At 41.6% G+C, this 72,089-nt stretch overlaps 1 protein-coding gene across 1 annotated transcript; it reads right to left on the bottom strand.

The window, feature by feature from the left end:
- Positions 1 to 4,150: 4,150 nt before the first annotated feature.
- On the bottom strand, positions 4,151 to 27,036 carry LOC147642247 (RNI-like superfamily protein). The gene is made up of 12 exons (XM_086804388.1): positions 26,864 to 27,036; positions 26,712 to 26,771; positions 25,197 to 25,283; positions 24,981 to 25,093; positions 11,717 to 11,792; positions 11,545 to 11,615; positions 7,027 to 7,113; positions 6,864 to 6,936; positions 6,677 to 6,747; positions 4,660 to 4,728; positions 4,455 to 4,560; positions 4,151 to 4,353 (listed from the first exon to the last, which is right to left on the bottom strand). The coding sequence occupies exons 1-12, from the start codon at positions 27,011 to 27,013 to the stop codon at positions 4,288 to 4,290; spliced, it is 1,029 nt and encodes a 342-aa protein (XP_086660514.1). The 5' UTR covers positions 27,014 to 27,036; the 3' UTR covers positions 4,151 to 4,287.
- Between the last annotated feature and the right edge of the window lie 45,053 nt (positions 27,037 to 72,089).

Genomic DNA, 72,089 nt, shown 5'->3' on the forward strand with positions numbered 1-72,089 from the left:
CCCTAGGAATGGGTTAACAAAGGGACAAGGTTATAGGACACTATCTGGGCTAAGCAGTAAGCATAGCAATGTACATCCTCACTCGAAGCTACACAAAGGCACACAAGGGTGGTATCACACCACAAGAGACCTACTCTAGTAAGAAAACTCCAATGTCTCATTTTAGAACATTTGGTTGTTAGTGTTATGTGAATATACCATATACATTCAGAAAGAAGCTTGATGCCAAAAGCAAGGAGTGTATCTTTCCTGGCCCATACAATCAAGAGTCAAAGACTTATCAACTCTATGATCCAGAGAGGTGAAGAAGATAATCACTAGTTGAGATGTGGTGTTTCAAGAGCAACCACACTCAGTGGAGGAGACAGGTCCATTCTCTCTATCATCAACTGTAGAAATAATCCACTATAAGCCCAACCCCCACCAGCCATATTTTCTCTTGAGGAGGAGAATTCAAAGGACAAAGACTCTCACACATCACACTAGCCTACTACTAAACCACACGAAAAGCCACTTCTAAAGTAGGCACATCAACTCTTTGATGAGCGCAAGCCAGTAGCTAAGATTCTAAATGAGGATAGACCACGCGGATCAAGGAGAATTAGAGGAGTAGAGAAGAGCATCCGATCTCATTATCAACATGGCATTGATGGCTGAGATAATGAGAACAGTGAAGGAGCCAACCACCTTGGACAAAGTCTTAGCACATCCAAAGTGGAAAGCTGCAATACAATCTCGGTATAACAACATCGTAAAGATAAACAACATCGTAAAGATAAACACATGGGAGCTAGTTGACCATCCAAAGTGGAAAGCTGCAATACAGTCTCAGTATAACAACATCGTAAAGATAAACACCTGGGAGCTAGTTGACCAACCACCAAACAAAAAGGTAATCGGTGCCAAATGGGTTTGGAAAGCTAAATACAAAGCTAGGTTGGTTGCATAGGGATTTTCAGAGGTGGAGGGTTTGGACTTTGCTGAAACCTTTGCTCCCATAGCTTGCATGACAACTGTCGGGGTGATACTTGCCTTGCCTACTCATAAACGGTGGCCAATTTTCACATAGATGTCAAATTAGCATTTCTAAACAAACATCTCGAGAAAGAGGTATATGTAGCTCAGCCACCAGGTTTTGAGATGCCCGAATCAGAAAGCAAAGTTTCTAGGCTAAAGAAGGTATTATACAAGCTGAAACATGTCCAAAGGGCATGGTATCAAAGGATAGATCAAATTTTCAAAGATATTGGATTGACTAAAAGTGCTTCTGATGCTAATTTATATGTTCTAAAAATACATGGCAAGATTACTTTGGTTGTCCTGTATGTAGATAACTTAAACATCACAGTAGATAATGGATACGCTGAACCGTGAGTTTAAGATGACAGACTTGGGTCTTATGCATTTTTGTTTCGGGATTGAGGTCTAGTAAGAGTCAAGCAAGATCTTCATATTGCAGTATAAGTATGCATATGAAATTCTCATAGCATTTGTGAGGATGACCAACTTAAAACTTGTTTAACGCCTATGGAGATGAATGTGAAGCTTTCTCTATGGAAGATTCTTCACCATTATTAGGCACAAGAAGTATAGGAAGCTGGTAGGGAGTTTAATTTTCCTCACTAACATTAGACTTAATATCAAGTTCACAATTGGTATTTTGAGCAAGTTTTCCACCCAACAAGCAACATGAGAGTCATTGGACGCAAGGGATGCAAGTACTTAGGTACATTAGAGGTACTCTTGACTATGACATCACTTATAGTGTATGTGGCACTCTTATGGGTTATTGTGATTTAGATTCGGCAAGAGATTGAGTCTTTCTTCTATAAAAGATGAGTACAAGATAGCTTGTTTTGCTACTTGTGAAGCAACATATAGCTAAGGAGGATTTTAGTGGCCATGGGAGAGTCCTTGGAAGTAAGGGATGCAAGTACTTAGGTACATTAGAGGTACTCTTGAGTATGGCATCACTTACAGTGCATGTGACACTCTTATTGGATTATTGTCATTTAGATTCAGCAAGAGATTTAACTCCAGGAAAACAATTTTTGGATATTGTCTTTCGGTTGGTTTTGGTGCTTTCTCTTAGACCACCAAGCAGCAGCCTACAGTGGCACTTTCTTCTATAGAAGATGAGTACAAGGTAGCTTGTTTTGCTACTTGTGAAGCAGTGTAGCTAAGGGGAATGTTAGTGGACATGGGAGAGTCCTTGGAAGCAAGGGATGCAAGTACTTAGGTACATTATAGGTACTTTTGAGTACAGCATCACTTACAGTGCATGTGACACTCTTATGGATTATTGTGATTTAGATTCAACAAGAGATTGAGTCCACAAAATCAATTTTTGGATATTGTCTTTCGCTTAGTTTTGGTGCTTTCTCTTAGACCACCAAGAGCAACCTACAGTGGCACTTTCTTCTATAGAAGATGAGTATAAGATAGTTTGTTTTGCTACTTATGAAGCAATATGGCTGAGGAGGATTTTAGTGGACATGGGAGTTCAGATTAGTGGGACTACAGCCTTGCAATACAACAACCAAAGTTGCTTGGCTATTGCCAAGAACCTTGTGTTTCATGCTCAAATGAAGCACATTGAGATTCGGTATCATTATGTGCGAGAACTGATTGAGAATAAGACAGTGGAGATGGAGTACTATTCTACGAACCAAAACTGCACCAAGATCTTCACCAAGGCATCTTCATTGACTTAACGTTGGGCTAAGGACATAATCCATCTTCGGGCAGACATTAAGGAAAAGTTTTAGTATACGCTCAATGCCCGCCTCTCAGCATGTAGCTCACATCTATGTTTGGTACACATTTATAAAGGCTCCCATTATGAAGAGAAGCCATTGGTACACGTATCTTTGGTGAAAACCCCGACTTAAACATCAATGGAATCGTTAATGTGTGACCATTGATAGTTAAAAATGATTAGGGGTTCAAGCGTTAGCTAAGAATCCAAGAACAAGAGCTCCCAACCCAATGATACGGGTGTATTATTAGTGAAAAATGGTTGGTTGACCACGTTTTGAAGGTGATGATTGTGTATATGCCATGTAACTATCTACTTTGTATACACACCTATTACACCACATGCATCACTATATATGAACAAGCTAAGGTATCCAATGCTTGTGAGTATCCACACCCTCTAGACTTAATACTTCCTCCATTCAAAGTTTGTCTAGATCACCATCTAAGCTCTATTTGAGAACGCACAGATGGACAACACCAACACATTGGACCTATCTCAAAAATTAAAATTCTCTCCATTCTCTATCTACAGCATTGTCTATCGCACTCTGTTTTGCTAACTATGTTTTCACTATGATATATTCTTATAAATAAACCTTCATATCCAACGGTTACATAGGCAACTATGTGGAATGAAAAGAACTTTAGTCCTCTCCTTAAAATAGGAAAGGCTTTCATTTTCCTTTTTATTTTCTTGTGTGTCAAAAGCAATTTCTTGAGCGGGTGCAAGGGTTGTTGCAATGTGAGCACTAATGATGGACACCATCTCATTTCTTCCCCCTTATTGACTCCTCTTAGAGAAATACTAAGTACCTCTCGCAAGTCTCAATGACAATCTTCAAGGCAAGAAGAGTTAATGGATTCATCTAAGGTGACACTTAATCTTATAAGATTATTAAGAATCTTATGATTTGTTGCCTATACGCAAATTGCAAGGATAACAACAAACCTTGCAACAAGCGATGGAAATGGCTGAGCTCATGAAAGAGGAGGTTTGTTAGACACAGCTTGCAACCCCCCAAGAGAAAGCTAATCATCTTCCCCATATCAATCCGGCTTGTGCAACTCCTTGCAAGATATGATGTGGCTACTCACAACAGATCTTGAAAGCCGAATCTAGCACACAAATCAAAGTTTGCATCGAAATACTATACACCAGAATCCAATTAAACAAATCAAACCTATGGTACTATGTTTACAAAAATAAAAGTTATCTTTTAAAGAAAGGTTTGTTCCTTGGCTCTTGTATTTTTTGGAGAGAAGTGTGCCAACTCTCCACCACTCATGAGAGTATATTATAAATATATGTGTGCAAATACAAATATATCTAAATATGCACACATATAAATTAGACGTGTGTTTACAAGAAACTGTGTGAGCAAGAGAGAAAAAAAAAGAAGAATATAAATTTTAAACCAAGGCCTTAAAAGAAATGGTTCTTGATATCAAAGTTTTAATTTAAGTGTTACCACTTGCAAATCTCCAAAGAGATGGCAAGAGTTGTAGTAACACAATAAAATTTTGAAGTCAACTGTGCACGTTGAAACAATTCAGCCGTGGGAAAAGCCTCAAAAGATCAGCATGTGACCTCTTCTGCAGCCAAAAAAAAAAACCAGAGAAATCACATCCCTGATTGTAAACAATAATGCAAAACTTGCACAATGGACAAATCTGTAAAAAGATAAAGAGCTTACTCTAATGTTTGCACAACCATTTACATCAATTGTTGTGAGTGTTGCCGAACATGAATGGGAAATGCTTTGGAGTCCTTCATCCGTGACACCCAGCAAGCCATGCAAGCTAAGGTATACAAAAGCAGTATAAAAACAAGGGCACTTTTTGGTTAGCTTACTTATACGAAGCCCATTAATGCATGTGTATGTGAGCTTCAATGGGCACCTTAAGAGTTGAAGCATAGAACAGCTGTTGCCGATGGACTTAATGCCGGTGTCTGTCACCTTTACACACCTGGCACCATCAAAAACACATAATGGCATAGGAACAATTGATGTCATGGTTGAAGAATTTTAGTATAAATTAAAAAGAAAAAACCAAAGAAAACGATTAATTTAAAAACAGTTCATTGAAAACTGATGTCATGGTTGAAGAAAAAAATCCCCCCAACAAAAAAATAAAAAATTCCAGCAAAAGATTAATTTAAGAGCAGTAACTAAGGTCATGTTTTCCACGTATGAATGGTCGTGCCTTGTCTAATGCAAGCTAGAAATGTATAGATTAGTGCACCTCTGGGTATCACGTGTAAGGAGGAGAATTTTAAAAAAGGTCTAATTTACATGTTGCTGTGAATATGCATACATAATCTTCTGTATATGTGCATCCTTAACACCCCTACGGTCAGTCAAATACATTATAAGCAATACACCTCCTGCGAATGTAAGCACTGTAAGAAGACCTGATTTAAAAAAACTATATCCTGTGCACTCAAGTTGCCCAAAGACTAGTAATGCAGGCTTCAATCACTTTGTTGGACTCTCAAGCGAAAACAACTCTCGGTATGACATGTGTTTTTGTGAATGTTCCTCTAGTTTTCTGAGTTGAGAAATTCTCTAGGATTCATCATTGAAGCAAAACATTGCTTCAGCAGTTGACAAAGCACTCAGCACTTTTCTCTCTTTCTCAATGCACACACACACACATGCATGCATGCATGCGTGTATTTCTATAGTTGACAACACACTTTGTGAAGCATTTCAATGCAGAAAATTCTCCTCTCTCTCTCTCTCTCTCTCTCTCTCTCTCTCTCTCTCTCTATATATATATATATATATATATATATATATATATATATATATATATATATATATTGTGTGTGTGTGTGTGTGTGTGTGTGTGCGCGCGCGCACGCGCGTGCATGAAGTGTGAAGGCCTTTGAAAAAAGCCTTGGAGGGGCACCCCTTGTCCTGCATAGCTTTATGTCAAGAACGAAGCTGCCATTTCTGAAGCTTACGTTTATCATTGCCAGCAAAGCAATGGTGTGCACATCGGAAGCTGGATAGCTGCTCCTCAGTAAGAGCACGTTGCTGACCAATATTAGTAAGTTGCTGCATTTGAGATTTAGCATTTGCTACTCGAGTTCTTAAGTCCCTCATATACCACTTAACATAGTCTCTGATGACATCCTGCATGCCCATAGAAAAACAATCCCAAGCCCAATCAACATCCACAGAAGCATGCAAAACAAGGCGGTCAATGAGTCGTTGTACCATGGACTTAAAGCATTGATGTTTGAGATAGCTATTATTAACCAGTAAGAGCCTTTTGCAAGGTAGCGGTACATCATGTACGGGGAGGCTCATGTCACAAGTGAAATCATCAAACTACACTGCATGTAACATGTACCATCTATCCAATCTAGCCAAATAGCTAGTGAAAGCATTATGATGGAAAGTATAGCCAGGGCAACCCGGCATAAGATGCTGCCATAAATCACATGCGTGCAAGGAGTCAGTCATACTACACCAAGCCTGGCGTTCTCTGAAAAGCATATGAGACTGATGTGAACTGTTGTCCCCCGAATTAGGTGCATTATTCAAATCTCCACAAAGAAAAGCATGTCCCAGCCAAGGGTAGGCAGCCAAACGACGCCACATTTCAGCTCGCGTAGCAGATTTTTGCGAGGCATAAATTGAAGCAAACTCAAAAATTTCCCCATTAATAGTACATTGAATAATCAGCTCACAATATATGGGATTTACTGCTATTTACTTAGTCCCAAACCAGCCTCCATTTTGGGGCAGCTATGAATGTACATTACACTTTTAATGAAACACTGGTTTTCACAAAAAAAAAAAAGTGTGCATGTGCGCGTGCATTTGTGCAAGCAAATAGCCTAGTGCCTAGGAAAGTCTAAATTACATATCCAACTTCAAGGATATTTGAAAAGAACTATGCATACCATGTCAAGTTCAAGGATTCAAGATCTTTGCACTTGGCCAAACCTTGAGATATTCCATTGTCCGTTAAATTCTGTGAGGTAATCCCCCTTTTTAATATAATTATGAATTCAAATAAGCACGGTACCATGTGATTAATTTAAGAGCGCAAGAATAAAAAAGAAGCCTTAGCTTTAAACAAGGACATACCTGAGCTCCGCAAAGATCTAAAACTCTTAGAGCTTGCAAATTCGCAAGCTTTGCATATGACTTATCTGTGAAACTGCAAGATCACTCTAATTATCACAGATAAGATGAAAATACACCCTCACAAAAAGGCAAAGACAGCATTTTCTAGCCATCACTTACATACCTAGAAACAGCATAAAGATAAAGCACTTGTATGTTGCGACAAGATTCTAGAAGCTGTATGAGCCCATCATCCGTCAGTCTCACACATCTGAAACAGCAAAAAATGCAGGTGTTAATAGCATTAAAAATCTGATTGAAAGGAAAGAAGCAGATTGCATAAGAAATATGTGTGAGACACAAAAGGCTGAATTTCTATATTTACTCATATATCTAGTTCACAGAAAACATTAATTGAGAGTACCCTTCTCAGCTTACTAATGCAAGAGTAGGCCTTCCAAAGCAATGCCTGGACTTCCATCAGAAAAGACATCTGGCTGGAGACAAGAGGCCGGCCAGATGTACAGAGAGCTGGGCTCAAGCCCTGCCCCCCAAAGGCAAGGGGGGTCCGCAGACACAAAGGCCAAGGAGGAAAGCATGTGTCCACATGGTCTGGAGTCTTTGAAGATGCCTTCCATGAGATCCCCTAAGGAAATCGGAAGCCCGTCTTCTCCGAGGCATTTGCCCCTAGGGAGTGCTGTCAGAGCCTCCCCAAGCTCCTCTGCCAGTAAAGGGTGTCAACAGGAAAGTCCAGAGAGCGGGAGGAACCACCTCTCTCGTATGCTGCCAGACCCGCTCACATGCGTCCAGCACCTAAGAGGATAGGGGGGCACCCGTGAGGAAAGAGCGGAAGAAGTATGTGGCCATGGCTCGCACATGGGGCAGATCCGCAATCATGGATCCATTCTAGACTCACAACTGCAATACCATACCTCCGCCTGTGTGGGCCTACAATCTCAAAGAAATCTCCAATGACCCTATCTCCTGCCCAAGTCCAAAAGGAGGCTCTAGGATGGCATCTATACTCCACCCTCTGCTCCTCGATGGAACTAAGCTTTGTACGGGCTGCAGCCTAGAACTAGTCGTGGACCCAGAGCGATAGACAAACACTTGACAAAGCTTTGAAACACAACGGAAAGCCATAAATAATATAACAACACCGCACTGAGTTGGAACGGCCGGCCGCCTCGATCGGGGATGACGGAGCGGCTGCCATGGAGTCCTGGAGGTAAGAAGACCTATCTGAAAGCTGAAAACACCTAACAAAGGGGCAAAGAGGATAAAGGTTGGCAGGCAATGAGGGGAAGCAGGGCAGGCCGAAAAAGAAACCACGGAAAGGAGCGGAAGGAGCAAGGGAGAGCAAAAAGAGGTGCAAAGGCCAAGTTGACACAGAAGAAGAAAGGGAGGTGGAGGGGAGGGAGGCAGGCGAAGGGGGGAGGCTGGAGGGAAACATGGAAGAGGCGGGGCTTAAGGGGGCACACAGGAGGTGGAGCACAGGGCACACAGGAGGCCTGGGGCAGGCAGCGAAGGGCGAACAGAGGGGCAGCGTGCAAGAAAGGGGAGGGAGGGTGAGGACGATGGCTGGCAGAAAAGCACAGGAGGAGGGGCCGTGCGAAGGAAGGAAAAGGGGGGGGGGCACGGGCGCATGCACAGATAAGGGGAGCTCCAGCGACCTCAGTTTGATGCTCTCCAAAGGGTAACCTCCTCCAAATTTGGTGACAGGCTTTGCTATATGCTGCCTTTCTTGCTTGGATCTCTTGTCGGTAAGCTACCAAGTTGCTCTCCAACTGTGGATAATTTCCTCACCCATCTCTATCCTACATGGTTGTACTATGCTCTTGTAGAGATTGATGTTGGTGGATCATGTTTTCTCGTAAGAAACCAAAAAGCTCTTGGACATCTGCCGAAACTCCATGTTCTGCACACGTGTACTGTCACTATTGTACATAAAGAAAAACAAACACACCTTTGAGGTCAAGGACTAGGCAAAGGTTTCATCCTCGCGTGATGGGAAGAAGGGTGGCTATAGCCAATTGGCTCCGGCAAGGAAGCCGCATATACTCAAATATAAAATGCTACCCTATCTGCCATCTCCATCCACACTGGCAAACCTGTAGCCCCCCCTTGGAGGCGCTCCCCATGTTACTCACATGCAAAGTACTTCTAAACTTTTCCTGTCCCCACAAAAAAGTTGTAATGAAGTATACATTGACTTTCTCCATGTCAAAGACAAAAAAAATTGTGAACTTTTCCCTTGGCTTCCCTTGGCACCGACAAGAAAGTCACAAATACAACTTTTCCAAATGTGACTAACAAGAAAGTACCAAGGAGTTGAACTTTCCCAATACAATTCCCGAGAGATTTGTAGGGAAGCACTCATGAACTTTCACAATGTCACTAACAAGAAATTGTAGGGAAGTAAATTTTTCCACTTTTCAAACAAGTTGTAACTAAGTACATAAGAACTTTCCCAGTCGCCAGGAAGTCATAGAGAAGAACCATTTTTTTCAACTGAAGTCATAGTACTTTTGAGTTTTCCGATCACCAAGAGAGTCCAAAGGGAGTACTTTTGAACTTTTCCTCTCAGTACATTTGAACTTTCCCACTAGTACATATGAATTTTCCTAGTCGCCAGGAAGTCATAAAGAAGAAAAAACTTTTCCAAAAGAAATCATAAATGGTACTTTTGTTTCCCGATCACCAAGAAAGTCAAAAGGGAGTACTTCTGAACCTTTCCACTAACACCACTAGAAAAGTCGTTAAGGATCTTAAAAGTGGAATGTTGTTTGGAAGTATGCACTTCAAAATTTTCCCCATGTTGCAGCCAAGAAAGTCATGAAAACTAACTTAGCAAACTTTTCCATGATTGTAATCTAGTAAATCCCAATGTCACAACTATAAGGTACGGACATACTTCCTATCTTTCTTAATGTCATCAGAGTGTTGAGGGGAATATTTTGACCCATCATACCAGTCCAAACAAGACTCATGTCCTTGGTGTGTTGGATAAATCCCTTCACTTGCGACCACTAGGAAAGTTGTAAGTATGTGTGACCTGTATCCCAAATCCGCCGAAGATACTTTCATGCGATCTGGGTAGGACAAGGGAATAGAGCTTGGATATCTAAGAACATAGTGATAGGTCTATTCCACAACACAAGTTCTCGAAAGCAGGACAATGCACATCCAGGCCACTTAAGGTGGATGTTATGCTAGCCCCAGGTATCAACTTATGAACTGCCTTTTCAAAACATAAAATGGGCTGCTCCATTGTCTTGAATTTGACCTGGTTCACTGTATTGACACAAAATGTAAAGAATATGCGTCATATTTACAGCTACTCTCATAGACAACCAATAAGTGTAACTACATCAACACTATATAGCGGTAGTATGTCAATGCTGATGACAACCATGAATCCTACCTTGGGTTATATGAACACTCTCTAAGGTCTAGACTCTATGCATAGTTTGATACAGGCTTGCAATGAGGCAACACTGGTTCACACCAATAGCACCTGATATAGTTTAAAATACAGAGCCCCTCCTAACTTTGCCAAATAATTGTGCACCTAATAAATAAGCCACCTAGCCTTTCTATTGTAGAGATCATTGGTGATGACCAGACCTAGAAAATTGTTTGAATCACATATTATAGAGCCATAAAGCATAGCCATGGATGTAGACATTCACAAGAGCACTCACAAGAAACTAACAATTAATTACAAGATGGGCAACACAGGTAAAACAGCTCTATAAAGATATCTTGATCTCTCTTACAAGAATGAAGGGAATCCTCCTTTTTACAGCTGATGCTACACCACAACTTCCTTCTCTCCAAGTTTTATCTCAAAAATCAATGTCCAATCTTATTGTTCATGGTCAAGTATGAATCTCAGAAATGTCATAGGCATCTGTAAGATGGTCTTCACTCACCAGAGATTTCCCTTTTGATTTTGAGTGATCTAAAAACACTTAAAACTACCCTAGAACTACATAAGCTATAGTCCGTTATGGAAGACTTCACATACAGTGTTATGATATGATCTGTGTAAGGAGAGTAAAGTGTGAACTATGGAGTAAGAGTGGAAGGAGAACGTTTAAATGCTTAATTTTGCCAGGAGTGACACTTGAGATTCATTTCTTAAACATAAGGTTGAAGGCTCCACAAAAAGATGGACTCAGAACTTGAACAAGTTAATAGCGGGGACACCTCATCATAAGCCACTGATTCAAAGACACTCTGTAACTGATTCAAGTTACCAACGTGGACACCATGGCATTACTTAAGACATACTAGAAAACTGGTTCAACTTACCAATGTAAAGACCATAACATTTCGTACAGGGTCAAGCACAAAAGCTGCCAAGGACACCCCACAAAATGAGCCTAATCAGACCAAAGGAGGCAACAAGGGCATATCATTCGATGGACCTTTAACACCAGAGCAGCAAAAGTAACTCTATGAAAACTGTCAGGAGATGTAAAAGGCCAAAACAAAAAGAAAAGAAAAGGGAGGCACCGGGGGGGCGCGGGGGGGGGGGGGGAGGTGGTGTTTGGGGGAATGGGATGATTGGCACAAGCACAATAGGCCACAACACACTTGGGCACAAAAGTGAATCATATAGCAGCCTTTCTCTTCTTTCTTGAAGTCTATTTATACATGCCCATAAGAAAGGAGAAATGTGAAAGGAAGCACGAACCTAGTCAAGTTCAAGTTTTTCAGGCTTGTGCAATGCACACTCATTGTCTCCAAACTTTTGTTAGTGACTCCCTGAATTCAAAAAAAAAAAAAAAAAACCATAAGACAGCCCTATAATTAAAAATTTTGACAAATTTTCTGTCAAGAAAGACACAAAAGCATAAGACACTCACCTTACATCCACTTAGATTCAGCATTGTTAGCTCTTTACAATGTATTAATAAAGCTCCAACTCCAACGTCAGTAATCCTGATGTCAAATAGAAGTGTATAAATCTCTCTCTCTCTCTCTCTCTCTCTCTCTCTCTCAGAGAGCTTGGAGAGGCACAAAGCCACCTTCCCACGCCCGGCAGATTTGCAGAGCCTCCTATAGGCTAACCCATGCTCGATATCCTTGACGGCCCCCTCCCTCTACCGGGGGTTAGCTCCATAGGTTGTATGATGATGGTCACACTTTGTATCATATGGCTTGGATTTGACATTCTCAGCTCATAGCTCTTGTCTTTGTTTTCTTTTGTACCATGATGAGATTACATGGACACTATTATATCACTTTTGGTCTCATAGACCAACTGGGTCTTTTGAAGACATTTAACATAATTCTCTCTCTCTCTCTCTCTCTCTCTCTCTCTCTCTCTCTCTCTCTCTTAGTATTCCATAATGAGTTTCCATGGACAGTTTTGTATCACCCCAGTGAGATAGCTATGTTTATGTTTTCTTTCTGTTTTATTTTCCATTCCGTGATAGATATGCCATGGACATCATTGTATCACTTTGGTCTCATAGGCAAATTGGGTCTTTAGTAGACGCTTAATATATCATTCTTTCTCTCTCTCTCTCTCTCTTCGCTACCTCTCTGCCCTAGCTATGCCTCCTCCTCTCCCCTTTCTCTCTCTTTGCTGCCCCAACTCCGCCTCCTTTCTCGACTTTTCCCCACGCGCCCTTGCTCACGCCCCCGAGGCAGCAACATAATCCTCGCTCTCTCTCTCTGTCACATGCACTCTACACTGTAGTGCATGGTGACAAGATGGGTCATCATCAGTGCATCATTGTGCAGCATCAGGACCCTTTAGGATATGAAAATGTCATATGACGTGTATGTCACGCAAGAGCTACGTAGGTCATTCCTCAACCTAGTGTCAATCAGTCAATCAAGTCTCTTAACCCACTTGGAGAGAATCATTCATACATGTAGAGTCAGTAGAAGCCTTAGGGTTTGCATCATATCACGGTCTGCATTTGAATAGCATTCACCCCATACGCATGTAGACCATTGCAGAAGCCTTAAAATACTATTCAGCATTATTCCACATTTTCCCCATATTTATTACCATTATTTTAGCATTTTTATCACATTATTTCAGCATTTATCACATGATACAAGTTGTGTAGCATTATTGATACAATCGGCCAGCTCTGTAGCCAGCCAACCAGCTTCATGTGTGAAACCAATCCCGTCAAGTGGGAATAGACTCCATGGGACACCCACACGCGTAATAGCACAACTTAAATATCACAATATGAATGGACAACTTAATAACAACTGAAAACTGAAATGAAATGAAATGATGATCAATAGACACCAGCACTGGGGCCGGAACCGGCCGGCCCCCCCCTCAATATATGATATATTATTGGGAGTATTTAAGTGATACAATGCTCCATGGGTTCAATGAACCAGATGATGTCCATGTACAACTAAAAATGAATACAATTACCAAACAAGAGTCTTGAAGAAGACGTTCGAAGGAGAGCGATCCACTTGAAGAAGTCTAGTCTCTACGGTCCTGTGCCTTCACTGGAATCCGCAGAGAGCGCCCCACTGGTGTTCCAAGACCACGCACAAACAAGCACTCCTATACTAACGCCTGGCTCTCCCGATCTCAGCACCCATGGACCGTGGTTCTCCAAAAGCTTGGACTACCCGGCACCGAACGGGTGTTAGCAACCAGCTTAAGAGATAGATGATGATTCGCCACCAGCAGCCCGATGATAGGGAGAACTGGAGTCGCCTAAGCGCAAGGGATACAAGACTTGTGTGTGTAGCCACCTACAAGGTAAGAGGTGGGGAAACTGTACGCGACAGCCTGCAAAGCAAGAGAGGGAGAAAATGTGCGCAACCACTTGTGTGCAGCCGCCAGTGCACAGCTACTTGTGAGCAAACGGAAAGGGAGTCCTGCGCAATTACGTGCAAGGCAAGAGGAGGGTGGTGACCTGTGCGCAGCCACTTGCAAGGCAAGCAAAAGAGGCCTGCGCAGCCGTGCAGCAGCCTGTAGGCAAGTGGAAGAGAGGCCTGCGCAGTCCACCAGCGTGCAGCAGCCTGGGGGCAAGCGGAAGAGAGGCCTGTGCGCAGCCGACTGTGGTATCGCTGTCTAGTTGCAGTCGTCAGGCAAAAACGGGAGCGATGGGAGGAACTGGGTACAGCCGCCTATATAAACAAGAGGAGGATCACTCCTGATTTGCATGGAGGGGCACACGACCAACAGCTAGCCGGCCCACCTGAACCGCATGGAGGCGGCCAGTTCCAAAGGTGGGGGGTGGGTAGGTGGCCATGCACCCACCCCCACACACGAGGGGTTCCCTCCCACCAAGACCCAAACGTGGGTGCCCAAAATGGGTGCCCACCCTACCAAGGACACCAAGAGATATTTGGGAGGGTGCCCACTCATTAATGAGTGTGAACCTGTAACCTTATAAAAAACAAAGGTTAGAAAGAATGCTATAAAATAAACAATTGCAATTCACTTACCACCTGTTCACACGCAACAAAACTCGTCAGAAGGCAGAGCAAACTTCACGACTCATTGGCAGCGTCCCCGCTCAGTAAGTGGCACGTCAAACAAGCAAACACAAGCCTTTGAACCCAACACATATGACTAGGATTTGACTCTTGCTCAAAATAAAGAAATGAAGATGAACGGCGGCAAGCCCAAGCAACCGTAGTCTAGTACCCATCCCCAACAACAATAATCTGCTTCACAGCCAAGGAAAGATAATTCGTCTTCTAAAGACGCTAATAAGAAGGACGGCAATTCTACCTCTAGTTCAAGGGGTAAAAAATAAGGAATTCAAACCTAAGAAAACCCCTAATGAAAAGGCTAAAGCAAGCATCACTGGAGGCTATCTTCCTCCATAGAAGCAACGAAAATACCAATCAAAAAATTGATATTTTTTCTGTCATACAATTGGGCATGGTAAGAAGAATTGTCAGAAATGGCAAACGGAGCAAGCCTCTAAGCCACCTTCTTCCGCAGTTGCCACACCATCGCCTACTCCTCCAACGCTGCCTACTACCACCAACGCAGTTCGGCTTTTATTTTCTATGCATCATATGCCATCCGTGGTATTTGATGCTAAGCAAGAGGGTGAGAGTAATGCTGCACAGAAAAGCCTGATCCAAGCTTATGGCTCTACCAAGGGCTGCCAGTTTGTAGTCTTGTTTGACATGAGCAATTCTAAGAACGCCATCTCTCCCCGGTTGGCTACCAAAATGAGCTCCACATTAATGCCCTATCATTTCGATGTGGATGGGTTTACACCTAGTCTCCACACCCACATTTCTCAAAAGGCGCAACGGTTTTCCTTTCAAGTTCAAAAGGCCTCATTCCAACGAGATTTCATTGTCTTGCCTCTTTTGGGATATGACATGATTTAGAATCCAGTGGTTTTGCCAATATAAGCCTATTCTCGATTGGGGACAAGACACTTTACTATCTATGAAGGTTTTCCTGAGTCCATCATGATTCGTGGGGATAGGAGCATTCTCGACATCCCTTTGATTTCTCATCTCTAAGTCTGACAAGCTATCCGAAAGGGTACAGAAGAAGCATTGACTTATGTCCGTGCTCAGCCAACCTCTACCTCATCGATAGCAACTATCTCATCATCATCTCCGGTCTCACAGTTAGCAGACCTCCTTTGTCGACACCGAGACATTATGCTTTGGAACAATCTCCCACCAGTCTCCCCCCCTCTCTCGTCTTGAGGACAATCATATCGATTTGGTCCCTGGTGTAGAATCTCCTAGCAAGTTCCCATATCATCTTTCCAAGACTTTAGAGAGCGAGCTAGAAAAATAGTTATCTGAGCTTCTCCGAGTCGGATTCGTTCGGCCATCTTCCTTACCTTTTGTTGCACCCATCCTATTTGTCTAGAAGAAGGACAAGTTTGCATGCCTTTGTGTAGATTACCGGGCATTAAACAAACTCACCATTAAGAATAAGTTTCCTATGCCAAGGATTGAGTACATGTCGGAGCGTTTAGATGGTACAAAATTTTGCACTAAGATCGATCTCAAGAGTGGTTACCATCAAGTCCGCATTTTTGAAGCTGACATTCCAAAAACAGCTTTTAGGATAGAGCATGGTCACTACGAGTTCGTAGTCATGCCCTTTGGGCTTACCAACGCACTAGCAACCTTCAATAAAATGGTGTCCAGGATTTTCGCAATCCTCATTGGTAAGTGTGTTTTCATGTTTCTTGATGACATACTTATATTTTCAGCCAATGCGGAGCAAAATGAGAAAGATGTGGAGAAAGTCTTGCAACTTTTGTGAGATAATGGACTCTACATAAACGCCAAAAAGTCTATCTTCGGCGTTACAGAGGTTCAATATTTAGGCTACATCATCGGTTCCTCTGGGATTCAATTGGACTCCTCAGGTTCAAAAGATCTTGAATTGGGACATTTCTAAGACCACCCACGAGATCTATTCATTCCTAGGCCTTTGCCAGGCCTATAGTACGCATGTTCACCAGTTTTCCAACCTTGCAGCACCTCTCACCAACTTACTCAAAGGAGTGAAAACTCATAGACAAAAAGTCACAATTACAGGCAAGGTGCTTGATACATTCCGTGCACTCCAAAAAGCAACCTCAGAAGCACCTGTTTTGAAGTTAGCATCTTGGGATAAACCTTTCAAGTTCATTACCGATGCCAACAATGTAGCCATAGGTGTTGTTCTTCAGCAAGACAATAGACCCGTGGCCTACTACAGTAGAAAGTTGGATGTCTCCGAAAGGAATTATTTGGTTTATAATAGAGAGCTTTTGGGTGTGATCACAGCGCTCAAACTTTGGAAACCTTTTATTATGGCCAGGTTTTCACAGTCAAAACAGACCACCAAGCACTTAAGTGGCTTTAGACCATGCCAAGTACACAGTGGAGTGATCGGCAACCCAAATGGAGTCGGATCTTCCAACAATTTGGAGGAATGATCAAATACATCCCTGGTAGGCATAACCCTAGGTTTATGACAGAGAGCTTTTGGGTGTGATCACAAGGCTCAAACATTGGAGGCCTTTTCTTTATGGCAACGTTTTCACAGTCAAAACAGACTATTAAGTACTTAAGTGGCTTCAGACCATGCCGAGTGCACAGTGGAGAGATCGGCAAGCCAGATGTAGTAAGATCTTCCAACAATTCGGAGGAATGATCGAGTACAACACTGATAGTAAATGCTCTTAGTCGAAAGACTAGCATCCAGACCTTGCACGAGTCTACCATTCTCAAAATCACTACCATTCTCAAAATCACTGGAAAAGATTTGGATAGCATGAAGATCAGTATGTCGATTCCCCTAAGTTTGAAACTCAATACAGTTTGGCCCTCAATTCTGAGAATGTCCATTACTCAATGCAGAACGGTTGGCTGTTATACAAGAACCGTCTCTGTGTCATTCGGGAAAAGTGAGCAGCTCTTCTCCATGATTCCCATGACTCCTTAGTTGGAGACCATAGAGGTATCAACAGTACCCTCCTCGAGAAATTGAAAAGGTCCTTTTATTGGCCAAAAATGAGGCGTGATGTTTATTCACATGTTCAAGCCTCTAAGATTTGTCAAAAAGTCAAGGTTCCACATACGAAGAAGGTTGGGTTACTTCAACCTTTACCTATCCTTGATAGACCTGTCGTTGACATTTCTATGGACTTTACAAGGACTCTCCCAGCATCCACCGGTTCTCGTAACACTCGGTGTTTTACCATTGTGAATCGCTTTAGTAAGTTTTGCATGCTCGTCCCATGCAAGCATACAGCCATAGCTAAGGGCGTAGCCCACCTTTTTCTCGAACATTGGTACCCCATTTGTGGTTTGCCTAGCACCATTACATTAGAGACAGGGATTCCAAGTTCACCTCGCATTTTTGGAGAGCATTGTTCGAGAACTTTGAGACCAAGTTACAGTTGTCTAGTGCATTCCATCCACAGACAGACGGCCAGACAAAAATCTATAACCGGTTAGCCTTTGATGTTCTCAAGTCATACTCTCATGACCAGCAGTCCAAATGGAAACATTTTCAAACATTGGTCCAAGCCATCTTAAACGATACTCATTCATCCAGTGTCAAACGTACTCCGTATGAGGTAGCCTTTGGTCGCCGTTTCTCCTCTCTTTTGACTCTAGAGGCTAACAAAGCGACGAAAGCATTCTCCGAAATCATTGAGTCAGTTAAGGACCGCTTGGCCAAAGCCTAGGAAGCTTATAGCAGACAAGCAAATAAGTCTAGACGAGATGTTCAATTCAAGGAAGGGGATTGGGTCTATTTGCGCATAATGAAACAAAGTTGAAACAAGTGGACAAACGTTGTTCCAAGCTTTCTTTCCGTAGTTTTGGACCTTTTCCTGTAGTTAAAAAGCTAAGTGCTGTCTCCATGAGGTTGAAGTTGCCTAACAGTTGGACAATGCATGATGTTTTCCATGTTTCTTGGCTAAAACCATATGTTGGACCAAAAGTTTTTGATGTTTCAGATGAATAAAAACCAATCATGGTTGACAAAGCAGAAGTCATTGGTCAAAGACTCCGTCAATTCTACAAGAAATTTCGAGATCGAGAAACCCATGAAACGAATTGGCTAGACGAGGAATTCTTTCAAGAGTACCCCCAGTTATTGGCAGACTACTTTGAAGCCATGAACCTACTGCCAAACTAAGCATGTAGAAATGTCACATGCACTTTGCACTATAGTGCATGGTGACAAGATGGCTCATAATCAATGCATCATTGTGCAACAGTAGGACCCTTTAGGATATGAAAATGTCATAGTCGTGGCCCCATTGTAATCCTCAGTCCAGGATATGTCAGGCACGAGCTACGTAGGCCATTCCTCAACCTTAGAGTGTCAGTCAGTCAGTCAAGTCCCTTAACCCACTTGGAGAGAATCATTCATGCATGTAGAGTCAGTAGAAGCCTTAGGGTTTGCATCAGATCACGGTCTGCATTTGAATAGCATTCACCCCATATGCATATAGACCATTGCAAAAGCCTTAGAATATTATTCAACATTAATCCACATTTTCCCCATATTTATTACCATTATTTTACCATTTTTATCACATTATTTCAGCATTTATCACATGATACAAGTCATGTAGCATTATTGATGCAGTCGGCCAGCTCTGTAGCCAGCCAACCAGCTTCATGTGCATATAAATAGCATCGATTGCTTCATTCCATTCCATCTCATCATTGAAGCAAATGCGATTCGGCTATCAGCCTTTGGGAGCATCATCGCTTGGAGCATATAAGCATTCATCATCACAAAACGTATCATCATCATTCAGCCAAGGAGAAAGTGCTTTAGTCCCTTGCATATTTCAGCCTACAGCAGATTTCAGCATTCATCCACTTCATCGTTTGCTCCAGCTATCAAGGTAAAGGTAAACACAGCATATTCATTCATTCATATTGCATAATCACAGCCTAGAACAGTCCCAAAACAGCCCATCTCTCAGCCACAGTTTGCAGCCTTCCTACAGCCCCTTGAAAGAGTGCATTGGCCTTGAGATTGGACATCAAGGGTGCTTCTACAGCCGTGTACAGTTCAGCATTTCGCATTCAATAGCGAAAAAATCTTGAATTCCAAGAGGAACTTTCTGACCACTCTCTTTCCTCTTTTTCTCACAGAATGAAACACAATTTGTTCTAGCTCTTCCACCCCTAGTGGATCCTTCAAAACAAGTTCCTCTAGGGGTAACCTCTACATGGTTTCGATAAACTATCATGGAAAACATTATATATCCTCCAATAATCTGAAAGGTCCAACCGATGACATACATGGTTGATCTTCTTGGTATCCTAAAAAAGATCCATATACCATCATTCCCTGACTTTGGCAATCCAATCCATAACAATACTCTCCGATAGAACATTCAATGGGTGCAATAATCCTACTGGTGTTTGTCGATCAAATTTGACCTTCTGACAAACCAATCATTCTTGAATCATAAAGTTCAATGTCCTTTTTCATAGTAGGCCAATAGAAGTAGTTCTCTGAAGCTTTAAGTGTAGTCAAGGTGTCTCTATGCCCCATGTAGGAAGGAGCATGGAACTCTTCCATTACCTTGCCCTCAATTCCTTGCATCACACATAATCTGGGTTTGCATCATAAGAAAACCCTACTTGATGACATAAAAAGTCACCAAATCTCTATTCTGCAATCTGTTTCAAAACATCTTTGAAATCCTATTTGGTAGCATAAGGATCCTTCATCAAAGTGAAATCCATATAGAAACCGCATAGCTCAGGGATCTCCGAGATAATGCATCTACTTCCTTGTTGTGTTTGACATTCATGGGCCACAACATGGCCTACTTGGTTCAAGACTGCTCCAATGCAATCTCTCGAGGCATCACACTCTACCATAAAAGGCTTTGATGAATCTGGAATAATCAACACCGGTCCTTTGCTAGCATAAAACTTAAATGCTTGTAAAGATTCTTTTTCAGCTTTGGCCCACCTAAATCCTACGGCTTTATTTGTCGAAACATGCAATGGGCTAAGCACCACTGCAAACCATTTGTCGAACTTCCTGACATGATGTCAATCTAATGATCATCCGATCTCTCCGGCGTCTTTGCCTTCCTTTCCCTTGTCTCAAGGAAGCTGCATGTGTGAGAGCAAGCCTAGGAGTAGCTTCCATGTCTCCTCCATACGAAATAGAACAGGTAGCTCTAGATCCTCTTGCAATGGTGACTCGAAGATAGGCTTTAGCAGCTTCAACTACTTCGGCTTCAATGACTCAATCCTTGATAAAATCTGCAAACATTTGAGCCCTTCTTTGGTCTTGTTCTCTTTTGGTTCTTCAAAAAAGAAATTCTTCGTCTCTGAGAGGTCATTTGAATTGTCGAAAGTCATAGTACTCTTCTGATGTCATGGCCACGGTTTCATGATAAATAGATTGACGGTCTTGGGTCCCATTTTAAAGTCTTGTATTGGCCTTATAGTTGCTCCCTTCATTAGGCCCTTGGTCTCTCTCTCTCTGCTCTTGACATGGCTCTGTCACCCCAAGAAAGTTTCTTCAAGAGAAATCCTGCTCTGATACCACTGTAAGCCCAGCGGGGCATGCAGTGACAGACTCAACCACGTGTCTAAGAGATAAAGATATAAAAAGAGAGAGAGGAGAAAGAAAAGGGAATGGGGATCTTGCACAGTACACCACACTGAGCGGGGAATAGGCCCCGCCCCCTTTCAAGAATTTATCCAAGAACAATCCACGAGCACGCTGGCAAAGATCAATACAATCAATGAATACAAAACAGACAGAGATGCCGGTGTAGGATATCCAAGTCAATGTTGATGTCAATGTCGAGGCACGAGATCTCTGATGCCGTACACACCACGGGGATGACCCACAAGTATCTCTCACCGGGATAGGACCAAATCCAATATCCAAATCCAAATCCAATAAATCCAAGTCCAAATCAAATCCAAAACCAAGTCCAGATCCATGTCCAAGCTATATGTCTAAGTTCCATGTTCATGTCCAAGTTCCAAGTTCAAGTCCAAGTTCTAAATCCACTCGCTCATCCTGTGAATAATGTCCACAACTCATATAGCCTTGTCGATGAAGAAAACCTTCGAAAAGCTTTTTCTACGAAGAAAACTGATATAAAACCTGTTTTAATGGTTTTTGAGCGATAAAAATCTCCAAAAAGTAGTTTTTAGGGTTTTTAAAGCAATTTTAGCGTTTTTGAAATTTCAATCCGTACATGTCCGTACAGCTCTGTGCATGCGTCCATATCACACATGCATATGCCCATACAAGTCTAGGGCTGATCGTATATCTGAAAAGCAAGTTGGAGAAGGTGTTGATGGCGAAGAAGAAACTCTCCATGATCATAATGATGCCCACACACTCCTTAATCTCCTTCAAGAGAGGTTCAAGCCTTTTTATACTTGAAAAGGGCTCTACTTTTTGCCAAAAGCTTATCCATGCTTTTGCTTTGCCTTTTTATACTTTGCTTTTTCCTTTTTGCCTTTGCTTTTGCTCTTTTTACTTTCATGAATAAAATATTACTCAACTTTTGGTGCTTTGCTTTTCTGGCTCTAAGGCCTTGCTTTTTGGCCTTAGAGCTGGTTTTTTAGAAAGCTCCTTTTAGCTTTTTGGTCCAGCTCAATCTCCTCTTTCCAATGGTGCCCTTGGCTGGCAATCAACCCTGTTTGACTTTTTGCTTTTTCTTGCTTTTTTGACCAAGAATGATGCTTTTTCTTAATCAAATCTTATGGACCCCCCTGTCCCCATGTCTTCTTCCACCTATCTGATGTCCGGGCATGGGTTTCATCATGTGAAATAGAGCCAGGAGGGCCAAATAGTTACACAAACCATCAGTCCCACACGAGATTATCCAAGCAGTTTGCTGCAGCCCCGAGGATAGTGGATGCACTCTTCCAGATAGTCACATACCTCCATCGCATCAATGAGACGGATCCCCATAGGTACCCGAGGCTTCCCCTCGAGTCCTCAAGACAGCTACCACTTGAGGGCCACCCTAGTATAGCATGCCTCGGTTTCCACTTGGCTCTCAAGATAGCTTTTGCCTACATAAGGAATGTAATGCAATGGTTCCATCCTTGTGGAGCCCCAAACATGAATCGGCTCCCTAGAATAAATGCCAAGAAATGAAGAGGCATGTCGACGGAATTGAGTACCATGGGGAGTTGAGGCATGGTGAGAAGCTATAAACACTTATTCCCTCTCACGGTGAATTGCAGATTTCAGCTTTCCAAAAGCCGCTCCATCACGGTTCAAACGAGGTGGCTTCTTGAATATAAGTTCACCCTCTTGTCCCTTCAATGCATCTCCATTGCGAATGAGAAAACAAAGTGCCGGCTCTCTCGGTTTCACACCCAATTCTAATGCAACACTTTCCATGGCATCATTCACAAGAATTTATTTCCTTTAGTGCATCCAATATCTACTACACACCCGGATTCTCTTGCAAACTCTTCAAATGGACATCCTTAAGGCGAAGCTGCTACTTGAAATTTTCCATTTCAGCACACATAGTATCCTGTTCATCTGTTTCTTGCCCTTTCCCCTTACCATGGGGATGGTTGTCCCTCATGTGCACAATCACCATGGAATACATCAAATGCATTTCCAACACGGCATCTATCATCTGCATGGTCATCATAGAAAACACCTAGTCTAACCTTATTCTAGTGATCCAATCACTACAGAACTGAATGCCTACAATGACCCAACCTTTTGCTATTTATAGTCCCTTGAAGCACTTGTGGACTGGCCGACCTGCTATCAACCAGGTCTCTAGACCCATGCTACCAACATTCTTTGATAAGCCTCTTATCTGTTGGCCGACAGGAATCTGGTCCCACCACAAAGCTTCTCGTGCTACCTACTGTAGGTCCAAAATCTGGTCCTACATCCAGTTTTTATATGTTGCCCTTTAGGGATTAGCATGTACATGTCATGCACATGACATCCCCCCCCCCCCCCCCCCCCCCCCCCCCCGCTAAACTTGATGACAAGCTTCCAACTTGACCCTGGATGACTGTCATCATCCCCTTGTCTCCCAAACCTGTCATCCTTCCCTTCCTGGCAACCCTGCCCTCTCTCTAGCTCCACTCCAAACCTAATGCAGATCTATGCATCGGTTCCACTTTGTCCCCTTGCCTTTTTGCCCTATGCTTAAACACTTTCTTTGGTCTTCTTTTCCTAAGTATTGAGTTTGGCACTCTCACTCCACCCCTTGGAGGATCATCCTCCCTTGAAACCGTTTTCCCGAAAGCCTTTCCTTGTATGCCCCAAGTGGCATACAAGGAACACGACTGCCATTCCCCTTGGGTCTTTTGGAACACCACCAACCAACCCCTTGGAAACTTCTTCCATGTCTTGTGTTACTCTCCTTGGACTGTGCACCTTCATCCGAAACACCATTAGTGTTTATCCTTACTGAGCCTGATGCTCTGATACCAATGTCTTCTTTCAGCCCTAAACACCTTCTTGGAACATGCTGATGCAAAACACACGCAGATGATGGAGAGGAGAGAGAGAGAGGCTATAGCTGAGTTTGAGTATATTCAATATAGTACAAAAAGGAGTACATTCTTGGCAAACATTAGGCTGCCCTAGAGAAGGTAGAAAACACCTAGTCTAACTCTATTCTAGTGATCCAATCCCTAAAGGACTGAATACCTACAATGAGCCCAGCCTTTTGCTATTTATAATCCCTTGAAGCACTTGTGGACTGGCCGACCTGCTATCGGCCAGGTCCTTGGACACTTAATAATCACATGCTGCCGCGACGTCCTCTTATAAGCCTCTTATCTGCTGGCCAACAGGAATCTGGTCCCACCACAAAGCTTCACATGCCTATGCTAGCTGCTGTAGCTCCAAAATCTGGTCCTAAATCTGGTTTTTATCCGTTGCCCTTCAGGGATTAGCATGTACATATCATGCACGACATAGATCTTACTTATAAAGCTAGACTTGCCACACTCATCTGACATTGAAACACTACCAACTTTGAATGCTAGAGCCAACCACCTCACCCATTCTCACAAGGTTACCCAACAATCATTTCCTTATACAATCAAATCCACCAAGAAACCTCCCATAGAATTAACTTCGCAAATGGGTGGTATGATGATGACTACAAGATAATGTGTGGACGTCACAATGATGAGCACATCCGCCAAGGACATCCTTATGCATGTCAAATGGGTTACGGAATGAGAACTCAAATGCTTGATCCAATGGAAGCAGCATGCATTTCTAGAAGCCAATGAGCAAGTGTTGCTTAGGAATGTTTAGCAAAAAGTCCACACCAAGGCTCTCTACAACATACAAAATCAGCCCTTTCTTACCTCTCTTACATCCTACCCCCTACTACTTTATCTTTGTTTTCCATTAAATCTAAAATCATCCATAATCTGAAAAATGGAAAAGCCAAGAACCACAAAGAGCTTTCTTCTCATAGCTGTGAGACTTTGGTACCTGCCTTAGTGAAGCTATTTAATGAGAACATTTGCCATGGCTTTCCTTGTACAAAGTTTTGTCACAGATAGGATCTCAAACACAAGAACCCTTTACAGACACTCATTAAGAGTAGAAACATAGAACTCGTCATATGCAAGTTTTTGCCGTTTAGAGAACTTGACTACATTATGCTTGAATAAGAAGATCAAAACTGACTTCACCTTAAATTCCAATATATTGAGAAGGAGTTGAGCTTTGGACAGCTTTTTGCCACTATCTGCACTCCAATATCTGTGATCCTTTGACATGCATTCAAGTTCACAATTTGAATCTCCTGCCGGAAGTGATTTTCATATCACAAAAACATCCTCACTCTACCTTATTTGCACTCCTTGCAATAAAATTTAATAACAGTTACTTTATCAAAGCATTGCTACCTTTTTGCCTTCCAAACATTCCAAGTCATTGTCTTCTAATCCTTGGGCAAACTCAAGGTTTATCTTCTCCACATGATCAAACTGTGGCTAAACAAAGTACAAGAAAGTTAGGAACGTTTGTAAGAATCTGTACCATCTACGTACAGCAAACCAAGAGAAAACACTAACATGTAAACAAGAACCATTACCATGAGTCTTCATGTGCACATTTATTTATGTTTTGTTATTTTTAATGTTGTGAGTTATATATATTAGTATAAGTGTCATGGTTTAAACTCATGCCCCCATCTGGGAATCATGGTACGACAGCCACTGGGGCAAGGGGCCTGCTGACTCGTGCACATGCAGGCGATATTATCTTACATTGTCTCTTCGATTACATAAATCTTTTAATTTTACTTATAGTTAACATCTATACTTTGGCCTGAAATCCCTTGCAAATTTAGGCAATACAAGGACATACCAGTACTCTCAAGCATTAAGCTGTCCTGCAATCTAATTGCTTGTTGATGATGCCCGCTCGAGAGGTCCATGTTGCCTCTAGCCTCACATGAACAGCCCTAGACTCTTTGTCCATGTAATGGCAACCTTTGCAACAACCCCACCAACTTCAGCGACTGTCTGCAGTGTCGCTACATCAGTCAGGACTCTATACAGCTTTGGCAGATGTCCATACAATCTCTGCGGCAGTCCATAGAGCATCTGCCTCCTTCCCTTTACAAGTGCACGGGCCTCTCATACAGGGGTGCACCCCTTTCATACCGATGCGCAAGCCTGCTGTGCTGCACTGGTCTTTGCCGCCTCTTCCATTAGAACTTTGCATTAATGCTAGGTTTTGCAAGCAAATTAGGGTTTTCATTTTAAAGTTTGTGTTTTTGTGTTAAATCAGCATTTTGGCATCAGCTTTTTGCTCATCTTTGCTAGAAAGTCTAGATTTCAGCCTAGCATGGTCCTGGGGAGTCTATGAAGCATCTAGAAGTCTAGGTTTAGAGTTTGTGGACTGATTACTGCAGAAAAACAGCAAGCAACTCTTTATGGTAGACCGGTTAAAGACCTACTCTTAGATAAGGATTTGGGAGCAAACCACCAAGAATATGTTCTCCATATAATGAAAAGAGAGGAGTTCATCGAGTGGAATGCTGATTGCCAGAAGTGTTGGGAGTACCACTTGGCAGCAATGAGATTCAAGCAAGAAAGGGTTTCTACCCGAATCATGTCCCAAGTACCTACAGAAACATGTGTAGCACGCTTACTAGTGGTTAGATCAAAGTCTGATCACACCTAGCAATGTGAGAAAGGGTTTTACAGAATGCCACAATCGTGAGAGGCTCACAGCATTTGTGGGTTGTCAGAGGAGCACTTATGGAAGGATCCATTGCCTTTACAGGGAGGGTTTTGAGCTTCTGTATAGTGTTTTTCTATGTGATCATCGGCAGCATCCGTGCCTCGTTCTTTTGGGCATGTGAATTAATTTAAGATTCTTTAAACAATAACAAAGCCCAGTAGAGAGGGTACCAGGGTAATCGCTGCAGCTAATCGCTGTCCAGCCCTGGAGGTACCATGCAAATCCAGCACCTGCGATTTGGCAAACAAGGTGAGCAATAAGGGACCATGTTTACATTTGAAAGAAAGAAAAAAAAACAGTACAACTGTTGAATGGAGAGTACCTTCCAAAGGGGGGCATGGGAGAGGAGGAATCGCCTAGCAAAGGTGTTGGCAGAGGCGAGAGCACAAACGTCCCTCTGAGAGACCTTGGAACTGATTATCACAAACACCTGTGGCACCACCACCTTGTTCCAATGCTCCATCTCCTCCATCTCCTCCACAATGCCTACTAGTGTTAAATATATACATACTACTAGTAGTGTTAAATATATACGAATAAATGCAAAGATTTAAGAAATTTTAATGTCTGTAGGTCCTTTCTTTTTTAGGCATTTTAAATTTAGAGAATATAATTTCTCGTTTGCTTATCTGTATAATTACAAGGAGCACTCTAACCAGCCCAGGAAAGAAAATTTAAAAAAAACATAAATGCCATAATTTTCAAAGCAAAAAAACATTAAATTTTGAAGATGTTTACATGTTTCATTGCAAAACATTGAAAAAACAAGCGATAGTTACATAGGCCCCATAAAAAACTATCAAACTAAGTAGAAAATGCTTTTTGTTGTGTGAAACCAACAAGGGCCAGAAAAAAACCCTCAAACTAAACAAAAGAGGCTTCTTCTTCTATCAAAGCTACATAACCTGAAACTAAACAAAACACGCTTCTTCCTCTATCAAACCAACATACTTGCAGATTTCTAGAGAGAGAGGCACAAATTCATCACCTTCTACAATAGCTTTTTTGAATTTATATGCTCTCTCCCATACAGATAAATAAGATGTACTCTAGTCATGTGGTGATTGTGGCTGTTGATCATCATCAATAACTATTGGGTTTGATCTACTTCTCGGCTGAGTATTGTTGTTATCTTCAATACCATTAGCATCAGCATCCTCCTCTTCTCCATAATCTCCATTGTTTCTTGCATTTGTGGCCTCAAAGTACCTGCTAGGAGGAGTGTCGACAAAGAAGATCTCTTCTATATCTATGCATTAAGTCAATTATGGTAACTTCATTACTTTCCAAATTGCTGCAGCTCTTTTTTTGCTCATGCCCGACCCTATTTTTGGAATAATCCAAGAGGCTGTGGGCGGGTAGTACTTTCTAGTACGAATCATTTTTAGAAGAGTGCTTTGCAAAGATGCGCCTATTTTATTAGCCACATAATTATCCATGTAGACGTTAGCTCTTTCAAAAAGATTGACAAGTGATAAGCACACTTTATTCTTCAAGTCAGCTTGCCCATATAATGCATATAATTGTCTTCCTCTAGTAATCTCTTTTGCAGATGTGTTGTGTGAGAAAAATCTAAAGTGCGGTTTATGCAAATCTTTCATGCAATAACCCACCATTCCTTCAAGGGTATGCATCTTAACCTATCTAAGGCCTCTACACATAACAAGTGCACCATCAGGTTTAAACAAATCCTATCCTAAATATCTTTTTATTGTTTTTCCTATGCTTATGAGAGACAGTGCCATTAAACTAGCCACCATTTGAAAGTGCAAATGATTTAATGTCCCTCCTTTCTCTAAGGCAAAAAGACCTTTTAAACACTCCATTCTCACAAATTCTTCTAAGGGTTCCCAGGAGGATAAGTTAATATCTATATTCCTTATAGCGATAGTTACAGATACTTCAAAGAGTTTGGTTTTTTTTCCGGGCGGGAAAGAGGGGATTTTATGCACCGAAGGTTCTGAATCTGCATTTGTCTCATTTTGCATTAGTTTTTTTCCTTTGTTATCTTGTTTGCTTGAACCTTCAAAAGAAGATAAAGAATATAAAAGTATTAAACTCTTTACTCCAAATCATTTCGAAAAATTGTCAAATCTTCAAAATACGTTGTCATTCAATTAAACATCCAAAAAATATAAATCCACATTTATTTATTGGACCGATTACATATATTGGTTATCATTATTGTATTATATCATTTTACAAATATGTATATTTGATATTACACTAATTATTGTTTATTAACGTTTATTAAATTACATTCAATAAGCACGCCTAACATTTTGTCTGATAACATAAATTATAAGATAGCATTAAAATTAAAATCGCGTATCATCTTTTAAATAAAACATTAAGATTAATTATAACATTAACATTATAATATCACATATATTTAAATAAAACATTAACATAAATTATCACATATATAAAATATTAAATATAACGTTTATTAAAATACATTTAATAAGCATGCGCAACATGAATTACAATGTCTGAAGAATTTTTTTTAAAAAAGAAAGGAAAGCTTTGTATTTGATATAGCTGTTTATTACAGAAGATGCATGATGCAGGGGTCGGATATTCTCAAAATGCAACTTCTCAAAAAGTCATGCTCAACATTTTTTGAGGGATTAATTGATTATGAAGGGGTACAGAGAAAGCAACTACCAGAAGACATGAGCTACATAAATGAAAAAATTGCCTAGTATGTATAATCTTATTTAACACAACGAATAAGAAAATTTCTTGAAGAAGCGCGAACAACATTTTCATGGATAATTTCACAAAAACATGCAGATACTTACCGAATGATCGTGCTCTACTCTTCACTGTGCGGAGACTACGCACAGGATGCGGACCTTCAGGAGGGGTTATTATTCGAGGAAAAGGATGGCACTGAGTACGGGGTACAGTGGAGGACGACGGTACCCCTTCATCACAGACAAGTGCACACTTAGATGCACCAGGTTGCTGAGTATGACCAAAACCTAACGATGGAGATGGATAGCAATTTACCATTATAATATTACTTAGATCATTAAAAGGCTTTCGCTTTGGCGGAATACCGAGACACAGAGGAGACGTTGTTAGATTCAGAGACATACAAGACGTTGTTAAATAGTGGACTACGCTAATCATGCAGAGCCACCCCACGAATAACATCTTCACATGGACATAGCATATTCAAAATGGACAGATACCATACCGAGAATACCACATGCAGGTGTCGGTAAGCAGTAAAATCAAATCCTTCTCGAACGACAGAAGGTGAAAGAACGGAGAAGAAGCGCATCGGATAGCACTTCATGCAACAAGCTCCATAACATTCCAGAAAATAGACATAGCATATTGCAAATAGATAGATTCCATACTAAGAATACCTGCAACTAACCAGCAATACTAGGAACATATGCAGGTGTCGGTAACCAAGAAAATCAAATCCTTCCAGAATGATAGAAGGTGGAAGAACGAAGAAGAAGCGCATCGGATAGCACTTCATGCAACAAGATCCAAGACATTCCAGAACCAGCAAAATGCAGATAACACCATGCTTCCAAAATCCACGGAAGGTGGGAGAAGGTAGAACATTCAAGAACCTGCAGAAAGCAAGTAACGCCATGCTTCCAAAATCCACGGAAGCCGGGAGAAGAGCATGTACATACAAAAGCCAGCCATGTGTTCGATCCAAGGAAGACAACACTCGGCGCACATGGCACGTGTAGACATGGCCACGTGTAAAAAAACATTTCATCAACTTTACGATATTGCCAGCGTCATAAAAAAAAATTTAATTGATCCCTCGAAAAATGTTGAGGGTGCTTATCGGATAAATGCAAAGATTTTCCTCTACCTTCCTCACACTATACTAGTTTTCCCAAGTGAGCATGTTTTTGCGGCAAGGGATTTTCTCTTCTTTTTTTTGGGATCTTTATGCTCGTGTGCGTGTGTGCTTTTTCATGCCACCATCAACAGCCCAACAGGTTTTGAACTCAACACCTCATGCATGGGACTTCAACACCTTACCGCTAGGCTGTGTCTCCATTGGCGTGGCAAGGGATTAGATGGAGCCAAGAAGAGAATGGCCTTCGTAGTGGTTCTCTCTCATAAAAGGTGGATGACGAAGAAGCTAATGAGAGGGAGCAATATAAGAAACCCTATTTATGCAAGAATACAAGCAAGCAAGAGGAGAGCTCATAAGTATTCTATTGCAAGGAAATGAACGTATATTGTTAATTATCAAAGTTAACTTGTATTCACACTAGGTCGATCGAAACTTCAAAATGGTCCAACCACTATTACTAGTCACAAGTATAAAAACGAAATTCTCCTATTTGACAGTAAGCTCATGGTAAGGCCGCTTTATATGATCCAATATCATCTTATAGAAGATAGGTGCCCGTTGAGCGGGTAATAAGATGGAAAAGCGTCTTATGATAGGACGAGAGGGAGAAACCATCTTAACACAAGTGGTTGCACCCTTGTGTCACCCAAGTCAATTGGTGAAGCTAGCTACTACTCGTTGAAGAGGTATGGATGGCCCAAGATATGCCATGGGGTTGATGCGAGATGGTAAATAATAATCTTTGGGTAGCCTTGGTAGGCAGCTTATCGAGGCAACATGTAGAAGTTCTTCATACAGGGCAGCATGAAAGATATATGTAATGTAGAAGTTCTTCATATACGGGGCCTCCTTTTGTTGGGAAAGTGGATTGGGCCCTTCAAAATCAGACAATGGGTAGATGGCAAAATTAGTGCCATGACTAGCATGGAATGATTTGCATGGGTAGATGGCAGTTCTGACCTTCCTAGCACAACATGATATTATTGTCAAACCTCACTTAATGCTTAGAGATTGGGCTTCTTCGTGGTTCATATGTCGGCCAGGGCGAGGTGTGTTTGTGTTGAATTAGAGTTGAAGTAGAGTTGTATTCTTTGAAGCGCTTTGAAGATACCTGCAAAGTCGATGGTTAACCAAGCGATGTGTCATACCATGAGCCCACCACGATCCCCCCATCCAAAGATGTACCTGCACGGTTGTGACAAGGTTAGTTTACAGGTGCATGTGTTTGTGTGTGCCATGAGGTGTAAGATGTGAAAAACAAAAATGATGCCCTTAGTGAAATATGCAAGTAACTTCATGCATACATAATGGGGGTGGAAGGTGTGCCCTGTGTGTGTACTCCTCCAATCTTGAAGATTTCTACAATTGCTTTCTTTGACTCTCTTTATACTAACATCCCTTTGCTTGGGGAGTCAAGGTCGTGAGATGCTAGCGTGTGGTAATGGAATGTGCCCATAGCATTAATGGAGCTGGGCGGCCATTGACGTTACTGATGTGAGAACTTGGGATTAGAGGCTATTTGAATAAATGATTAGTGTGGTTGAAGAAGAGGCCACGGAGTTTCCTACTCATTTGAGGAGGATTCAAGCAATGGGTTGTTTGTGCCATAGGCATGCCATGGTCCTCCCATCCAAAAATGTACCTAGACAGATGTCACAAATGAGCCTTAGTGCAGGTGTTTAAGATGGTCGGTGCATATTCCTACTAGACGCATCTACTAAATGCAGAGCTCATGTGTATATTTTAGGTGTCATGCATTGGCATTAGGCTAAAGGTATGCTCATGTAGAAGCTCCTTCTAGTGAAAACTCCAATGTCTTATTTGTGTTCTCGGCTTGGCCATTCGCTTGTGGGGGTAGTACGATGTTGACATTCTTTGCACCACATGGAATTATTTGAGCAAGAACTTCACACAAAATTCGTACTCATGATCGCTTATCACTATTTCTAGCGGGAAACTAAAACGGGTAACCACATTATGTTGTTCACTATTTCTAGTGGGAAACAAAACGAGTAATTGCACTCGTAAAGGAACACCATAGATCTCGTGTCAACTTTTTATGTATCCCACTTCATGAAGTAGTCGGTGGCAACTATGATGCAGTGCACCTGGGTTCCCTTAGTAGTGCTTGTGGAACCCATGAAATCTAAGGTCCATTTTTAAATGGTTGTTTTGAAATTATGGGGGTTACAAGCATATGATCTTTCTCTTAGCCCATGGTAAACCTTTGGCATTCATTGTAGTGCTTGAAAAAATCAGCTGCATCTCCAAAGAGTGTAGGCCACCATCGTTCCAACCTGGAGAACCTTGCAGGCGGGTTGTCGTGTCCTTAGAAAAGTATCATCTTCCTATGCCAAAATGGGCTTGCTCATGAACAATGGTGATAGAGTCATCTTCATGAAGACATTTACTTATGATGCCGTCTTGACCCTTCTTGTAAAGCATTCCTACTATCAATTAATAGGGGGTTGCCTTCATGAGGCATTTGTCTTTGACCTTCTTGATAGGATAATTAATTGGGAATCCATTGGCCAAGAAGTGGTTGATGTCTTCAATGTATTCTAGTACATGAGTCACTATGGAACACTGGCGTGTTGGGAAGATTGTCTCTTCCACTCCTAGAGGGGGTTCTCCATTTAAAATTTTGGAAAAGTGGTTGACATGTACATGCATAGATCCCTTTCGCATGACGAAAGCGAGAAATAAAATTCAAAAAGAATGAGAAACCATCTGGTAATGCACCCCAAGGCTTACTCACTAAATGAAGTAGTTTATAATGGTTGACAAAGAAAACAAACTTTGTAGCCAAGAGATAATGTCTTTACTTCTTTACAACATGCACCATGGATAAACCCTCTCTCTCAGTGGTTATGTAATTGCGTTCATCATCATTAAGTTAACAACTAACAAAGATCACAGGGAAGTCCATGTTGGGTGCCCTCAACTGTTCTAACATGCATCCAATAGAAAATGCCGAAACATTGATATGCACATGAAAAATTCGATACCAATTATGGGATCTCAAGATGGGTGTGGTGGTCTGATGCCTTCTTAGCTTTTCGTAGCCTTGCTCATAGAGTTTCATAATGTCTTTGCTTGGAAATACCAATATGAATTCCTCCAAAAGTGGTGAAACACACCATCCCTATCCATGAAGATGCAAAACCACGAGAGTCTACCACATGAATCCCAAATATGGACAAATGATTAAAGAGCGTCTAGATCATCAAGGTGGGATTTTTATATGAGATTAAACACACCGAGAGTGGTGCCAGTTTCATCAATATCCCAAAAAGAACGAAAAGGTGAATGCCACCACAGTCCGCAATCATTTTCTCTTATTGTACATGGACCACATGTTACAAAGAGTCGATGGAGAGGAAGCTTATAGCTTCTTAGAAGGCTTCTTAGGATACAACCATGTGACGATCGACCCAACTGATCAATACAAGACAACATTTGCTATAGAGTGGAGAACCTATGCTTATTATGTCATGCCATTTGGCTTAGCTAATGCCCCTAGATATATTTATTGATGACTTTTTCATTCACTCAAAGTGGAAGGAGCATCTTGCTCATCTTAGGCTTAACTTTTATATTTTTGAGTGATGTAAACTCTACTATATCTCATTGAACCCACTAAAATACTAATTTTGGGTTAAACACGGTGTCATTCTTAGACACATTATCTCCAAGAATGGCATCTCCACATACGAGAATAAGATCCACACAATCTTGGAATTGCCACTACCCACCATCAATTACAAGGGGATACAGAGACTCATGGGGCACATAGGGTTTTATAGAAGATGCATCTTCTTGTATGCTGTATATGCAAGACCCTTGTATAAGCCTTCGAATGAATATACAAATGCCAATTTCTTTCTCAAGTGGAGGTATTTGGTAATAAATATTGGCTCAAGTTCTTCACCAGGGCTAATGAGGTTTACTTCCTTAATCTTGATGGCCCCTACATATGAAGCATGATGCTCTTTTCCTGGGCTTCTTTAAGCCTTTTCACCATGTACCACTATGTCCCCAATGTTGCACTTGCCTAAATTTAAGTCTCTCCAAAGTTAACAATTTCCTTGTAAAAGATAACTTATTGAGACTTGGAATTCTGAGGTTGTGAGGCTTGCTATGTCCTGTGGGTGATATTTGCACTCACTTGGTTTTTACTCACTCTCGGAGGTGGGCTTGGATATGCTACCAATGTGTAAGGGATGTGCACTAAGTCTACTCTAGGAGGTGGTGCCTCTAAAGGGGATGATATGAAGTCATCACCAATCACCTTGGAGAAAATATCATGGTGGTTGATGACCCAAACTCTCACCTCCCAATAAGTCCTCCTTCATTGCATTGGTTTGGGTGAATTGGTTCTAAAGGTAGAGGCCCAATAATTTTCTCTTTTCATGGCCTTTTGAGAATGGCCATAGACCTGGGCAAGGCCTTTGGTGTGCTCTGAGGTTCCCTCATAGGTTTTATGATTGACTATTGGTATGGGGTCTTTGATAAGCACAGGCAGGGTTACTGGTTGGTACTCAACCACTTGCTCAACTATAGACTCTAAATCAACATACACCTTCCCTACACAAGCTCCTAGACTTGTTTCATTATCTCTTTCTCCAACATGGAGTTGGGATACTCTTCAAGTTTCTTAGGAAGGTTTGTCAGAAATCATTTAGCATCAAGAGTCAAGATTTAAGGAAAGCTGAGGCATCCAAGTGCCGAAGTCATAGCAAACATTGTGATCAAAGGACTTAAATGAGTAGTCAAATCCACTCCAAGAGAGATAGGACATCCTCATTTAGCTCCTAAACATGAAATGGTGTGGTGTGCTATTTGTTGAAGCAACCACATAGCTCATGAATGTCTAGCTTTAAGAGCTAGAGCAAATCAGTGGTGTGGGTATTGTAGGAGATATGAGAATCACGAATCAACCAATTACTAATACACCTAGAGAGAATGATGAGAATGGAAGGAGCGCTAGCTTTGTCAACACCGCCTCAAACATTAACCTTGCCACCAATGCCACCTCCTAGTGGTGTGGATATGTAGCTTATGCCAATAGAAATCCAATCATCATTAGGAATCCTTATAGGGACATAAAGATTCCTTCTCTAGTGTTACCTCCTCAACCATCCTGAACTGTTTGATATGGTAGTAAAAACGGAGGTGGATATGGTAATTTTGGGGGTATTACATATCTCTCTATAAAAGGGTTTTGGTAGGTAAGCACTAGAGCTTATATCGGTTGAGGGGGTTATTAGTAGGGCTGATAATGGTTGCTGCCTTGGCACCGGGGAGCATCTTTCATGTTGTCGGTTGCATGGTACTAATAGTAAGCTATGTCATGGTTCCTTCCTACGGCACTTGCAATGACACAAAATTGTTGATGTATAGGCCTCAGCAAAATGGACACTCTATACTTATATGGTTTTGGCGGTAAATTGCACACGAAACCATATCCCTTTGTGGGAATAAGTGTGGGTGTCAAGCTTAAGAAAGTGGTTGAAGTTGGCCCCTTGAGGTTGCCCTTGGGCATTCCATGCCTATTATTTAGATTTTTTACCAACTCATTTATGCTCCTATACTTGACTAGGACTCTTACTGGTGCTAGTTGGGCACCCTTAGCTGCATAGGATTTGGATGATGCATCCCCCCTATTTCTTGGTTCAAGTGGATGAATTTTACATCCTTGTGTTGACGACGATTATCCACTAGGTTTATTCCTCATGATAACATTCATTAAAGATGTAGTGTCTAGATTTGTGGACATGGTCACAAAGCCTCTTGCTCTTAAGATCAATCATGATGTGAGTAATAAATCATCAAGTCTTTCATGGAGGACTGCATCTCATATGGAGATACTTGGTCCTAGCAATGTGGTCCTGTATTATGTCTCCTTCCTCTTGTTTGAGGTTATAGATATATGCAATGGGGCTCCATCTAGCTCCAATGGGTGATAATTACACAATGAAAGTGTGGGTGTCTAGCTTAAGGAAGTGGCTGAGAGGGTGGTCCCTTGAGGTTATTGACTCACTATGGAACTATTATGTTAAATATATATTACCAACTTGTACATGCTCATATCCTTAACTATGACTCTTGTTGGTGCACCCTTATAGCCACATGAAGGATTTGGATGATGTGTCCCCTCTATCTCTTGGTTTAGGTGGACATCCCTATCTCTTGGTTTAGGTGGACATCCCTGTTTTGAAGATTATCACTAGGTTTATTCCTTATTAACCAAAGATGTAGTGTCTAGATCTACAGAGATGGTCATAAAGCCTCTTGCTCTTAAGATCAATAATGCATCAATTAATGAGCAATAACCATCCAAATTTTTGCGACGGACTACATCTCATATAGTTAGTGTGTCTAGACCTGTAGAGATGGTTATAAAGCCTCTTACTCTTAATATCGACCATGAATCAATCAATGAGCAGTAATCATCTAGTTATTTGTGGGGGATTGCATCTCATATGGAGATATTCGGTTCTAGAAATGGGATTGCATCTCATATGGAGATACTCAGTTCTAGAAATGTAGTCTCATATGGAGATACTCGGTTCTAGAAATGTAATCTCATATTATCTCTCCTTCCTCTTGTTTGAGGTTATAGATATGTGCAATGGGGCTCCATGTAGCTCCATTGGGTGAGAACCCCACAATGAAAGTGTATCTTGAGACCTCTTAGCTAGCCTTTTCAAGTGGATTTAGTGTCTTAAACCACTAGTCTACTTTGCCTTCTCAAGCCAATGGTTTAGTGCTCAAAACCACTGGTATGCTTTGCCTTCACAAGGCAAAGTCTAAGCATATCTTGGTAGGTTCGTAAATCCTACCCATGGCTTTATAAACTTGATCTTGATCAAAATTTTCTAGGTATTGAATAGGATCTCCAGTTCCATCAAAGTTGGTCATCATTCTTGAGATTTACTTTGCCCAATTCTTAGACTCTAGTTGCTATGTTTGTGATAACCCTCCTTTCTATTTCAAATGTTATCCTTCACATGCCTTTTTGCATATTCACATGGCGGTGGAATGTAAGGGAATTATTGCACAAAACCCTCTATTATGGTTTGGAGTTTCTTGCCCCACCGTAGGACTGGGTTGTACAGTTTCCATAGGCACTTGTCTTATGCCACCTTGGCTTTGAGGCTGTGAGCTTACTGTGGGGCTAAGGACACATTATGATTACCCTCATGGATCCCTTGGGTTTAAGATAGTCCCAGTCATTGTCTTTATCCTTCCTCGTGTTTCTTGTTTTGTTCCTCGTTCAAATAGAGAGGAGTTGGTGGAACTTGGCTATGTGGAGAAGAAGGTTTTAAAATAGGCTCCTATATATAGAAGAAGGTTTTAAAATAGGCTCCTCTTGTTGGGGTGTTTTGTGGAATGCTTGTCCCAAACGGTATAATATAGGGGTGTTTTGTGGAATGCTTGTCCCAAACGGTATAATATAGGTTCAAAGTCATGATCACCATAACTATGGTTATTGGTCTACTTGGCCATGGTTAAACCTAACTCAGGATTGCCACCAAATGTTTAAAACATTATGGCATTCGACATGGTTTAAGCTCTTCTTGAGGGAGCAAACCTTGAGGCTCCTGATCTTGCTCCCACTCCTTCATCCAACCTTTAATGTTCATAAAATAACTTAACATAAAGAAAATTATAATAATTATACAATGTTAAAAATTAGATTAGTACTTCGTTAATATCTTGAGCTAGGAAAGTCCAATTTTAGTGATCTTTAGCTTGTTGGAAAGCATGCAAGTAGATGCACAAAAGTCTCAAGTGATGTCATCCTAATTTTGCTTACAAAATGGTGAAAATCGTGTGTGTACGTGTAGTGGAAAAATTAACTCATATGGGATGGCAATCTAAGGGGTTAGGGCAACCTCTTTAAATGAGGGAGGAAGTTGATTGTGTGGAGAGGTAGGGAGGGTAAACTTATACATTACATGTATGTGCATTGTAACTTCACTTGCATGGCCTTCCCAGTTTGTATAGCTACTTAACTCATTGGAAAACTTAAATTTCAATGTTCTTTAGCTTATTGGAAAGCTTGCAAGTAGATGCACAAAAGTCTCTCATGAGGTTAGTCCAAATTTTGCTAGCAAAATGGTGAAAATCACGTGTAAATACATAGTGGTATAAATTCACTCATATGGGATGGCGAGCCTAAGGGGTTTGGGAAACCTCTTCAAAGGAGGGAGGAAGTTGATTTTGTGGAGAGGTAGGGAGGGGAGACTTCTATAGATGGGAGAGGTAGGGAGGGGAGACTTTTATAGAGGGGATAGGTAGGGAGGAGGAGAGACTTATATAGACACTCGCGTGGCCTTCCGAGTTTGCATAGCTATTAGCTTGTTGGAAAACTCTGATTCAATGATCTTTAGCTCTTTAGAAAGCTTGTGAGTAGACACACAAAAGTACCTTGTTTGTTAGTCCTAATTCTACTTCCAGAATGGTAAAAATCGTGTGTGAATGCACAATGGTACAAATTCACTCATATGGGATGGTGACCTAAGGGGTTACGCCTCTTTAAATGAGGGAGGAATTTTATTGTGTGGAGACATGGGGAGGGGAGACTTAGATAGACCCCCTCCATGCATGTTGTTAGTCCTAATTCTACTTCCAGAATGGTAAAAATCGTGTGTGAATGCACAATGGTACAAATTCACTCATATGGGATGGTGACCTAAGGGGTTACGCCTCTTTAAATGAGGGAGGAATTTTATTGTGTGGAGACATGGGGAGGGGAGACTTAGATAGACCCCCTCCATGCATGCACGTGCATGCCTAACTCCATTTGCATGCCCTTCCTAGTTTGTATGTACTTCCTAGTTTACTTGGATGGCCTAGTTAACTAAGTTAAAGATTTGTCAACTAGAGCTATTTTTTGTAAACTCAATGAGAGGTCTAGATAAGCATGAGTTATTCTTGAGTTAATGTTAATGTGTTAGTGAAGATAGCATGGGTTAAGTGGCCATGCAAACTAGTGATAGTGGAGTTAGCACACATGAGTTAAGTTGTTACTTAGTTTGTCGCTCTATTTAACTAACCTCAAGCTTAGTTAACTAGACCTCTCACTAGTTTGTAGCTCTAGTAAACTAATCTCAAACTTACTTAACTAGGCCTCTCACTTAGTTTGCAGCTCTAGTTAACTAATCTCTAGCTTAGTTAACTAGGCCTTTTAGTTACTTAGCTAATTGTGGCTCTAGTTAACTAATCTCATATTCTAGTTAAATTATTATTTAAAGTTTAAATAGATACATTAATTCAACCATCCAATTTGGCTAAGGTCTAAATCTAATCCACACATTTAAAATTTGCATTCTCTTGCCCCAAGATTTCTAGCCTCTTCACATTCACCTCTCCTTGAGAGATCAAGGAATTTTTCCCAAGGCCTGCTGGCCAAGGTCTACACTAATTCTCGAATATTCTCGACCATTCACATTTGTAGAAAATGTCACTACATCAAGGTGAAATTTATATCTATAGCAAAAGTGAAGTTAAAAGTCACCTAAAATAATTAATAATTCTTATATGGTTAGAGTGATCTTACTCTCTCTCTCTCTCTCTCAACAATCACAATGGTTGAGACATGTACTAGTCATGCATGCACATGCATAATTATGGAGATGTGTAGTACTCAATGTGTACTATACATACATAATTACAAAGATGTGCACTACTCACACACTCAATCTCTCTTGATCCCCCCCCTCTCTCTCTCTCTCACACACACACACACACACACACATAAACACTTGCATGACACACACAATAAAAGTATATGCACGAATGTAGTTGTAGAGGCATACTACTCACTCTTCAAGCACACCCCCACTCTCTCTAGTAGCTCACAACAACCCCTTACTTGCATGCACACACACAATAAAAGTATATACATGCATGTAGTTGTAGAGGCATACTACTCACTCTTCATCATTGTCACACCCCCACTCTCTCTAATAGCTCATAACCCCTCCTCAGTCACACATCACCGTCACACCCCCACTCTCTCTATAGTAGCTCACTCACAATTACAAAGATGTGTACTACTCACTCTTCACCGTCACAACCACACACTCTTTAGTAGCTCACTCAGAATTACAAAGATGTGTATTACTCACACTTCACCATTGCACCCCCATCCTCTCTAGTAGCTCACTCAAAATTACAAAGATGTGTATTGCTCACACTTCACCCTCCCACCCCCACTATCTCTAGTAGCTCACTCACAATTACAAAGATCTGTTACTACTCACACTTCACCCTCCCACCCCCACTCTCTCTAGTAGGTCACCCATGATTACAAAGGTATGTATTAATCACTCTCTTCATCGTCACACCCCACTCGTGTGTACTCTCTCTCTCTCTCTCTCTCTCTCTCTCTCTCTCACACACACACACACACACACACTCCCCCACTCACTCACTCACTCACACACATTTTCTCACATGTAATCATAGAGATGTACCACCCTTTCATCACCATCACCCCCCTCACTCGCAATTGAAAACGTGTACTACTCTCACACACTCACTCTATTACTCTAGCTTGATGTCACTTGTAATTGTGGAGATATTTGTTTAAATCTAACTGCATAGTGAACTGCATATGACTAGGACTAGCTTTTCATTTCAGTTTTTCTTTCCATGATACTTAGGACTGGACTTGTTGTATACCGATTTGTCCATGGGCCAATCTGGCCTTTCATATACGTTAATACATCTTTTCTTTTCTTTCTTTTTGCGAGATCAGCCATAGACCTCCATGAAACGTGATAGAAGAGAGATATAGGAACCCTAGCTGACTAAAATAGCCCTGACCGTCCACATGTCCGGACTCCCTTGAACCGTCCGACTCCCCCTAGTCCTACCCGCGTCTTGACACTACTCCCCCCTTTTGGAAGAGTTTTTGTCCTAAAAAACAAAGGTAGGATATCTGGTCTTGAGAGTCCTAACGTCCTCCCAAGTTGTTGAACCTTCTTCTGGTCTATCCTTCCACTTAAATAGACACTATTGTCTAACTCTGTGACGAATTTGCTTCTCTTGAAAATTCAAGATGTGCTCTGGCTCATATGGTAACACTGGAGGTTCAATAAAATCTACAAGAACACTTGTATCCACCACATTGGCGTCTTTGCCTAGTCGTTTCTGTAGACAACTAACATGAAAAACTGGGTAAACCTTGGAATGTTCTAGTAGAGCGAACTTGTAGGCAACTTCACCTACATGCTTAAGTATTGTGAAAGGTGCGGCGATAACTTTGGCACTTTGCCCATATTCAAAGTTTTTGAACTTGGTGAAACTTTGAGAAATACTTGGTCACCTTTTTCAAATGTGACCACTTTGCAGCTTTTTTCAGATGTGACCACTTTGCAGTCTTTTTCAAATGTGACCACTTTGCAGTCTTTTTCAAATGTGGCCACTTTGCAATCTTTATCCGCATAATAATGCTTGTAGCGATCTTGGGCCCGTTTAACATTTTCCTTAGCAATCTTCAGCATATTGTTATGATCTTACAAAAAATCTTGAACCTTCTGAATTCTTTTAGTAGCTAACCCCACAGCTACTAGAGATTGGGGTTGAAACCCATACATAAGCATGAAAGGACCAAAGGCTGTAGCGACATGCTTTGCACTATTATAGGCAAATTCTAAAATTGGTAAGTAATAGTCCCAATTTGTTTGCCGTTTACTCACATACGCTCTGAACATATCCTCGAGTACTTGGTTGAACCTTTGTGTCTCACCATCACTCTGGGGGTGGTCAACGATACTCATGTATTGAGCATTGTATCCAACCTTTTGAACACTGCTCGCCATAAGTGACTATTAAACTGCTTGTCTCTATCATTGACTATATTGGCTATCAGCCCATAAAGTCGATAGATATTCTCAATGAAAAGCCGAGCTAACTCTGGCATTTTCATTGTGGTTTTAGTGGAATTAAACCAAGACATCTTGGACAACCTGTCCACTACAACCCACCTCTGCTACTAGTTGTAGGTAAACCTACAATAAAATCCATAGAGATGCTTTCCCACTTACCATCAGGGATATCTAATGGTTGCAACAACAGCCTGCCTATTTTAAGACGCTAAGCCTTTTTGACTTGGAATTTTTGATAATATAAAACATATTCTTGGACGTCCCTGTGAAGTCTAGGAAAATAAAATTTCCTTCTCACTAAGGCATAGTCTTCTGAATTCTAGGATGACCTGCACTTGGACTATCATGACACTCATAAAGTATTTGGTGCCTAGTGTTAGAGTCCGAGGGTATATACATTTGTGTAACAAGTCCCCATTATTGATGGAAAAATGCTTCCAACCATTAAGCTCGTCCCTAGATAGAGAAGTGCTAGTGTGGAACTATCATCTACACTCGCTATACTGCAGAGTGGGAGGGATCCCTGCTTGTAAACACTTTCCACACTTGTGTATATGACTGATCATGTTTACACTTGCCTTTGAGTGAATCTTAAAATTCACTTTTTAACTCCGTGAAACTCAATGAGTTGACTTGAGGCATTAGCCACAACATTGTATACCTTAATTGAAAGTCGAATTCTTAGAGGATTTCTGCCCATCGAGCTTTACGACCTTTCAAATCAGTTTGAGTTGTCAACCATTTGATACTCTCATGATGATCAAAGACAATCTCAAACTTAGCACCGTAGAGATAATGTCTCCACTTGCCTAGAGCATAAATGATGGCATAAAGCTCATGTTCATACGTAGAATAATTCCGCTAAGCTCTATCCAACTTCTTGCTCTCAACAGCTTCCTTAAAGAAGCACAACACCAACTGCATGGTCACTAGCATCCATTTCAACTACAAAGTGTTGATTAGGATCTACTATTGCCAACATAGGTGCAGTAGCTATAGCAACCTTAGGGCAATCGAAACTTTGTTGTTGGTCAACACCCCACACAAAGTTGTGACCCCTTAACCTTTAATTGGTCCATCTAGGAACTGCTAACTTAGCATAATCTTGGATAAATTCATAATAGAACCCTATTAATCCAAGGAATATTTGTAATTCCTCTAAATTGGTTGGATGAGGGCACTTAAGGATTGCCTCTACTTTTGAAGGATGTATCTGAATTCCCTCTGCCGAAATTATATGACCCAAATAATGGATCTTTGAGGCAAAGAACTCACACTTGCTCTCTTTATTAGCATAAAGTGCATTTTTCCTTAGCAATTCGAACACTAATCTTCTTCTTTGGTGCGACTAAAGGTCAAAATATCATCAAGAAATACTAAAACAAATTGACCAAGATACGGGCGTAAGACACTATCCATAAGCATCATAAACGTAGCCGAAACATTAGTTAGACTAAATGGAATAACTAAAAACTTAAAATGTCCAAATCTGGAACGAAAAGTTGTCTTAGGCACATCCTCCATATGCGGATGCAAACTTGATGTAGCATCACCTTAAGTCAATGTTGGTAAAGTATGTAGTTGATTAAAAAGCTCATCAACTCACGGTAATGGATACTTATTCTTTATCATGATTGCATTTTAACCATGATAGTCCATGCATAAACTCATAGACCCATCTTTCTTCTTCACCATTAAAATTGGTGATGCCCATGGCAAATTGCTAAGCCTAATGAAGCCCCTAGCAAGGTAGTCAGCAAGCTGACGCTTTACCTCATTGGTTTCACTAGCGCTAAGCCTATACGGAGGCTTGTAGACTGGTTTAGCATCCTTGAGCACTTCAATGGCATGTTGGACATTGTGCTCAGGGGGAAAACTAGACGACAAGTCACTTGGAAACACATCATGAAATTCAAGCAAAAGACTTTGCAAAGAATTAGAAACTTGTTGAGGGGGCTAGTTTTAGTTTGTTCATTTTTAGTATGCATAGCACTAAAATGTTGTTCACATATAATAGAATTGAGGATTCAATATTCAAACTAGAATTAAAATCACCACCACTAGCATCATCATGAGATAAAACTGAAGGAGACATGTGACACAAAAAGAGATTTTCTATTTCATGAGCATGTTTGTACTGTCCACATCTGCAGGACAAATGAGTGGACATCAAGTTCACCTTGCAAACAAACTTGTTTACCATTGACCTCAAAATCAAAAGTATTATCTAAATAACTACGAGAAAGAGATGGCCCTAAATAAAATTCATCACGACCCAAAATAACATCAGCTCTCGTAATATGTATAACTTGAAAATCTAAGTGCATTTCATGTCCTTGAATAGTGAGTGTGGTACTTGCTTAACCACTATGTCCCATACATGCTTATCATGCCCATTAGCAAGAGATACCATGTATTTATAATCACTAGGGCTTTGTGGTAATTTTAAATTTTTAACCACAAGTGATAATTCATAAATTGTGTACAATCATGACACGAACTCTTCATCCGTTGTGTCTGAACTAAATCATAAGGCCCAAAAGAGGGTACCCACATCGTAGATGTTACACAACACATGTGTGGCAGTAGCAGCAGCTGGTGCACAGGTAGGAGCACTGTATCAATTTCGAGAGCAACCACTCTCTATCTTTCGTCGCTAGTCCCCACAACAACAGTAAGCCATGTATATTTCTAAGCGGCGCTTATTAACACAAGCAACATAGCCGCACAACAGTTGGCCTCAACAACAAAGCACTGTAGAGCCGGCCAAGATATATATATATTTTAAAGCAACAGAAAGTATTTTTAGCACTCTCTCTCTCTCTCTCCCCCCCGTTAGCGTCCATAGTAAGGCTGGGAGAGAAAGCCAACATATCTCTCTCTGTGCTCTTTCATCCATAAGGAGAGAAGCATCTATATCTTTCTCTTTCTCGTATATCGGTGAAAGGAGAGCAACATCTCTCTTTCACAGGAGGAAGGAGATAAATATCTCTCTTTTTCTCTCTTGTATCAACGAAAGGAGAGAAGCATCTCTCTCGTGTATCGGAGGAAGGGGAGAACCAACATCACAACTGCAGCACCGAGGGGTGTCCACAAGAGCAAAGAGAAATCAACAGCAAATCGAGCCAGTTTTGATCAAGTATTCATCTTGCACTTGCACTTGAATTTGGTTTGTTACCACCATGACCTCAGAAGATTTCAAGCACCCCGAGGGTAAGCAGCATGGCGGTCAGCCATCTTTGGATACTAATATGGCTGATCTGGATGCGGGTGATCACATTTGTGGATTTACATGCACATACTTTATTAGAATCATGCACACACCATATTGAGCAAAGTTTATTTGTTCTTTCTCAAAGTTTATAGACCATGCAAGAGACTCTTAAGCAGTTGGTTTTGCTAGTTTGCGGTTTTGGAGTGTCCTAGTTGATAGGGGGGGCTCATACTGCTGTGCACCATATTTTTCCCAAGGCTGTAGCACGCTTCTCTTGTGGGTGGAAAAGCAAACTATGGTGAGGAGCTATTGTGAAGGTGATAATTATGAAGGCTTCCCGCACAAATAAAGGAGAGAATGATGAATGAACTTGTGAGACCAGCCATGAAACTTGCTAGAAGAGAATAAAGTAACTCTCCACCCAACCACCAGATATAGGAACCCTAGCCGGTGAAAATAGCCCTAGCCGTCGACACATGTCTGGACTCCCCTAAACCGCCTGACTCCCCCTAGTCCTACCCATGTCCTGACACTTTCTCTCTCTCTCTCTCTCTCTCTCTCTCTCTCTCTCTCTCTCTCTCTCTCTCCCTCCCTCTCTCTCTCTCTCTCTCTCTCTCTCTCTCTCTCTCTCTATCACCCACACACTTGGGTGATAGAAAGGTAGTTCGAATTGTCCTCTTTTAGAGAGAGAGAGAGAGAGAGAGCTATATAGTTTTGTTATACAATCAACAAGACATGCTATCTAGATAGGGAACTAAAAGGCTTGAGTGTAAAGCATGAAAATGTTTGTGTGTTTTTGAATAAAAAAGGAAGATTTTATAAAAAGGATATATGTTTGGCCAATGAGGTGATAGTAGCTCAAGTGGTAGATGTGTTTATCTAGGACCATGAGGTCCTGGGTTCACAACCTACTTCCTCAGTGGCATTACCTCTACGGGTGGACAAAAAAACGCCTCTATGAGCAGTGGAAAATGCTAACTACAGGAGGATCTTGGGCCTAAGGCTATGTGAAAAAAAGGAAAAAAGAAAAACGATGATTGACCTTTTTATGGTTTGAAAAAGTCTGATTGCTCATGTTGACCTCAATCTAGAGGCACATAAGATAACCATTTTTATGTTATGAGACATTTTATGATTAAAAAGATAAATGAATAGTAAATTACCTCTAATATAATTTGCTTATTGACTTAATATGAATAAGAGAACATTATCTCATTGTCTGGTACTTAAGATGAATAAGAGAACAAGCTCTCATATATTTGGTACTTATTGTGTGAATCTTCATCTAAGATTTCATAATTTCTAAATTTTGACTAGGGACCTCTACTCCACAATTATTTAATTCCTAACTCTTAGATCCTCTTCACTCATGCAAGTGAACCCTATTCTTCTAAGTTTATCTACCTTAAAGGCATTCCTTACCACATTCCCATGGAATTTGAATATCCCCACCACGAGTCCTTTTTGAGGGAGGATCTCTGAGATTCATTCCCATATGCATTTTAATTGTCACATTTCCTTTTTAAAACTAATTTGGCACTTTAGTAATTCCCTCTTAGAGTTACCTTAACATATTTTTTATTTCATCTAGTCTTATCATAGGACTTTTCTTAACGATAGGGTTAAGGCTTCAGTAAGCTATGTAATTCCTAAAACATAATCAATAAATCTTTAGGTATCAAAGATTAGCCTTATAAGGACTTTTCTCAATGGTAGGGTTAAGGCTTCAATTAGCTATGTAATTCTTGAAACAAAACCCTTTTTAACCATTAAATCCTTAGGTATCAAAGATCCAAATTTGTCAAGGTTACAATCTTAAGCTAATTGTTCCTAACTTAGTAAAAATTAGCAAGGCTTTTTCTATATAGTAATCTCTTGAAAATTTATTTTTTTAAATTCCTTGAGTTGTTGACAAAAGTTTTATGATTTAGACTTTTCTTTTATATGTTTCTAATTCTTTAAAAAAACATAAGGTGGATTTTAAGGATTACCAATTAGTTCTCTAAGATCAATTATCTTTAATCATAGAGAATATTAACAATATTTCTTCTAATCCTCTTATCAAAATTGGAAATCTAACATGCAAATATCATTTTTAAATCTAGGTTCATTCTTTAATCTTCATCAATTATGATAAATTGATCTAATGACTATCACATTAGTCTTAGATTCTAAGTATAATTAGTGAAAGTTGTTAATCCATCATACTTCTTTTGATAATTTAAGGGTATATGTATATTTATCATTAACTAAGATTCTGATTCGATGTCCAGTGTATCCCCTTAATTTCTATTATGATTAATAATCACTAGTCTAGATTTTAGGGATATTAAAAAAGATTAATCATCTAAGTACCAATGTAAGAGTTGGCTAAGGAGCTTTACCTTAAGATCCTTCTAAAATTTCTATCTTTTAAGGCCCATTTAAGAGTCTTTTACTAATTCTCTTAATGAATATTAATTAAGATAATTTAAGAATTTTAGTTAAGAATTTTAATGAATATACCAGAAGCATATTCAGAAGTCACTCCAACAAAACCGCATAATGCACCATACCCTCTCCGTGCCCCATGACCTGACTTAGAAGAACTACTTCCATTAGCTGGAGATGGCACATTATGGGCAAATGTGGCAAAGCACACAAAGCTGGCCAATTCTCAGTTAGCTGATTTTCTGGAGATAAGGATAGTTACATTTATGATCAGCTACTATTTTCGCAGGTGGAGGAAAGCAAACCCTATACACACAAGACGTGGCTACGCCACCATAGTCACCACTGAGAAGAGCACCCCCGCCTCTGGAAGATTTTGGAATTTAGCCCGACTGGAGAAAAGAGTACTTGAAAATTCCAGAATACAGCCAAGTGTACATGAGCGCGCCCCACTAACACTGCGGGTCGATCCATTATACATGCCAATTAAAAGAAGATGGACACCATCGGAATTTCAGGAAGCAAAAAGGCACGACTCGCATGTGTGCTACAACTTCCCCATCTTTATATCAACAACATTTGCACACATTCAGGAACAAAGACAACGGATACTTACATGGATCAGGGCATGGCGTAGAATTCTAGACCCTGCTCTATTGTAGCTAGCGTCAGATTTTTGAAATTAGTGGTGGTGCTCATAGACCAATCAAAAGAGCCGTATGATGGCTATGAAGCAGAACACCTGAGGTTCGACATGAACCAAGGGCCATCAGATAGGGGAATCATGCTTTATTACCACCGACTTCGATGTCTTCTAGGATAGGGGAATCATGAACCAAGGGCCATCAGATAGGGGAATCATGCTTTATTACCACCGACTTCGATGTCTTCTAGGATATGTGCATATCACTTTCGAAGACATGGTGGATACCGGACTCTAGAGATCACATTCGACTTTCCAACGTACACTCAAGAAGCTCCAATCCAGGAGGAACTTCTACCGACATGAGTTCGGTGACCAGGTCTTAAGACCTCGGTAACACGTTCTGCAGACAGAACCTACATCACGAAGGGGGGGATGTTAATCCCATTTTGGATTAACAAACATGATCCTCAATTGAGGACATCAATAAAAGTCATGAAACGGCCTGAGTGTTTTACGAAACCTGACCACCGCTGAAACTAGTAGCGAAGAGTCCATGGAAGAAGGGTTGAGATACGCTAGGTTTAGGGAAGAGGAGAAACCACCCTCCCCAACCAGGTCCAATGGTATCATTGATATCGCCCGAGGATTTTTCGGTCTCCAAACCAGTCATCTCATGTGAGTGATGAAGAAGCGCAATCTGCAGGCACCCAAAATCACAACTTTTGACGCGGGAAGTGCCACGTAAACTGTAGAAAAATGTTCACGCCATGAACCATTTCCTACAATTTCATGCCGCAAATCGCTCACAAAATCAGCGCCAAAAATCACGGGATTGCCTTGCCAAAAATATGCAACCTTATCCTGACATCTCTGACACCGCGAAGTCTGCCAAAATTTTTGAGCACGTGAAAGTTCAGCAAAGCGTTCCACGATGTGAAACCTTCTGAAGTTTCTCACGGCGTGAAACCCTTTCTTATTCACGACATGAAACCTTCTCTGCGGATTCACGGGTTGGCCAAATCCAACGAATAGTCAGACCAGGCCCCCACAAAGGTCGGTTAAGGAGGGCAGCCTATATCAAAAAGAGCAAATCTAACCTGAAAGGCAAAATTTTTGGAGTACGTGAAAGTGCATAATAATGTTCATGCCGTGAACCATTTCCTATAATTTCACGCTGTGAACCATTCTCTGTAATTTCACGGCTTCTGAAATACAGCGATAAAATCATTAGAAGCAAAATCAAATTGGGTTGACAAATAGCTTATCAAATCGTACATACATGCACTTAAGATCAGGAAAACTCATCGGAGACGATGACGATAGTGCATCGAATCACCCAGGATCTTCCTATCAAAGAAGTGTGGGATCAGGACATTCTGCAAGCACACACCTGAGTGTTTTAAGAAACCTGACCACCGCTGAAACTAGTAGCGAAGAGTCCCATGGAAGAAGGGCTGAGATACGCTGGGTTTAGGGAAAAGGAGAAACCACCCTCCCCCCAACCAGGTCCAGTGGTATCATTGATATCGCTCGGAGATTTTTCGATTATGATAGTCCAAATGCCATCATTCCCTGTTTGTGTCCTCGAAAGATCAAATATAAAATCCATGGCAATGCTCTCCCATGGTCTATTTGGAATAGGTAAAGGCTAAAGTAACCCTGGTGTCTTTTGACAATCAAACTTCACCTTCTAGCATATGATGCAGTGTCTAACAAAAGCATCAACATCACATTTCAAGGTTAGCCACCAATAAAATAAAGCCTCGCATTAGGATTTTTTTGGACCCAAAGAGAGCCTCTTGGATTAACTTTTGATTAGGAATGGACCAATAGGAAGAGGACTGGGTGCACATTTTTGACTTCTTTGACCCTAGGGGGCCTAGGCTTTGGTTTGCTAATAGGGCCTAATTACTACTCTTGTCCCCCTACCTCCTGGGCCCAAACTTAGAGGTCCCCCACCTAGAAACGCATAGATTTAAAACCCTAAAAATTAAAAATTTTTATTTTTATTTTCCCAAAAGTGTGTTTTCCCTCTCAAACTTCCCCCCAACATACTCTAGGTTTGGAAAGCCATTTTGAACCTCTTTCTTTCTCTTCTAAGCTCTCCATTACTGCAAAAACTCCATACCTCTCAAGCTCTCCCTCCTTCTCAAGCTCCCTCTCCCTCTTTCTTCCTTTTCTAAGCTCTCCATTGCTGCATAAACTCCATCCCTCTCAAGCTCTCCCTCCTTCTCAAGCTCCCTCCCTCTCAATCTCCCTCTCTCTCTCTCTCAAGCTCCATCCCTCTCCATTGCTGCAAAAACTCTATCCCTCTTTAGTCTACTCTAGGTTCATGAAGCCTATTCTCAAACTCTAACCCTCTTTTAAGCTTTCCATTGCTGCATTGAAAACCCTGAACTTTCTCTCCTCTCCACTCCTCTGTTGTTGTAAAACAAGCTTTTCTTTTCCCTTCTTCTATTTTCTTACCACCATGGCCTCTTCCAGTAATGTGAGAAGACCTAGGGAGAAGGTGGAAGAGCTTGTGCTACATAACACGAGATGAGAATGGAGTTTGGGCTCCAGCAAGATTCAGGGTTGGGGCTTGGGTCTACATGCAGTCAAGATCTAAGGGACCACATCGAGTGCGTCAAACTGGGGAATATGCTACATCATTGGAAGGGGCGGCTACAAGGCTTCAAGCATACTAAGAAGGAAGGATTGGTTGCCATAGTGCAACATGTGTATACCCTTGGAGACCTGTACATTCAAGGCCAATGACCAAGGTTTCCTTCAAATTGTCAGTGTAATATAAACACAGCTTTAACAACATGCTAATATTGGATTTTTTGTTTCAAATTTTTTTATGATTCTCCATTTTCTTATGTCTCTCTCTGCAGATATTTTCCCCTCTAATTATATTGAGGAACAACCACTCCAAAGCCTCACTGGAGTTTTCTATGCTATGCATGCATCCATTGGAGAGGCAATGTTTGTATCTCAAAGCCCAAGTGATCTTGTATACAGAATAGTATCTTTTTCTTTTCTCACTCATATTTTGTAGATTAAAAACTAGGTTTATTCGGCAAGCTAGAAGAGATCCCCAGCCCCCCTCTTAACAATCCTGAATGGCCCAAACCTGATGCTTGGACCATCTTATGCTTAAAGTTTAAGATGGTAAATGATATCAAGACATCACTCAAGTTTTCAAAGGCATCTAGGTCAGTAGGGCTAAATTGGTTTTGTCCTTTACATGTTTTGTATGTTTAATTCCATGCCAATGCACCAAACAAAAACAATGTATATTTGTAAGGAGGTACGGTCAAGGATTACTAGGAGAGGGTTGGGAGGTTAATGAGGGGTCACATCAAGGTGATGTGTACAAGTGCAATGCAGTAGATTCTACAATGTCTTTTAGGTTCTTGAAGGCACGCTCTATTTTGTACATGCGTCTGCACTACCAAAGATGGATGCAAAAGCATGGGACATGGATCCCACTTCAAGCCTCAGAAGAAGAAATTGTGCCTATTGAGGTAGCTGTGATGAGATGCAAAATGGATGGATTGAGCAAGTGGTAGCAAGCAAGCATTGGAGCCTAGCAGACCTGCATAAACACTTTAGCATCATGGGCTTTAACAATGTGGAAGAGTCAAGTTTCAAGTTGATGAGAAGAAAGGTATATCTAATTCCACTACATGTCTAGAATTAACCCTTACACTTTCTAGTTATTGTGCCACTTTCTATATTTTTACAGATTGGGAAGCATAAGGAGGGGACAACCATGGTCTCAGAATCATGGCAAATGGGGGACCTTGAATTTTCAGCAGGGTACATAGCCCTACCAACACATAGTAGGCATGTGGAAGAGCTTGAAGATGAACTGGGTATATGAGAAAATAGCCTCTGTTTTGATGCACATGAGGGGCAAGAGTTTCAAGATCGAGGTGAAGGCAATGACGAGCTTTCAAGTCAACAAGGAGATGGAGATCAACATGAAGTAAATGTCACAAGAGAGGCAAAAAATGAAGACATTATAACAATTTTAGATTAGATGACATGCTTGTAATTTTGTAGCAGGCTCTTTTTTAACCAATCTTTATTTAATTGAAATCTTAATATTTTTGCAAACTGTGATTTTTTTATCTAGCGGTCTAGTGTGAAAAGGCCAAACTTTAAATTTTAACTATAAATAGCCAAAGGTGTCTTTTTTCTCATTTTCATGCGATAGAAACTAAGCACGAGCTCACACTATCTCTTTGCATTCACATGGCTACCCACTTTGACAACTTTTGTGAGTTCCTCTCCACCACCCCGTGGGTGGGCAAGAGCAAGCTCTTTGTCATGTTTGCTCGTGAAGTCGACTTTGAAAAGTCGCTCGCCCTTGCGTCCCAACATTATGAGACACAGATTGCATACATGGAGCAATACTTGGCTCCCCACCACTCCATCTCCTTTCCTCATTGCCCCAATGATTGATGGGTGCCAGTTGAGCTGCTTAAGTACATTCAACAATATGCCTGCCCCTACATCCAGCGCCTTGAACGCTTCATCGACATTTGCATCCCCGCAGGAGCTTACTGTACCTTCAATAAGCAGGAGGTGAAGAGGTTGGGGAAGGGCAATTTAGGAACTAGGTTTCTCTCGTGGCTCGCCACTTTTGCGTTCCTCATCAATGAGATGAGGATTCAGATGAGGAGGTAGAGATGCCTGCATTGCACTGCATTGCAGTTGGCAGGGTATTTGAGGGATGACAAGGAAGTGAAGGCAGTAGGAACGAGTGCTAGTGTGGAAGAGCAGCTTGCATCAGAGCACTTTCCAGAGGGTGCACAATCTGCAGCAGAATAGCGCGCTGTAGTAGAAGATGTGGGGCCATCTTCCCCACACGAGGAGAGTAAGGTGCTGCCAGAGCTTGAGATCAATCTCTTGAGCACCATTGTGGTGGAAGGTGAAGAATACTTATTTCTTCATGACCTTGGAAAAGGCAGCTGGCTTGAGAATGGATGAATGCTTGGGCATTATATGCACGCGATGTGAGGTGGACCTTGATACGTCCAACCTTGGTCCTCACCTAGATAGTGTTATATTACCCCTTGGAGAATCTATCACAGAGACAATTGCTTTGGTCAAGGAAACTGTGGTTGAGACCGCGGAGCAAGCCCTAGTTCCAGAGGAGGAATTCACAACCTTACAAGACAAGCTAGAGGCTAAAAAGGATACCCTTGCTGCTAGAGTGATGGAGGAGACCAAAGCACCTAAAAAGGATGAGGCTAAGTCCTCGATTGACCTCCACCCCCACCAGCACTTTGGCAAATGAAGACATTAGAGAAAGAGGTAATAATCGCCCTTTTACAACTTAGAAACATTTGTAATTATGTATAGGAAAATATTTTGATTTTTCCTTTGATTGTAGAGGGTGGTTGAAATTGATGCATTTGCTGGGAGAGGCAATGGTAGCAGAGACCAGGCCAAGGTCCATGGACATGATGCTGCGTTGGCGCATTATCTTGGTCGGCTTCCTTTGGATGGCATCACTATTATCCACAGGGACTACACCCCTCAATCTGCCTTCACTCTATTCTTTTTGAAAGCCCTCTCTAAGGTGCTCTGTGTAGCCTCTATGGCACAGAGCACCAAATATATAGTTTTGATTAAAAAAATCCCTTGCCTTGTATGTTTTTGGTTCTGGATTTAGGGGTAAACTTCTTGCTCGTATAGGTATAGCCAAAAGCATAGGCATAGAGGATCCTCAAGAAATAGCCCAATCACTCCTTGAGCACACTCTGCCAATAGAGTGTGCATAGGCATGGAGCATAGAAAGCTTTTGTAAAGATGATGTATCACTTCTTATTTATGAATGCAATAGAGTTTTTGCAAACTTATTTTCATCAAGTATATCATTGTTTTTTCTAGTTTGTACCATCAATTTTTTTACAAATGCATCAAAAATGACCCTGGGAGCCTGGGGAAGCAGTGCCACAACAGTGCGAATTTTGAGCGTGCGCTGCTGCTGTAGAGCCTAAATTTGCATTGTTTTGGCATAGCTTCCCTAGCCTTCATGAGCAATTCTGATGCATTGGATAACAAATAATGTATTTTTACACATGATTAAAGATGTTTTTATCTTGTAAATTACTATTTTTCATAATCAATGTACTCAACTTCATTATATGCATTAGAAATAATCCTGAGTGGCTGGGAGGTAGTGCCAGAGCAGCAGTGCGAATTTTGAGCCTGCACCGCTACTGTAGAGCCCAAATTCGCACTGTTATGGCATAGCTTCCCCAGCCCTCTAGGAGCAATTCTGATGCATTGGATGACAAATAATGTATTTTTACACATGATTAAAGGTGTTTTTATCTTGTAAATTACTGTTTTTCATAATCAATGTACTCAACTTCATTATAAATGCATCAGAAATAATCCTGAGTGGCTGGGGGAGCAGTTTGCCAAAACAGTGTAAATTTTGAGCCTGCACCGCCGCTGCAGAGCCTAAATTCACACTGTTCTGGCATAGCTTCCCGAGTCCTCTAGGAGAAATTCTGATGCATTGGATGACAAACAATGTATTTTTACACATGATTAAAGGTGTTTTTATCTTGTAAACTACTATTTCTCACAATTATTGTACTCTTCATTATAAATGCATCAGAAATGATCCTGAGTGGCTAGGGAAGAAGTGCGAGAGCAGTGTAAATTTTGAGCCTGCACTGCCGCTGCAAAGCTTAAATTCGCACTGTTCTGGCATAGCTTCCCCAGTCCTCCAGATGCATTGGATGATAAACAATGTATTTTTACACATGATTAAAGGTGTAAACTATTGTTTCTCACAATTAGTGTACTCAACTTCATTAATAAATGCATCAAAAATGATCCTGAGTGGCTAGGGAAGAAGTGCTAGAACAGTGCAAATTTTTAGTCTACATCGCTGCTGCTGCCTGCAGAGGCCAAATTCGCACTGTTCTGGCACAGCTTCCTCAGTCCTCCAGGAGCATTTTTTATGCCTTGGGTGTGACAAACTGGCACATGATAGACACTCCATGTTAAACAAACATGATGACATCGAGACATTGTAAGAGAAACTTAAAATTTTAATTATCAGAAGGTTACAAATGAAAGCCAGATAGGCTTGTTACAAAGGGGGGTTTGAAACAAAAGAGTTACTTCAAAAAGAAGGTTAACATCTAAGATCTCTAGATCGTGTCTCGCTCACCTCGAATATGCCGAGCTAGTTGCATGTCCTTGGCGCAGAAATGGTAATCCTCTTTGCATGTATTGCAAGGAGGTTGGTGTCTTCAAAAAGCCCAACAAGGTAAGCCTCGGAGGCTTCTTGCAATGCTTCAAGGGCAATCCCCTGTACACGGAACTCTGTTCTACATCATTGGAGAATCTCCTTCACTGTGCAAGAGAAAGGGGCTCTTCTTATCAGCAACTCAGTGTTCCTCTGATAAAACTTGATTTCTTGTAGAGCCCTATGCCCTTGGCGCATCCTTCTCCTTGGAGCTCTCTGTGTTGTGTTGGTGCGTTGTGGAGGTTGGGACTTCCTTGGCTTGAAGAGCTTGACATTTCTACGCTTGCGCGCACTTGCAGGAACCTCCTCTTGGTCTCTCTCATAGTCTGAATCCTCCTCCTCCTACTGTTGTGTATTAAGTTCCTTCCCAGGTAGGTAGGGGACCCTGTCTTGGTAATAGGGTCTTGCCACCTGTGGTGCTGCGCAATGTAGGAATGTTTTCACCAACCCAGTCGAACTGCTCATCATCGGCCTCTCTGTCTTGATCTCTGAGGTGGCCGCATTGTGGGGTCTTCTTCACGGGCTTGCTCCCACACTAGAAGGGCATGCATGTGTGTGCATTGGTGTTGTTGTGGGAGGAGGGTTGGACTCTGGTGATCCCATTGGGCATGTCCTAGAATCCAAGGGATCACTCTCTTCCGTGGTGTCGCTAGTATGTGGTCGTTGGTTGGGTGCCTGCACTGTGTTTTGTGAAGGCATGGTAACACGTGCGGTGTTCTTGGTGCGTGCCATATCCATGTACGACTATGCCTATTGTGCTAACATGGTGATGTGTTGGTGTCCTTACATGGGTGCCTATGTAGATCTTGAGCTCAAGCTCTTTAAAAAAATGAAATGAAAATGAAGTGAGAGAAGGAACTATTAATAGTTTTTTTTTAGGGCAAAAAAACCTAACTAGACTTATTTTCTTAGCCTTATTACATCTAGATTTGTGCTGGTGCGTGCACAACCCAACACCTCCCTTGTCTCCTCATTTGTGCACGCCAAAGCACCATGCCTATGGGGAGCATTGGCCTGCAACCATTCAAGCCGAGCATGACTTTTTGCAGCCTTGTGTGCCTCTTGTGCAAGCTTAGATTGTTGGGCTTGCTCCCTAACCAATACCCTTCCAAAGGTTGTGCGCGATAAAACCAATTGAACATCTCTTGTAGATAGTTTGTACATGTTCCTCCTGCAGAAGCTCCACCTCCATGTCTTGTATTTTTGAAATAAACCCCTCTTGCTTTATAATGTGATTTCTCCATTCCTTGGGTACTCCACATGTCGAGCGATCCATACTTGTTCATGAAATACGCACCATACACATAAACTATGTGCTGTACACATAGTTTATGCACAGAAACTATGTGTTGTACACATGACAATAGAATTTAATAAAAAGTCCAAGTTAAAACACCAGTTTAATTTTTTATTGTACAACTTACCATATAGTGTGTTACTTTACTCTCTCCCCAAGCACCTAGCACACTTTTGGTGAATTCTATGATATGTTGTTGGAATGATGCTCGTTCTTGGGCAGTTGTGCTTCTTTGATTCATAATGCAAACCATGTTATTGAAATTTATCCAAAGCTGTTTGTGCAGATTTACAAGAGCTGGCATTGGACAATCTACATTTGTGGTGATTGCACAGAGGTCTCTCCAGAGTCCCCAAGTCTTCTTTGAATTCTCTATGTTTGCTGGCTTCTCCAAAAATCTCCTTGCCTTTGCTCCAGTCATGGTGGAGACCTTTTAAGCAACCTTGTATGACATACTAGAGGCCTACTTATTCACTTCAATTTTCACGTTTCTGCCATGGCAGCCCAGAGAATTCAAAAGATGCTCTAATTTACCAAGGGCTGTAACTTTCCTCTCTTGTGTAGGCATTGTGAATGCATAATCGATATGGCACTTAAGCAATCGATCAAAGATTCTCATGAATGCATGAAGTGTGCAAAAGTGAATATTCTTTAGTGGAAAATTAATGATGGGGCTCCAATTTGAGTTCCTGTTTGGTTCTCCTAGCATATCAGGAGACATGACACCTTCCACCCATCTTGCATTTGGTTGTTCCTCATCTTCATCATTAGTTGACTCGGTTGGATCTACTGCATCTTCTTGTTGCTTCTTCCCTTTCTTGGGACCTTTCGAGGCATCCTTCCCAATAGAACCAACCTTCTGCATACCTTTTCCATTTGTCTTTTTCTGCCTAGGAATATCAAACTGAGCATTGCAGTATGGACAAGGCCATCTTGATGTTGTGCCTTGAGCACAACCCATCATGCATTTAATTATCTTCAAATCTCCCCCAAGATGCCAATCTACCTTGAACTTTCCTATGTTTTCTACATCTAAAAGTTGACCATCAATTTGGTTTTTGATTACATCTGTTATCCAGGGAGTCCTTTTCCAAACATCCATGTCAATACCTCATGTGTCTCCTTCGGTACCTCGAATGCACCAAGCCACCAGACCTCTTTCTCAGATTGCACACTAAAAGTTGGTTTGGTAATCTTTTCCCATGCACATATCATGGCCTCATTCATGAGCGTAATGCTCATACGTTCCAGCTTTCGACCTTTCACAATTTGGCACTCATCTAGCTTGAGCACAAATGAAAGTGTGCCCCCCAAAACTACAAATAAACGGTAATTTACAATATTCAAAACAAAATAATCGTCTTCATTTTCTACTGAAAAACATGAATAGTAGCAATTGCAAGTTCTCACCTTTTGGTGAAAGACCATAGAACTTCACCATAGTTTGTTGTAGTCTCTCAATATGAACAAAGATGTTATTGTAAACACCATAGTGAAATTTTGTACTTGTTGCTTTCTGCTCAACCCTATGTCTAATGTTAGTGTGCCCTAAATGTGATAAAACTGTCCTATAGCTCACTGCACATCATCATTATTGATATGCTTGACATTGTGAATCACCTTGAGTGTAGGAAATAAAGTTCCAGTGATTCCTTGTCTTAGAAATGTATCTTTTACAACCTGACGGATTGCTTGGTACCCTTTCATGCTGATTCCAGCCGCATCACAAGCATGTTGAATTAATGAAGAATCGATGGGGGTGGTAATCTCACTCACCACATTGCTGACAACAGCTTGGCGTATTTTAGGACGATGAGGGTCAGTAATAATTGAGAGAATATCCTTGGTATTTAGAATGGCTTTAATCCTTCCATCCCTCTTTGTTAAAACCTCACACCTCTTGTTGCAAAAAATTCCTGGCAGCAGAACATAAATCATGACTATTTTGTTTAAATCACTAAGTGCATAATGACAGTTTATGTTACTTACTTTGTTGTATGAATCCTTTTCTTCCGTGCTCCACCTTTGAACGCAAGAGATTCTATACCAGCCAATGTCTTTTTGCGTTCATGAGCACCCTTTGGCGTTGCTTTGAGTCGTTTGATAAGTTCCTCTAGCCTTTGAATCTTTGCATCCTTCTCCACATTCTCTGTGAGGATCTCTTTCAGTTTATCTAATGATGTTTTAAGTCCTTCTTGACATTGTAAAAGGCTGAATTGTGATGCTTGCAATTGAGATTGGAGAATATCGGTTTGCCAAGCTCCACTTGTAGTCAATCTTCTGTAGTATCCTAACAAGCCAAGCTCTCCTTCACCAACAAATTGCATAAAAGATTATAAATCACGGAAAGGATGGTTTACTCTTAGATAAAGACGCCCAAAGATCTACATTTTTCTCCTTAGCTATCCTACGAGCTTGGACAGATTGTGCATCAGGATGGGTTTTTTTAGAGCTGCCATACTCTTCAGGAATACGAATGTGTAAATCAACCTTCCATTTTCTAGCTTCACAAGGGGCTACACACATAGCTTGCAAAGGCTCCATAGCTAAGCAGAGGAAGAAGCTAAAGCAGAGAGATCCTCAGAGGGAGAGAGAGTGAGTGAGTGAGAGAGACTGTTAAAACTTTACTGTTGGAGGTTTGTTGTTGGAGGTTCCGTTTGTCTAAGTAGAAAATGATATTTTTGATATACAAATATACTAACATGGAGTTTTTTATCAATAAATTATATTTATGAGAAAAATCAAAAAATAATAATTTTTGGGATCCCCACAATTTCGGGATCTCATGGATGTAGTGGTTCCTGACAGTTAGTTATGTTTATGGGGTTGTGGAGACCTGACAGTTAGTTATGAATGTACAGGCTTTTGATGTGACCCTTGAATTACAAGCTTTTTGGAGGGAAAAAATTATTTTCATCATACGTATTGGTTGGGTGGTATTTTTTCCACCTCAAAATATAAAAATTTTAAAAATTAAAAATTTTTACTTTTTGGGACCCACCTAAATACGAGAATGTTTTGCTGATGTGGAAGGGAGATATGGTGGGAGGTAATGAGAAAGGAGATTTCAAACTGACAAGAAAGATTCAATTTGTAGAGAGTGAAGATAAAAAATTCATACATATTGGTTGGGTGGTGTTTTTTCCACCTCAAAATGTAAAAATAAATAAAAATTAAAAATTTTCACTTTTTGGGACCCACCTAAATACGAGAATGTTTTGTTGATGTGGAAGGGAGATATGGTGGGAGTTAATAAGAAAGGAGATTTCAAATTGACAAGAAAGATTCAATTTGTAGAGAGTGAAGATAAAAATTTCAAAAAGTAAGAGAGAATATTCCCTTTAAAAAGTGAAACTAGGGGGGTATGGCTGTGATGTGGCAAGGCAAAAAATAGGGGTCATCATGGCCTTTGTCTCCCTTAAGCCTAGCTTTTTAAGCTCTAATCCCTTAAAATTAGGAATCCTTAGGAGGCCCTTTTTGGGTCCAAAAAATTCCTATAATGAACTGCCTTTGTCGTGGCCTCAATGCCTTTGTGACCTACATAATACAGTGGAGCATCACTTTCAATCATAACCTTGAGCCATAACTGCTTGGTCTGATGATCTGTCTGCACAGTGAAATCAGCCCCAAGCAAATAGTGTTACCATGTAGAAAGAGCATGAATTACAGCCAACATCTCTTTCTCATAATGCTTCTCGGCACCCTGCAATATGTAACTCTCATAGGCTATCACATGTTCTTCTTGCATGAGAACTGCCCCAATGTTGTTCCCACATGCATCACACTGGTGTACAACAAAAGCCTTTCAGAGATTCGGTAATAGCAATATGGGATCCAAAGTAAGCTTTTCCTTAAGCTTCTTAAAGGCTACAATTTCTTGATCAGCCCATTGAAACACAATTCCCTTTTTTGTCAAAGCATGAAGGGGCGAAGCAATCTTAGCAAAATACCGTATGTACTGCCTGTAGTAGGAACATAATCCCAAAAAGCTGCGTACATCATGCACGGTCCTCAAATCTGGCCAATTAAGAATTGCTTCTACTTTCAAAGGATCCATACGGACTCCGTCTTTAGACACGATGTGCCCCAAGAAATGTATTTCCTCCAAGAAGAATTCACTCTTGTTGCCATTTATGACCAACCTATGCTTCTGGAGTTTCTCAAACAATGTGGCTAAATGTTCCCTATGCTCCTCCTCCTCTGAGCATGAATGCACAATCCGAAGAATGTACCCACAAATGCTCGATGAGGCTGGAAAATCCTATCCATCATCCTATTAAAGGTGGCGAGAGAATTTATCAAGCCAAAGGGCATGACCAAGAACTCATATAGCCCAAAGGTGGTCCGAAATGTTGTCTTATGCACATCCTCGAGTCTAATGCAGATCTGGTGATACTCGCTTTTCAAGTCTATCCGATTAAAGATTGTAGAGCCCTGTAAGCTATCCAAAATGTTATTGATCCTCAGAAAAGGGAATCGATTCTTGATGGTATTCTTGTTTAGCACCCTGTAATCTATGCACATACGCCAAGAACCATCTTTCTTTTGCACCAAGAGAATAGGTGAGCAAAAAGGCAAGGAGCTTAGCCCCTTTTTCAACAACTCCTATATTTGGCTCATGATTTCTTCTTGTTGGGATGCACTAACTTGGTATGGCGGTCTATTTGGTCGGAATAAAATGATCTTCTGGCGTTTCCAGAGGAAATTCTCCTCGTCGCAAATGACTCGGAAAAGCAATCTTAGTACTTGCGTAGGAAATCGGTCCTATCTTTATCTAACATAGACAAATTAGTTTCATCATCTTTTACATCCTTAACAAAAACCAAGTACATGAAAAGATGCTTTTTCATACTGATGAAATGCCAGCCAAAGCCGATACAATAGGAACAGATTCTCTTTAAGATTTACATCCAAAATTTGCTCTTTCCCTAAATGAGTCAAAGTAATCTTCCTGTTGTACGTATCCACCACTGCATGTACCCTATGGCACCATGGCATACCCAATAAAACATTACACCCATCAAGTGGCATGATATAAAACTCCTCATCAAACTGCTGTCAACATAACCCTTCACATGAAGCCTCAGCTTTCCAATGATAGGGGTAACGAGTTCTGCATACCTAGGATAAGCCATATTTGCCTCATACACAGGCCCCATCTCCTCTGCACGGATCCTTATTTGCTAGCCAAATCTGGTGAAATAAAGTTGGCTCTAGCACCTGTGTCAAAGAAAATCAAAGCAGTCTAATCTCTAACCTTGCCCCATGCTCTACATAACTCTGTCTCCTCATCCACCTGGATGTTTCCCAATAAGATCAGGAGCTAACCCTTTAGAGAAGGCTTCAATTTCTTAGACTTGGGCTCCCCTTTAGTGTGAGAGTCCTTGTTAGACTTATGCTTAGGACAATTAAAAGACATATGTCCCTCTTCGGTACAGAAAAAACATTTCTTGGCATTCCAATAAAGCTTGCTTCTCCTCAAGAGTTCTCTTAGGCATTGGTAACATTTTATGCCGCTTCTCTACATCCACTATTGCATCCCGAGGTTCATGCCCTGACTTTTTAGTTTTCTTGCCAGTGCTTTTTCTGCCCTTAAATCCTATTGAAACCCTAGTGAGTAACGCCTTTACTGTCATAGCATTCTCTATAATCGGCGACATATTTATTACTCGGGCCTTAATGCAATAGTCACGTACTTCCTTGGGCAATCCACAACAATACTTCTCAACCTGCTCAGATAGTGGCACTGCACGATAAGAAGTAAATGGGAGTAAAGCTTCCCAAAACTTCTTGTTATAATCCTCTAGATTCTCACACTTCAATGCATCCAACTTATGCCACGCTCTCATTACATCCACCTCAAATGTAGATGTGAGCCACACAAAAGAAAACACGTGTTTAAAATGTACCCAAGTAGATGATGCTATGCCCTGCAAGAGAAGAGTGGACCACCACTACAATCCATTACCCTTGAGAAAAGTAGCAGCTTTTCTCACTTTCGAGGACTCGGTGTAATTGCCACTAGAAAAAGCAACATCAAACTACTGTAAAAAGGTAAGAGCCTTAAGCATGTCTTTTGTTCCACTGAGTGTGTCAAATTTCACTGCAACTCCCCCTTCCTTATAATCTTTCGCCTTACCCAAAGGCGTTAGATTATCATAAGGAAGTGGCTTTACGAGATTTCTACCTCCTGCATTCATGCCCATACTAGGGTGAGACTAGGGTCCACATTGCCAATTCCCACACCCTCCATACCATACCCTGCATACCATGCCACTATGCATTCCAGGTTGCATGCCCCCATACATATTTCCTTGCATTTTGGGCTGCATGTCCCCATACATGTTTCATTGCATTCCGGGCTACATACCACCATACATGCTGCCTTGCATTCCAGGTTGAAAACTAGCACCAAAATTTCCTTGCATTCCCATGCCTCCTTGAGGATAACCCCCAGTCATAGATTGGAACACAGAACCTCCGCCAAAATAGCCTGGATGCAAAGATTGATGCAGAATAGGTGGCTGCGTGAAAAAGGAATTATGTGGGTTAGCACCATAAGTGTTCTGCATGTTGTTGTCCATAAGCAGGATCCTGTGGGATAGGGCCACTGTTGACATGAGGTGGGTTCCTAGAACGCACCTTCTTCTTCTTCTGCTTCTTCTTCTTAGGCGGCTCAGAAGGGGCCCTCATAAATTCAGCAAAATTCTCACTTTGTGTGAACTGCATGAGCACACCCATTGCCCATGCCAATCGGGCTTTGAATTGGGCATCCTCTTCCTCTTTACTTGGCATCTCTTCTGGTTGCGTTACATCCTCATAACGTGCATCTCTTCTGGCTGCGTTACATCCTCATAACATGCATCTGCTACTATAGCCTGTTCTTTTGCATGTACATCCTCAGATTCGGTCCTCTCAGGAGTGATCTCATGCTCTTCCTCTTCATTATAGTCATAGTCTTCTTCTTGATCAAACATCTTGCTGAAATTTACAGTAACAACTTTCCTCGAGACAACCACGAGCTCGCCCCCTTAGGAAAGTTGGTGATGGTCCTAGTAGCAACAGAACCTTGGAACTGGCCTTTAGTAGAAACCAAAGTGCGGTAGACTAACAGTTACCCAAACATAGCAGTTTTAAATCAGCTGGCGCCCCTTTTGGTATTTCTTTATTCACATTCAAGGAAGAGTTCAACTGTGTACAACATGGCCAAACATGGCTTATACATATGCATATCCAGATTGCTAGTCCTCTGGTCCTCTTAACATAGAGGTTTCACACAACCTTGTGCTCAATGTACTTCACCTCTAATCTGCCAAGAAGGTACATCCATGAGGACCTGAAAACGCAATCAATTGGCCCATGCACATTGCCATAAAACAGCCCAAGAACCCTTCTAAAAACATGCTAGAATTTCTCTGTTTCTGCTCTTTTAGGCTGAAAATCCCTCCTCTCTCAAGGGACCAAGAGTAATACTCCCGAACAGCCCACAAGCTGGAAGAAAGAGGGAGAGAGAGAGAGAGTGTGTGTGTGTGTGTGTGAGAAGCCTTCCTGTAGTTCTGCCGTGGAGCCAACCCGCATACAGCCAAGCAAAAGAGAGAAAGCGTGCTCAGGACAGCACCGCCTCCTTGCAAGAGAGAGAGAGAGAGAGAGAGAGAGAGACAAGGTGGTTCAGTTCGCTGGTCTATTGCAGAGTGGAAGAGTCCTGTATGTGCTGCTGCCCGACTCTTAGCAAGAGAGAAAAACACGTGTTGCTGCCCGACCAGCCTGCCAGTCTCCCACGAGCTCCTGCCGCCCAGCCCACGTGCCGTCCAGCCCGCCTTCCATGCAGCCCAACAGTCGATCGACAGAGAGATAGAGTGAGCCCCACGTGCTGTCAACTTTCCCCTGCGCAGCTTTCTCACCCCAGAAAAAAGGAGAGAGCCCCCGAGCGTGCAGCCGACTTCTTTCCAAAAGAAAAACCTCCCCCGTAACCCTCCTCAAAGGGCCACGATCCCCTCTAAAAAAGGGTGTGCTTTTATTCTAAATGGTTTTTAGACCTTTTTCTACTCATTGTCCTCCCCCCATTGTCCTCCCCCCCTGTAACATACCCATTGTAAATAACAATATACTTGCTTCAGAGTTGAAAATATATAACTTAGCTTGTTGTAAGGCCCCCCCGACCCGAAGGGCGGGGGAATCCTTTTGATAGGCGGTCAAGTCTCGTGTTATTTTTCGATTGACGACACCTCGATCTCGTAAAAATACGAGGTTACGAGCAAACGGACGGACCTAACTCTATCTCGCAGGGGAAACGTAGTCATCCTAAAGGAAATTCTAATCCCCAGCACGAAATGTGCGTGGAGATGGAACAAGACCCACACTTGGTTCAAGGAAGCCAACGCCTTTTTCCCCCGTATTCATGAGGCACGGCCGCTGGCTCGGTCCCCTAAAACAAGTCTTGTTCGTGACTCTACTATTCCCTAAGTATCGTAGGTTATGACTAGTAGAAAGCTACCCGACTGATTGGGTCCACCCATCCTTAGAATGGTACCGCCAGGGCATCCATTCTCCCACTTTCCACACACTCACCCGTTCAATTGTTTCCTAATTAAGTCCTACCACACTGTGAAACACTTAAAAACAAATTCCTTTGTTAATTAATTACACTTGATTCCTTAAAGAAAATCTTTCTTAGCACAACATTGAAATCAACGAGCATACTTACAGTGAAAAATATTTACAAAGACCCTGAAACCGGGCCGATATTCCAATCCAAACTCATGTCCAAACCATAACCATAACCACAACTACATCGATAATCTAGAATTCGATCTCCCAGCCTCAACCAGTTGGGTAAACCTCACGGACCGTCTCCCCTCGTCGTCAGCCAGCCGATGAGGGCCAAGCCGTTCTGTCACCCCCTCAGGTACTGACGCTTGTACCAAACCCTCTCGCTCTTCGAAGGGGACGTCTCCTCATGAGGTGGGGGTTAAGTCACCGCACTAGCCTGGACCCACAGAACTAGGCAGCATATATACATCACCCTGGTGGTGAAAACCAATTCCCAGTGGCATAGGAGGGGATTGCCTTGGGCCGACTCCCGGCCTCGCTATATCCTCTGCCCGGCTACACAGGCAAGCACGGAGTTAGCTAAGGGGGGGAGAAGCTGTACCTGCACGTTAGCAATAAACCAACAGTATATCCAATAAAAAGAGACATAGCCTTAATTCAATGAATTCACGCATTAACAAAAACCATCGTTTCGGAAAGACAATGATTCAAAAGCAAGATTACTTTCCTATAACTTTACTTAAGAGTAACCATAAGGTACTTTAGGCCATCTATACTAGGGGTTTAACCTTGGTTCCTTTCTTATTATTACGAATCTTTGCATTAAGCTTCATAAGAGAGAATTTTACTTAAAACTGTTTAAATGACCAACCTGGTTATCGTTTTCATGCCTATTCACTTCAAGAGGGGCGAAGTCGATTGCAGGGACGCGATTTGCTTCATTCCCTCCTTGGGCAGCTCGCGGTTCTTCAATTCGGCGGCGTTTCGGCGCCATAGGAGCACTAGAGTTTTAAGAAGATAGAGAGAAAACGAGGTGAATATAAGAGGTTGGGAGCGTGGAGAGAAAAGAGAGAATTCTACAGGTTCAAACGGATTCGAAAACGGAGTCCGTTTGGGGTAGGAAAAGCTTGTTGGGCTTATGGGCAGGAACGACCTCTTAGCCTAAGTTTAAGTCGCCGCATATGGGGGGGGGAAATTGTGAGGGTGTCCTTAACTTGGAGAGCTCTTGAGAAGAGTGTACGTCTAGGGAGGCCTAGGGAAGAGTAAGGCAAGGGTTAGAGGAGAGGCACACTTTAAGTCTATTCACACGGGGGGGGGAGAAGAGTGTAGGACATGTCCTAGAGCTTGAGAGAGGGCTTGCGCGTAGGGGCTTGCTGGGGGCTTGTCTGGAGAAGGGGGCTGGGAGGGTCCTTTTATAGGTGCTGGAGGGTGGACGTCCGGGTGCGGGAAGGTGACACCTGGGTGGTGTAGGTGTCCGGGAGAGAGTGTGGGCGTGAGACACCTGGGGGTGGAGGTGTCTCGAGGAGAGAGAAAGTGTGACACATGGGGGTGGAGGTGTCCCCAAGAGAGAGAGAGCGCGACACCTGTGGATAGCGGGTTCTGGGAGGAGGGGGTACGTGTAGGGGTGTGCTGGAGGGTGCATCTAGGTCGTGTACACGCTTGGGTGTCCCGGGCGGATTGTCGGTTTTTTCACCACCACGGGCGGCGCCCGTGGTGGGGCCCACGCCGGCCGCCCGCCGTCGTCCGGGGGGGTCAAAAAATATTTTTTGACGAAAATGTCCGGCCTTGCCCCGTGACCATGGGGGCGTATTCCGTTCGTTGATTAGACGCCTGGATAGTTACTATTTTTGGTCGGAAGTTTGCAGATTAAAGGCTTAAAAGCTTAATTAAACCCATTCCGGGTGCCCGTTTTTAGTTCAGAAAAAACTATTTTAAGCGTAAAATTACGCGTAGATTCCAAATTTGGATTCAGAATTACAAATTTCTAAGCAAAAATGGCTCATTTTCCAAAAATAGAAGTTTTTTGATCGAAAAAATGACAAGCTAAGTTATATATTTTCAACTCTGAAGCAAGTATATTGTTATTTACAATGGGTATGTTACATCCGGGGGGGGTCAAAAAAATATTTTTTGACGGAAATGTCCGGCCTTGCCCCGTGACCATGGGGGCGTATTCCGTTCGTTGATTAGACGCCTGGATAGTTACTATTTTTGGTTGGAAGTTCGCAGATTAAAGGCTTAAAAGCTTAATTAAACCCATTCCGGGTGCCCGTTTTTAGTTCAGAAAAAACTATTTTAAGCGTAAAATTACGCGTAGATTCCAAATTTGGATTCAGAATTATAAATTTCTAAGCAAAAATGGCTCATTTTCCAAAAATAGAAGTTTTTTGATCGAAAAAATGACAAGCTAAGTTATATATTTTCAACTCTGAAGCAAGTATATTGTTATTTACAATGGGTATGTTACACCCCACATGGATTATGAAAAGGGACTTTATTAATTCCTAGTGTCCTCCTCTAAACCACAAGTTTGCACATTTAATAAATGTCCTGCACACATGTGTCCTACAAACTGACTACCATGCCCAATGTTCAGATACGTTGTACAAATTCATAGGGTCGTGACATGCATAGTGTAAGGTGATGAAGACACTATAATTATCCCCATGAAGACTCTCATGAAGGTGGCTAGATACTTATAGAAGATTTCCTAAAGCATCCAATGGAATGTTTTTGGTACATTCTTTAGACCAAATGTCATCACATTGGAAATGCTCCCCATTCTACCACAAAGGTTGTTTTTTCCTTGTCTTATGTGGCCATCCAGTCTTATAATCCATCCAGAAAGGAGTATATCTCATGTCCTACCACTACATCTAGCAAATATTTCATGAAAGGAATAGGAACTCGGTCAGCAATTATGGCAACATCAAGTTTCTTATAATCGATCTACACTCTCAGCCTGCCATTCTTCTTTTGGACAATGATTATTGGTTATATAGCCATGCTTCCTTGTCCAAATGATAGATGAATCCAACTTTTAGCAACTTGTCTATTTCTTCCTTGACCTTCCTTACTCAATTTGGATTCATTTTGCATATCTGCCTTACCTACTACTGATAGGAATTGCATCTTTCTTCATATTGATCTTGTACTCAGAAAGTTGGGTCAGTTCCCTTTATGTCTATGTAGCTCCATGTAAACACATCCTTATATGAAGTTAGCAATTCTTGCAGTTCTTCCTTCATATTTTGGCACAATATCACTTTTACTCTAGCCATGTGGAGCTCCTGATCATCACCTATATTTATTTATGTCAACTCATCCTCCTACACTATGACATTGTGTCTTTTCCCATTTTCATCATGTTTTTTGAGTGCAAGAATAGCTCCTCTTGCCATCCTCCAATGTCTTGTGGTTCTTTGTCATTTACTTCTTCTTTCTTTTCTTCAGCAGGCAACTTTTTGGTTTTATTGTCAAGACTTTTGAATCATACTTCAAGATGATCTACTATCTCTAATAATGAGAGAAAGTATAGGTTGTCCCTCATAATTTTCTCTTCCCCGTCATCCTCCACTCCTTCTAGCTAGTTTAATTCTTATGAATGTAGAGATCGACTAGCTAGATTTAACTTATCCTTGGCTGCCACCATTGACACTCTGGCTTCTTTTTTCACTCTTAATAAGCCACAGCCTTCGCCAATGGCAAGGGGTAGGCTCCTAATATTTCTACGATCTTCAAGATGATGAATACCACATGGAATCTACATCCTACTATCTCAATCTCTTCCCCTTGAACAATGAAAATTGGACAAACTCTCCTCTAGTCCACCATATTGACTTAGAAAAAAATGTGCTAGTTGCATTGTTGTGCTTTCCAAATTCTTTGCTAGGCCTTCCGCTCGATAATATGTTAAGCCTAGATCTTGCATTAGGACATACCACTTGTCCTCTTATGTTTATTGTCACTTCAGGAACTGGCGTGTTGCAATCCTATACTTTCTCCACACTCCTACAGTTCAGCATTAAAACTTGGAAGTTCCACCATTTCTCTATGGGCACCATTTTTTGAAGTAATGTTTTGTATGTAGTTAGGCACCAAGTTCAAGAATTGGTCGAGTGATTTTAAGCTTCATCTTGCTAAGATCTTACATAGCTAATATCCCACTCTAATTTGACTACTCTCCTATTCGGAAAAGGACTTTTTGCTTCTCTTACTAGGATCTCCCTTTCCTTGATCATTTTTTGTTAGGATTTGGGTTCCAAGATCTAAGAAAACCACACCTTGGGTCACTATAAACACACCCTTAAATATCAAATCCAAGTGGGTGTGTGGAGACCCAAAGCCATGCCGTTGATGCCACCCCCAAAGATTAAGAAGGAGTGGAGAGTAGTGCCCGGCTCATGACTCACATGCCAACACTACCAACAACAAGGCATTTGGAAGAGCATGTGGACATTTCACCAAGTCCATGCTCACTGGATGCTGGACATACCCCCATGAGCCATGTATATGCTCCCTCAACACCACCAAGCATCCCCAGACTCAAAGAGATCTCGTAACACTCATGTACGCTATGCCTACAAATGCCAACTCACCAGATAGAGGGCCAAAGTTCAAACAAGCACACTAGTGAAACCGATGATGGGGTGGCGTCTAAGCTTTCATTATGGATGGACATGTGGTTCTCCGCCTTCACTCATTGAGCCTACATGGTAAGCCGTAAACCTTAAACCCATGTTATATGTATGTAACATAATAACATCCCCATCCAAGTGTATAATCACAAAACTTAAAACGTTAAAAAAATAAGTAAAACCCTCACATGGTCACCCCATCTCCACACACACACACACACACACACACACACACACACACACATGCACCCACACTTGCACACATGTGCACATAGTTTTACTTATACACACATGTAAGTATTAATGTGCACAATCTGAAAACACTTAACCTACACACACACACACACACCCTTATACATGCCCCCCCCCCATTCCCACTTTTTTTAAACCCCTTCCCTTTGTTATTTTTAAATTATTAAAAAAAGGGTGCCCTGTATTTCTTATTTTTTAAATTTTTCTTAAAAACACATGGCCATGCAAGCCTTGCAGCATGGCATGGATTGAGGGGAGGGTGGTGGCACACATAGGCCAAACATGTAGCTCCTGCCCATGGCTCCCCTTTTCGCCTCCTTTGTCTACCGCAAAAGTCACCCTGCCAACCTCGGTCCGCTAAACGAGAACGAGAGAGAGAGAGAGAGAGAGAGAGAGAGAGAGAGAGAGAGAGAGAGAGAGAGAGAGAGAGAGAGAGAGAGAGAGAGAGAGAGAGAGAGAGAGAGCTGTATTAACGTCTACTAGAGGCCGAACTCGACCTATGAGACAAATCAATGTACAGTTGTCAATGTCCTCTGGATGTCCAGAAAAAAAAAGGATAAAATGAACATGAAATAAACTATGAAAGTACTGAGCTAGTGGGGGAGGGGATGGATGGAGCACTACTGCTAGAGGCTCAGTATGCAACCTATATGCATAGGGTATACAAGAATGCAATGTAGATTTTTCTAGCTCCAACCAGTACCATAATGGGGGTGTAATATGTGATAGGCAATGGCGAGGCAAGAATCCCTCGGTAAGTGATCTGGCCGCTCCTAAATATGGTGCTGATGTCGATCCCGTATCTCTGTGATCTCCCTCTAATAATGTAGTCTGGGAGCCTGGGAGCCTGGTGCTCTTGGTCTCCGTTTGGCTCGGAGGTCCTCAACACGCTGAAGTGTAACCTTATCCTGTGTCCGGGCAGGCATTGGGATATATCTCTGGAAGAAATCAGTGAGCTGGAGTTGTCACCCACCTCTCCCTATGGTATGAGTCCGTAGTAGTAGTGCCTCTCTCTGTGGTGCTATGTCTCTAGCAAGAACTAGCCAAATCTGTGCTAGTCTGTGGATTCCATGATCTAGCGGAATGAGGGATGTCCACTGAAGATAGTGGTGTATCTCTCTCTAATGTCACTATATGCTCTGCATCTGCATACATAATGCTCCTCACTCTCAACCTCCTCCTGGCATAGTCTGCATATCCTCTCTGCTCTCTGGGGTATGTGCTGCCCTACACCTGCCTCAATCTCAAGCTGGTGTGATGACACTCTGAGTTGGCCAATCGCCACTCGGGCACTATGAGGCATGTACACATCCATATATCTGGGACGCTGAATGAATCTATCTACTAAGATACACATAAACTGATCTTTGTATTATAGCATCTTTGGCGGTAAAGACTGGTTGGGTGTAATCCAAGTCTCTTGAGTGTATCGCTACCATAAATCTTGCCGAAGGACTCTCTTCCTCTCACTGTGAGAGAGCTAGATGTGTGGTGCATGTATATCATACTGGAAA

The sequence above is a fragment of the Cibotium barometz genome, chromosome 1, assembly GCF_041138505.1.
Source record: "Cibotium barometz isolate CiBa-2024 chromosome 1, ASM4113850v1, whole genome shotgun sequence".
Lineage (NCBI taxonomy): Eukaryota > Viridiplantae > Streptophyta > Polypodiopsida > Cyatheales > Cibotiaceae > Cibotium > Cibotium barometz.

Excerpts from the sequence above, each read along its gene's own strand:
- LOC147642247 (XM_086804388.1), bottom strand. The coding sequence starts at position 27,013 with ATGGAGGAGATGGAGCATTGGAACAAGGTGGTGGTGCCACAGGTGTTT. Across the intron at positions 26,772-26,863 it reads CCCATGCCCCCCTTTGGAAG|GTGCTGGATTTGCATGGTAC; the intron begins GTACTCTCCATT and ends GCCAAATCGCAG. Across the intron at positions 4,561-4,659 it reads TCTATGCTTCAACTCTTAAG|CTTGCATGGCTTGCTGGGTG; the intron begins GTGCCCATTGAA and ends TGTATACCTTAG.